Below are 72,089 nucleotides of genomic sequence, written 5' to 3'. Positions count from 1 at the left end.
ATTATCACAAAACTGTTCTCAGCACCCTCGAGAACCTGGGTTACGATACCCATAATGTAGTTATCATACTTTTGAGCAGCGGCCATCTTGGATTTGAAAACTGTCCAGAAAATCTTTCTCTGCACCCTCAAGAACCTCGAGTACGATATTTATATTGCTGAAATCATAATTTTGTGCGACGGCCATCTTGGATTTGAAAAATTATCACAAAATTGTTCTCAGCACCCTCGAGCACCTCGGACACGATATCCACATTGGTGAAAATATAATTTTGTGCGGCGGCCATCTTGGATTAGAAAAATGATCACAAAATCGTTCTCTGCACCCTGGAGAACCTCGGGTACGATATCCATATTGCTGAGATCATAATTTTGTGCGGCGGCCATCTTGGATTTGAAAAATTATCACAAAATTGTTCTCAGCACCCTCGAGAACCTGGGTTACGATACCCATAATGTAGTTATCATACTTTTGCGTGGCGGCCATCTTGGATTGGAAAAATGATCACTAAATCGTTCTCAGCACCCTCGAGAACCTGGGATACGATACCCATAATGTAGTTATCATACTTTTGAGCGGCGGCCATCTTGGATTTGAAAACTGTCCAAAAAATCTTTCTCTACACCCTCGAGAACCTCGGGTACGATATCCATAATCTAGTGATCATACGTTTGAGCGGCGGCCATATCGGATTTAAAAATGATCCCAAAATTGATTTCTTCACCCTCCAGAACCTGGGATACGATACCCATAATGTAGTTATCATACTTTTGAGCGGCGGCCATCTTGGATTGGAAAAATGATCACAAAATCGTTCTCAGCACCCTCGAGAACCTGGGATACGATACCCATAATGTAGTTATCATACTTTTGAGCGGCGGCCATCTTGGATTTGAAAATGATCCCAAAATTGTTCTCAGCACCCTCGAGAACCTGGGATACGATACCCATAATGTAGTTATCATACTTTTGAGCGGCGGCCATCTTGGATTTGAAAATGATCCCAAAATTGTTTTCTGCACTCTCGAGAACCTAGGATACGATATCCATATTGCTGAAATCATAATTTTGTGCGGCGGCCATCTTGGATTAGAAAAATGATCACAAAATCGTTCTCAGCACCCTCGAGAACCTAGGATACGATACCCATAATCTAGTTATCATACTTTTGAGCGGCGGCCATCTCGGATTTAAAAATGATCCCAAAATTGTTTTCTGCACTCTCGAGAACCTCGGATACTATACCCATAATGTAGTTATCATACTTTTGAGCGGCCATCTTGGATTTGAAAAATGATCACAAAATCGTTCTCTGCACCCTCGAGAACCTCGGGTACGATATCCATATTGCTGAAATCATAGTTTTGTGCGGCGGCCATCTTGGATTTGAAAAATGATCACAAAATTGTTCTCAGCTTCCTCGAGAACCTGGGATACGATATCCATATTGCTGAAATTATTGTTTTGTGCGGCGGCCACCTTGGATTTGAAAAATGATCACCAAATCGTTCTCTGCACCCTGGAGAACCTCGGGTACGATATCCATATTGCTGAAATCATAATTTTGTGTGGCGGCCACCTTGGATTTGTAAACTGATCACAGAATCGTTCTCAGCACCCTCGAGAACCTCTGATACGATATCCATAATGTAGTTATCATACTTTTGAGCGGCGGCCATCTTGGATTTGAAAATGATCCCAAAATTGTTTTCTGCACTCTCGAGAACCTCGGATGCGATACCCATAATGTAGTTATCATACTTTTGAGCGGCCATCTTGGATTTGAAAAATGATCACAAAATCGTTCTCTGCACCCTCGAGAACCTCGGGTACGATATCCATATTGCTGAAATCATAATTTTGTGCGGCGGCCATCTTGGATTAGAAAAATGATCACAAAATCGTTATCAGCACCCTCGAGAACCTGGGATAAGATACCCATAATGTAGTTATCATACTTTTGAGCGGCGGCCATCTTGGATTTGAAAACTGTCCACAAAATCTTTCTCTGCACCCTCGAGATCCTCGGGTACGATATCCATATTGCTGAAATCATAATTTTGTGCGGCGGCAATCTAGGATTTGAATAATGATCACAAAATCGTTCTCAGCACCCTCGAGAACCTCTGATACGATACTCATAATCTAGTCATCATACTTTTGAGCGGCGGCCATCTCGGATTTAAAAATGATCCCAAAATTGTTTTCTTCACTCTCGAGAACCTCGGACACGATAAACATATTGCTGAATACATATTTTTGTGCGGCGGCCATCTTGGATTTGAAAAATTATCACAAAACTGTTCTCAGCACCCTCGAGAACCTGGGTTACGATACCCATAATGTAGTTATGATACTTTTGAGCGGCGGCCATCTTGGATTTGAAAACTGTCCAGAAAATCTTTCTCTGCACCCTCGAGAACCTCGGGTACGATATCCATATTGCAGAAATCATAATTTTGTGCGGCGGCCATCTTGGATTTGAAAAATGATCACAAAATGGTTCTCAGCACCCTCGAGAACCTCTGATACGATACCCATAATGAAGTTATCATACTTTTGAGCGGCGGCCATCTTGGATTTGAAAAATGATCAAAAAATCGTTCTCTGCACCCTCGAGAACCTCGGGTACGATATCCATTTTGCTGAAATCATAATTTTGTGCGGCGGCCATCTTGGATTTGAAATATGATCACAAAATTGTTCTCAGCACCCTTGATAACCTGGGTTACGATACCCATAATGTATTTATCATACTTTTGAGCGGCGGCCATCTTGGATTTGAAAATGATACCAAAATTGTTTTCTGCACTCTCGAGAACCTAGGATACGATATCCATATTGCTGAAATCATAATTTTGAGCGGCGGCTATCTCGGATTTAAAAATGATCCCAAAATTGTTTTCTGCACCCTCGAGATCCTCGGACACGATATCCACATTGGTGAAAATAAAATTTTGTGCGGCGGCCATCTTGGATTAGAAAAATGATCACAAAATCGTTCTCAGGACTCACGAGAACCTCGGATACTATACCCATAATGTAGTTATCATACATTTGAGCGGTGGCCATCTTGGATTTGAAAAATTATAACAAAATTGTTCTCAGCACCCTCGAGAACCTGGGCTACGATACCCATAATGTAGTTATCATACTTTTGAGCGGCGGCCATCTTGGATTGGAAAAATGATCACTAAATCGTTCTCAGCACCCTCGAGAACCTGGGATACGATACCCATAATGTAGTTATCATACTTTTGAGCGGCGGCCATCTTGGATTTGAAAACTGTCCAAAAAATCTTTCTCTACACCCTCGAGAACCTCGGGTACGATATCCATAATCTAGTGATCATACGTTTGAGCGGCGGCCATATCGGATTTAAAAATGATCCCAAAATTGATTTCTTCACCCTCCAGAACCTGGGATACGATACCCATAATGTAGTTATCATACTTTTGAGCGGCGGCCATCTTGGATTGGAAAAATGATCACAAAATCGTTCTCAGCACCCTCGAGAACCTGGGATACGATACCCATAATGTAGTTATCATACTTTTGAGCGGCGGCCATCTTGGATTTGAAAATGATCCCAAAATTGTTCTCAGCACCCTCGAGAACCTGGGATACGATACCCATAATGTAGTTATCATACTTTTGAGCGGCGGCCATCTTGGATTTGAAAATGATCCCAAAATTGTTTTCTGCACTCTCGAGAACCTAGGATACGATATCCATATTGCTGAAATCATAGTTTTGTGCGGCGGCCATCTTGGATTAGAAAAATGATCACAAAATCGTTCTCAGCACCCTCGAGAACCTAGGATACGATACCCATAATCTAGTTATCATACTTTTGAGCGGCGGCCATCTCGGATTTAAAAATGATCCCAAAATTGTTTTCTGCACTCTCGATAACCTCGGATACTATACCCATAATGTAGTTATCATACTTTTGAGCGGCCATCTTGGATTTGAAAAATGATCACAAAATCGTTCTCTGCACCCTCAAGAACCTCGGGTACGATATCCATATTGCTGAAATCATAGTTTTGTGCGGCGGCCATCTTGGATTTGAAAAATGATCACAAAATTGTTCTCAGCTTCCTCGAGAACCTGGGATACGATATCCATATTGCTGAAATTATTGTTTTGTGCGGCGGCCACCTTGGATTTGAAAAATGATCACCAAATCGTTCTCTGCACCCTGGAGAACCTCGGGTACGATATCCATATTGCTGAAATCATAATTTTGTGTGGCGGCCACCTTGGATTTGTAAACTGATCACAGAATCGTTCTCAGCACCCTCGAGAACCTCTGATACGATATCCATAATGTAGTTATCATACTTTTGAGCGGCGGCCATCTTGGATTTGAAAATGATCCCAAAATTGTTTTCTGCACTCTCGAGAACCTCGGATGCGATACCCATAATGTAGTTATCATACTTTTGAGCGGCCATCTTGGATTTGAAAAATGATCACAAAATCGTTCTCTGCACCCTCGAGAACCTCGGGTACGATATCCATATTGCTGAAATCATAATTTTGTGCGGCGGCCATCTTGGATTAGAAAAATGATCACAAAATCGTTATCAGCACCCTCGAGAACCTGGGATAAGATACCCATAATGTAGTTATCATACTTTTGAGCGGCGGCCATCTTGGATTTGAAAACTGTCCACAAAATCTTTCTCTGCACCCTCGAGAACCTCGGGTACGATATCCATATTGCTGAAATCATAATTTTGTGCGGCGGCAATCTAGGATTTGAATAATGATCACAAAATCGTTCTCAGCACCCTCGAGAACCTCTGATACGATACCCATAATCTAGTCATCATACTTTTGAGCGGCGGCCATCTCGGATTTAAAAATGATCCCAAAATTGTTTTCTTCACTCTCGAGAACCTCGGACACGATAAACATATTGCTGAATACATATTTTTGTGCGGCGGCCATCTTGGATTTGAAAAATTATCACAAAACTGTTCTCAGCACCCTCGAGAACCTGGGTTACGATACCCATAATGTAGTTATCATACTTTTGAGCGGCGGCCATCTTGGATTTGAAAACTGTCCAGAAAATCTTTCTCTGCACCCTCGAGAACCTCGGGTACGATATCCATATTGCAGAAATCATAATTTTGTGCGGCGGCCATCTTGGATTTGAAAAATGATCACAAAATCGTTCTCAGCACCCTCGAGAACCTCTGATACGATACCCATAATGAAGTTATCATACTTTTGAGCGGCGGCCATCTTGGATTTGAAAAATGATCACAAAATCGTTCTCTGCACCCTCGAGAACCTCGGGTACGATATCCATTTTGCTGAAATCATAATTTTGTGCGGCGGCCATCTTGGATTTGAAATATGATCACAAAATTGTTCTCAGCACCCTTGATAACCTGGGTTACGATACCCATAATGTAGTTATCATACTTTTGAGCGGCGGCCATCTTGGATTTGAAAATGATACCAAAATTGTTTTCTGCACTCTCGAGAACCTAGGATACGATATCCATATTGCTGAAATCATAATTTTGAGCGGCGGCTATCTCGGATTTAAAAATGATCCCAAAATTGTTTTCTGCACCCTCGAGATCCTCGGACACGATATCCACATTGGTGAAAATAAAATTTTGTGCGGCGGCCATCTTGGATTAGAAAAATGATCACAAAATCGTTCTCAGGACTCACGAGAACCTCGGATACTATACCCATAATGTAGTTATCATACATTTGAGCGGTGGCCATCTTGGATTTGAAAAATTATAACAAAATTGTTCTCAGCACCCTCGAGAACCTGGGCTACGATACCTATAATGTAGTTATCATACTTTTGAGCGGCGGCCATCTTGGATTGGAAAAATGATCACAAAATCGTTCTCAGCACCCTCGAGAACCTGGGATACGATACCCATAATGTAGTTATCATTCTTTTGAGCGGCGGCCATCTCCGATTTAAAAATGATCCCAAAATTGATTTCTGCACCTTCGAGAACCTCGGACACGATATCCACATTGGTGAAAATATAATTTTGTGCGGCGGCCATCTTGGATTAGAAAAATGATCACAAAATCGTTATCAGCACCCTCGAGAACCTGGGATAAGATACCCATAATGTAGTTATCATACTTTTGAGCGGCGGCCATCTTGGATTTGAAAACTGTCCACAAAATCTTTCTCTGCACCCTCAAGATCCTCGGGTACGATATCCATATTGCTGAAATCATAATTTTGTGCGGCGGCAATCTAGGATTTGAATAATGATCACAAAATCGTTCTCAGCACCCTCGAGAACCTCTGATACGATACTCATAATCTAGTCATCATACTTTTGAGCGGCGGCCATCTTGGATTTGAAAATGATCCCAAAATTGTTTTCTGCACTCTCGAGAACCTAGGATACGATATCCATATTGCTGAAATCATAATTTTGTGCGGCAGCCATCTTGGATTTGAAAAATGATCACCAAATCTTTCTCTGCACCCTCGAGAACCTAGGATACGATTCCCATAATCTAGTTATCATTCTTTTGAGCGGCGACCATCTCCGATTTAAAAATGATCCCAAAATTGTTTTCTGCACCTTCGAGAACCTCGGACACGATATCCACATTGGTGAAAATATAATTTTGTGCGGCGGCCATCTTGGATTAGAAAAATGATCACAAAATCGTTCTCAGCACCCTCGAGAACCTGGGATAAGATACCCATTATGTAGTTATCATACTTTTGAGCGGCGGCCATCTTGGATTTGAAAACTGTCCACAAAATCTTTCTCTGCACCCTCAAGATCCTCGGGTACGATATCCATATTGCTGAAATCATAATTTTGTGCGGCGGCAATCTAGGATTTGAATAATGATCACAAAATCGTTCTCAGCACCCTCGAGAACCTCTGATACGATACTCATAATCTAGTCATCATACTTTTGAGCGGCGGCCATCTCGGATTTAAAAATGATCCCAAAATTGTTTTCTTCACTCTCGAGAACCTCGGACACGATATACATATTGCTGAATACATATTTTTGTGCGGCGGCCATCTTGGATTTGAAAAATTATCACAAAATTGTTCTCAGCACCCTCGAGAACCTGGGTTACGATACCCACATTGGTGAAAATATAATTTTGTGCGGCGGCCATCTTGGATTGGAAAACTGTCCACAAAATATTTCTCTGCACCCTCGAGAACCTCGGGTACGATATCCATATTGCTGAAATCATAATTTTGTGCGGCGGCAATCTAGGATTTGAATAATGATCACAAAATCGTTCTCAGCACCCTCGAGAACCTCTGATACGATACTCATAATCTAGTCATCATACTTTTGAGCGGCGGCCATCTCGGATTTAAAAATGATCCCAAAATTGTTTTCTTCACTCTCGAGAACCTCGGACACGATATACATATTGCTGAAATCATAATTTTGTGTTGCGGCCATCTTGGATTTGAAAAATTATCACAAAACTGTTCTCAGCACCTTCGAGTACCTGGGTTACGATACCCATAATGTAGTTATCATACTTTTGAGCGGCGGCCATCTTGGATTTGAAAACTGTCCACAAAATATTTCTCTGCACCCTCGAGAACCTCGGGTACGATATCCATATTGCAGAAATCATAATTTTGTGCGGCGGCCATCTTGGATTTGAAAAATGATCACAAAATCGTTCTCAGCACCCTCGAGAACCTCTGATACGATACCCATAATGAAGTTATCATACTTTTGAGCGGCGGCCATCTTGGATTTGAAAAATGATCACAAAATCGTTCTCTGCACCCTCGAGAACCTCGGGTACGATATCCATTTTGCTGAAATCATAATTTTGTGCGGCGGCCATCTTGGATTTGAAATATGATCACAAAATTGTTCTCAGCACCCTTGATAACCTGGGTTACGATACCCATAATGTAGTTATCATACTTTTGAGCGGCGGCCATCTTGGATTGGAAAAATGATCACAAAATCGTTCTCAGCACCCTCGAGAACGTGGGATACGATACCCATAATGTAGTTATCATACTTTTGAGCGGCGGCCATTTTGGATTTGAAAATGATCCCAAAATTGTTTTCTGCACTCTCGAGAACCTAGGATACGATATCCATATTGCTGAAATCATAATTTTGTGCGGCAGCCATCTTGGATTTGAAAAATGATCACCAAATCTTTCTCTGCACCCTCGAGAACCTAGGATACGATTCCCATAATCTAGTTATCATTCTTTTGAGCGGCGGCCATCTCCGATTTAAAAATGATCCCAAAATTGTTTTCTGCACCTTCGAGAACCTCGGACACGATATCCACATTGGTGAAAATATAATTTTGTGCGGCGGCCATCTTGGATTTGAAAAATGATTACAAAATCGTTCTCAGCACCCTCGGGAACCTCGGATACGATACCCATGATGTAGTTATCATACTTTTGAGCGGCGGCCATCTTGTATTAGCAAACTGATCACAAAATCTTTCTCTGCACCCTCGCGAACCTAGGATACGATACCCATAATCTAGTTATCATACTTTTGAGCGGCGGCCATCTCGGATTTAAAAATGATCCCAAAATTGTTTTCTGCACTCTCGAGAACCTCGGATACTATACCCATAATGTAGTTATCATACTTTTGAGCGGCCATCTTGGATTTGAAAAATGATCACAAAATCGTTCTCTGCACCCTCGAGAACCTCGAGTACGATATCCATATTGCTGCAATCATAGTTTTGTGCGGCGGCCATCTTGGATTAGAAAAATGATCACAAAATCGTTCTCAGCACCCTCGAGAACCTAGGATACGATACCCATAATCTAGTTATCATACTTTTGAGCGGCGGCCATCTCGGATTTAAAAATGATCCCAAAATTGTTTTCTGCACTCTCGATAACCTCGGATACTATACCCATAATGTAGTTATCATACTTTTGAGCGGCCATCTTGGATTTGAAAAATGATCACAAAATCGTTCTCTGCACCCTCGAGAACCTCGGGTACGATATCCATATTGCTGAAATCATAGTTTTGTGCGGCGGCCATCTTGGATTTGAAAAATGATCACAAAATTGTTCTCAGCTTCCTCGAGAACCTGGGATACGATATCCATATTGCTGAAATTATAGTTTTGTGCGGCGGCCACCTTGGATTTGAAAAATGATCACCAAATCGTTCTCTGCACCCTGGAGAACCTCGGGTACGATATCCATATTGCTGAAATCATAATTTTGTGCGGCGGCCACCTTGGATTTGTAAAATGATCACAGAATCGTTCTCAGCACCCTCGAGAACCTCTGATACGATATCCATAATGTAGTTATCATACTTTTGAGCGGCGGCCATCTTGGATTTGAAAATGATCCCAAAATTGTTTTCTGCACTCTCGAGAACCTCGGATGCGATACCCATAATGTAGTTATCATACTTTTGAGCGGCCATCTTGGATTTGAAAAATGATCACAAAATCGTTCTCTGCACCCTCGAGAACCTCGGGTACGATATCCATATTGCTGAAATCATAATTTTGTGCGGCGGCCATCTTGGATTAGAAAAATGATCACAAAATCGTTATCAGCACCCTCGAGAACCTGGGATAAGATACCCATAATGTAGTTATCATACTTTTGAGCGGCGGCCATCTTGGATTTGAAAACTGTCCACAAAATCTTTCTCTGCACCCTCGAGATCCTCGGGTACGATATCCATATTGCTGAAATCATAATTTTGTGCGGCGGCAATCTAGGATTTGAATAATGATCACAAAATCGTTCTCAGCACCCTCGAGAACCTCTGATACGATACCCATAATCTAGTCATCATACTTTTGAGCGGCGGCCATCTCGGATTTAAAAATGATCCCAAAATTGTTTTCTTCACTCTCGAGAACCTCGGACACGATAAACATATTGCTGAATACATATTTTTGTGCGGCGGCCATCTTGGATTTGAAAAATTATCACAAAATTGTTCTCAGCACCCTCGAGAACCTGGGTTACGATACCCATAATGTAGTTATCATACTTTTGAGCGGCGGCCATCTTGGATTTGAAAACTGTCCAGAAAATCTTTCTCTGCACCCTCGAGAACCTCGGGTACGATATCCATATTGCAGAAATCATAATTTTGTGCGGCGGCCATCTTGGATTTGAAAAATGATCACAAAATCGTTCTCAGCACCCTCGAGAACCTCTGATACGATACCCATAATGAAGTTATCATACTTTTGAGCGGCGGCCATCTTGGATTTGAAAAATGATCACAAAATCGTTCTCTGCACCCTCGAGAACCTCGGGTACGATATCCATTTTGCTGAAATCATAATTTTGTGCGGCGGCCATCTTGGATTTGAAATATGATCACAAAATTGTTCTCAGCACCCTTGATAACCTGGGTTACGATACCCATAATGTAGTTATCATACTTTTGAGCGGCGGCCATCTTGGATTTGAAAATGATACCAAAATTGTTTTCTGCACTCTCGAGAACCTAGGATACGATATCCATATTGCTGAAATCATAATTTTGAGCGGCGGCTATCTCGGATTTAAAAATGATCCCAAAATTGTTTTCTGCACCCTCGAGATCCTCGGACACGATATCCACATTGGTGAAAATAAAATTTTGTGCGGCGGCCATCTTGGATTAGAAAAATGATCACAAAATCGTTCTCAGGACTCACGAGAACCTCGGATACTATACCCATAATGTAGTTATCATACATTTGAGCGGTGGCCATCTTGGATTTGAAAAATTATAACAAAATTGTTCTCAGCACCCTCGAGAACCTGGGCTACGATACCTATAATGTAGTTATCATACTTTTGAGCGGCGGCCATCTTGGATTGGAAAAATGATCACAAAATCGTTCTCAGCACCCTCGAGAACCTGGGATACGATACCCATAATGTAGTTATCATTCTTTTGAGCGGCGGCCATCTCCGATTTAAAAATGATCCCAAAATTGTTTTCTGCACCTTCGAGAACCTCGGACACGATATCCACATTGGTGAAAATATAATTTTGTGCGGCGGCCATCTTGGATTAGAAAAATGATCACAAAATCGTTCTCAGCACCCTCGAGAACCTGGGATACGATACCCATAATGTAGTTATCATACTTTTGAGCGGCGGCCATCTTGGATTTGAAAACTGTCCACAAAATCTTTCTCTGCACCCTCAAGATCCTCGGGTACGATATCCATATTGCTGAAATCATAATTTTGTGCGGCGGCAATCTAGGATTTGAATAATGATCACAAAATCGTTCTCAGCACCCTCGAGAACCTCTGATACGATACCCATAATCTAGTCATCATACTTTTGAGCGGCGGCCATCTTGGATTTGAAAATGATCCCAAAATTGTTTTCTGCACTCTCGAGAACCTAGGATACGATATCCATATTGCTGAAATCATAATTTTGTGCGGCAGCCATCTTGGATTTGAAAAATGATCACCAAATCTTTCTCTGCACCCTCGAGAACCTAGGAAACGATTCCCATAATCTAGTTATCATTCTTTTGAGCGGCGGCCATCTCCGATTTAAAAATGATCCCAAAATTGTTTTCTGCACCTTCGAGAACCTCGGACACGATATCCACATTGGTGAAAATATAATTTTGTGCGGCGGCCATCTTGGATTAGAAAAATGATCACAAAATCGTTATCAGCACCCTCGAGAACCTGGGATAAGATACCCATTATGTAGTTATCATACTTTTGAGCGGCGGCCATCTTGGATTTGAAAACTGTCCACAAAATCTTTCTCTGCACCCTCAAGATCCTCGGGTACGATATCCATATTGCTGAAATCATAATTTTGTGCGGCGGCAATCTAGGATTTGAATAATGATCACAAAATCGTTCTCAGCACCCTCGAGAACCTCTGATACGATACTCATAATCTAGTCATCATACTTTTGAGCGGCGGCCATCTCGGATTTAAAAATGATCCCAAAATTGTTTTCTTCACTCTCGAGAACCTCGGACACGATATACATATTGCTGAATACATATTTTTGTGCGGCGGCCATCTTGGATTTGAAAAATTATCACAAAATTGTTCTCAGCACCCTCGAGAACCTGGGTTACGATACCCACATTGGTGAAAATATAATTTTGTGCGGCGGCCATCTTGGATTGGAAAACTGTCCACAAAATATTTCTCTGCACCCTCGAGAACCTCGGGTACGATATCCATATTGCTGAAATCATAATTTTGTGCGGCGGCAATCTAGGATTTGAATAATGATCACAAAATCGTTCTCAGCACCCTCGAGAACCTCTGATACGATACCCATAATCTAGTCATCATACTTTTGAGCGGCGGCCATCTCGGATTTAAAAATGATCCCAAAATTGTTTTCTTCACTCTCGAGAACCTCGGACACGATATACATATTGCTGAAATCATAATTTTGTGTTGCGGCCATCTTGGATTTGAAAAATTATCACAAAACTGTTCTCAGCACCTTCGAGTACCTGGGTTACGATACCCATAATGTAGTTATCATACTTTTGAGCGGCGGCCATCTTGGATTTGAAAACTGTCCACAAAATATTTCTCTGCACCCTCGAGAACCTCGGGTACGATATCCATATTGCAGAAATCATAATTTTGTGCGGCGGCCATCTTGGATTTGAAAAATGATCACAAAATCGTTCTCAGCACCCTCGAGAACCTCTGATACGATACCCATAATGAAGTTATCATACTTTTGAGCGGCGGCCATCTTGGATTTGAAAAATGATCACAAAATCGTTCTCTGCACCCTCGAGAACCTCGGGTACGATATCCATATTGCTGAAATCATAATTTTGTGCGGCGGCCATCTTGGATTTGAAATATGATCACAAAATTGTTCTCAGCACCCTTGATAACCTGGGTTACGATACCCATAATGTAGTTATCATACTTTTGAGCGGCGGCCATCTTGGATTGGAAAAATGATCACAAAATCGTTCTCAGCACCCTCGAGAACGTGGGATACGATACCCATAATGTAGTTATCATACTTTTGAGCGGCGGCCATTTTGGATTTGAAAATGATCCCAAAATTGTTTTCTGCACTCTCGAGAACCTAGGATACGATATCCATATTGCTGAAATCATAATTTTGTGCGGCAGCCATCTTGGATTTGAAAAATGATCACCAAATCTTTCTCTGCACCCTCGAGAACCTAGGATACGATTCCCATAATCTAGTTATCATTCTTTTGAGCGGCGGCCATCTCCGATTTAAAAATGATCCCAAAATTGTTTTCTGCACCTTCGAGAACCTCGGACACGATATCCACATTGGTGAAAATATAATTTTGTGCGGCGGCCATCTTGGATTTGAAAAATGATTACAAAATCGTTCTCAGCACCCTCGGGAACCTCGGATACGATACCCATGATGTAGTTATCATACTTTTGAGCGGCGGCCATCTTGTATTAGCAAACTGATCACAAAATCTTTCTCTGCACCCTCGCGAACCTAGGATACGATACCCATAATCTAGTTATCATACTTTTGAGCGGCGGCCATCTCGGATTTAAAAATGATCCCAAAATTGTTTTCTGCACTCTCGAGAACCTCGGATACTATACCCATAATGTAGTTATCATACTTTTGAGCGGCCATCTTGGATTTGAAAAATGATCACAAAATCGTTCTCTGCACCCTCGAGAACCTCGAGTACGATATCCATATTGCTGCAATCATAGTTTTGTGCGGCGGCCATCTTGGATTTGAAAAATGATCACAAAATCGTTATCAGCACCCTCGAGAACCTGGGATAAGATACCCATAATGTAGTTATCATACTTTTGAGCGGCGGCCATCTTGGATTTGAAAACTGTCCACAAAATCTTTCTCTGCACCCTCGAGATCCTCGGGTACGATATCCATATTGCTGAAATCATAATTTTGTGCGGCAGCCATCTTGGATTTGAAAAATGATCACCAAATCTTTCTCTGCACCCTCGAGAACCTAGGAAACGATTCCCATAATCTAGTTATCATTCTTTTGAGCGGCGGCCATCTCCGATTTAAAAATGATCCCAAAATTGTTTTCTGCACCTTCGAGAACCTCGGACACGATATCCACATTGGTGAAAATATAATTTTGTGCGGCGGCCATCTTGGATTTGAAAAATGATTACAAAATCGTTCTCAGCACCCTCGGGAACCTTGGATACGATACCCATAATGTAGTTATCATACTTTTGAGCGGCGGCCATCTTGGATTTGAAAACTGTCCAGAAAATCTTTCTCTGCACCCTCAAGAACCTCGGGTACGATATTTATATTGCTGAAATCATAATTTTGTGCGGCGGCCATCTTGGATTTGAAAAATTATCACAAAATTGTTCTCAGCACCCTCGAGAACCTCGGACACGATATCCACATTGGTGAAAATATAATTTTGTGCGGCGGCCATCTTGGATTAGAAAAATGATCACAAAATCGTTCTCTGCACCCTGGAGAACCTCGGGTACGATATCCATATTGCTGAAATCATAATTTTGTGTTGCGGCCATCTTGGATTTGAAAAATTATCACAAAATTGTTCTCAGCACCCTCGAGAACCTGGGTTACGATACCCATAATGTAGTTATCATACTTTTGAGTGGCGGCCATCTTGGATTGGAAAAATGATCACAAAATCGTTCTCAGCACCCTCGAGAACCTGGGATACGATACCCATAATCTAGTGATCATACTTTTGAGCGGCGGCCATCTCGGATTTAAAAATGATCCCAAAATTGATTTCTTCACCCTCCAGAACCTGGGATACGATACCCATAATGTAGTTATCATACTTTTGAGCGGCGGCCATCTTGGATTGGAAAAATGATCACAAAATCGTTCTCAGCACCCTCGAGAACCTGGGATACGATACCCATAATGTAGTTATCATACTTTTGAGCGGCGGCCATCTTGGATTTGAAAAATTATCACAAAATCGTTCTCTGCACCCTGGAGAACCTCGGGTACGATAGTCATTTTGCTGAAATCATAATTTTGTGCAACGGCCATCTTGGATTTGAAAAATGGTCACAAAATCGTTCTCAGCACCCTCGAGAACCTGGGTTACGATACCCATAATGTAGTTATCATACTTTTGAGCGGCGGCATTCTTGGATTTGAAAACTGTCCAGAAAATCTTTCTCTGCACCCTCAAGAACCTCGGGTACGATATTTATATTGCTGAAATCATAATTTTGTGCGGCGGCCATCTTGGATTTGAAAAATTTTCACAAAATTGTTCTCAGCACCCTCGAGAACCTCGGACATGATATCCACATTGGTGAAAATATAATTTTGTGCGGCGGCCATCTTGGATTAGAAAAATGATCACAAAATCGTTCTCTGCACCCTGGAGAACCTCGGGTACGATATCCATATTGCTGAAATCATAATTTTGTGCGGCGGCCATCTTGGATTTGAAAAATTATCACAAAATTGTTCTCAGCACCCTCGAGAACCTGGGTTACGATACCCATAATGTAGTTATCATACTTTTGAGTGGCGGCCATCTTGGATTGGAAAAATGATCACAAAATCGTTCTCAGCACCCTCGAGAACCTGGGATACGATACCCATAATGTAGTTATCATACTTTTGAGCGGCGGCCATCTTGGATTTGAAAACTGTCCAAAAAATCTTTCTCTGCACCCTCGAGAACCTCGGGTACGATATCCATAATCTAGTGATCATACTTTTGAGCGGCGGCCATCTTGGATTTGAAAATGATCCCAAAATTGTTCTCAGCACCCTCGAGAACCTGGGATACGATACCCATAATGTAGTTATCATACTTTTGAGCGGCGGCCATCTTGGATTTGAAAATGATCCCAAAATTGTTTTCTGCACTCTCGAGAACCTAGGATACGATATCCATATTGCTGAAATCATAATTTTGTGCGGCGGCCATCTTGGATTTGAAAAATTATCACAAAATTGTTCTCAGCACCCTCGAGAACCTGGGTTACGATACCCATAATGTAGTTATCATACTTTTGAGTGGCGGCCATCTTGGATTGGAAAAATGATCACAAAATCGTTCTCAGCACCCTCGAGAACCTGGGATACGATACCCATAATGTAGTTATCATACTTTTGAGCGGCGGCCATCTTGGATTTGAAAACTGTCCAAAAAATCTTTCTCTGCACCCTCGAGAACCTCGGGTACGATATCCATAATCTAGTGATCATACTTTTGAGCGGCGGCCATCTTGGATTTGAAAATGATCCCAAAATTGTTCTCAGCACCCTCGAGAACCTGGGATACGATACCCATAATGTAGTTATCATACTTTTGAGCGGCGGCCATCTTGGATTTGAAAATGATCCCAAAATTGTTTTCTGCACTCTCGAGAACCTAGGATACGATATCCATATTGCTTAAATCATAATTTTGTGCGGCAGCCATATTGGATTTGAAAAATGATCACAAAATTGTTCTCAGCTTCCTGGATAACCTGGGATACGATATCCATATTGCTGAAATTATTGTTTTGTGCTGCGGCCACCTTGGATTTGAAAAATGATCACCAAATCGTTCTCTGCACCCTGGAGAACCTCGGGTACGATATCCATATTGCTGAAATCATAATTTTGTGCGGCGGCCATCTTGGATTTGTAAACTGATCACAGAAACGTTCTCAGCACCCTCGAGAACCTCTGATACGATATCCATAATGTAGTTTTCATACTTTTGAGCGGCGGCCATCTTGGATTTAAAAATGATCCCAAAATTGTTTACTGCACTCTCGAGAACCTCGGATGCGATACCCATAATGTAGTTATCATAATTTTGTGCGGCGGCCATCTTGGATTAGAAAAATGATCACAAAATCGTTATCAGCACCCTCGAGAACCTGGGATAAGGTACCCATAATGTAGTTATCATACATTTTGAGCGGCGGCCATCTTGGATTTGAAAATGATCCCAAAATTGTTTTCTGCACTCTCGAGAACCTAGGATACGATATCCATATTGCTGAAATCATAATTTTGTGCAGCAGCCATCTTGGATTTGAAAAATGATCACAAAATTGTTCTCAGCTTCCTCGAGAACCTGGGATACGATATCCATATTTCTGAAATTATTGTTTTGTGCGGCGGCCACCTTGGATTTGAAAAATGATCACCAAATCGTTCTCTGCACCCTGGAGAACCTCGGGTACGATATCCATATTGCTGAAATCATAATTTTGTGCGGCGGTTATCTTGGATTTGTAAACTGATCACAGAATCGTTCTCAGCACCCTCGAGAACCTCTGATACGATATCCATAATGTTGTTATCATACTTTTGAGCGGCGGCCATCTTGGATTTGAAAATGATCCCAAAATTGTTTTCTGCACTCTCGAGAACCTAGGATACGATATCCATATTGCTGAAATCATAATTTTGTGCGGCGGCCATCTTGGATTTGAAAAATTATCACAAAATTGTTCTCAGCACCCTCGAGCACCTGGGATACGATACCCATAATGTAGTTATCATACTTTTGAGCGGCGGCCATCTTGGATTGGAAAAATGATCACAAAATCGTTCTCAGCACCCTCGAGAACGTGGGATACGATACCCATAATGTAGTTATCATACTTTTGAGCGGCGGCCATCTCGGATTTAAAAATGATCCCAAAATTGTTTTCTTCACTCTCGAGAACCTCGGACACGATATACATATTGCTGAATACATATTTTAGTGCGGCGGCCATCTTGGATTTGAAAAATTATCACAAAACTGTTCTCAGCACCCTCGAGAACCTGGGTTACGATACCCATAATGTAGTTATCATACTTTTGAGCGGCGGCCATCTTGGATTTGAAAACTGTCCAGAAAATCTTTCTCTGCACCCTCGAGAACCTCGGGTACGATATCCATATTGCAGAAATCATAATTTTGTGCGGCGGCCATCTTGGATTTGAAAAATGATCACAAAATCGTTCTCAGCACCCTCGAGAACCTCTGATACGATACCCATAATGTAGTTATCATACTTTTGAGCGGCGGCCATCTTGGATTTGAAAAATGATCACAAAATCGTTCTCTGCACCCTCGAGAACCTCGGGTACGATATCCATTTTGCTGAAATCATAATTTTGTGCGGCGGCCATCTTGGATTTGAAAAATGATCACAAAATTGTTCTCAGCACCCTCGATAACCTGGGTTACGATACCCATAATGTAGTTATCATACTTTTGAGCGGCGGCCATCTTGGATTTGAAAACTGACCACAAAATCTTTCTCTGCACCCTCAAGAACCTCGGGTACGATATCCATATTGCAGAAATCATAATTTTGTGCGGCGGCCATCTTGGATTTGAAAAATGATCACAAAATCGTTCTCAGCACCCTCGAGAACCTCTGATACGATACCCATAATGTAGTTATCATACTTTTGAGCGGCGGCCATCTTGGATTTGAAAAATGATCACAAAATCGTTCTCTGCACCCTCGAGAACCTCGGGTACGATATCCATTTTGCTGAAATCATAATTTTGTGCGGCGGCCATCTTGGATTTGAAAAATGATCACAAAATTGTTCTCAGCACCCTCGATAACCTGGGTTACGATACCCATAATGTAGTTATCATACTTTTGAGCGGCGGCCATCTTGGATTTGAAAACTGTCCAGAAAATCTTTCTCTGCACCCTCAAGAACCTCGGGTACGATATCCATATTGCAGAAATCATAATTTTGTGCGGCGGCCATCTTGGATTTGAAAAATGATCACAAAATCGTTCTCAGCACCCTCGAGAACCTCTGATACGATACCCATAATGTAGTTATCATACTTTTGAGCGGCGGCCATCTTGGATTTGAAAAATGATCACAAAATCGTTCTCTGCACCCTCGAGAACCTCGGGTACGATATCCATATTGCTGAAATCATAATTTTGTGCGGCGGCCATCTTGGATTTGAAAAATGATCACAAAATTGTTCTCAGCACCCTCGATAACCTGGGTTACGATACCCATAATGTAGTTATCATACTTTTGAGCGGCGGCCATCTTGGATTTGAAAACTGTCCAGAAAATCTTTCTCTGCACCCTCAAGAACCTCGGGTACGATATCCATATTGCAGAAATCATAATTTTGTGCGGCGGCCATCTTGGATTTGAAAAATGATCACAAAATCGTTCTCAGCACCCTCGAGAACCTCTGATACGATACCCATAATGTAGTTATCATACTTTTGAGCGGCGGCCATCTTGGATTTGAAAAATGATCACAAAATCGTTCTCTGCACCCTCGAGAACCTCGGGTACGATATCCATTTTGCTGAAATCATAATTTTGTGCGGCGGCCATCTTGGATTTGAAAAATTATCACAAAATTGTTCTCAGCACCCTCGAGAACCTCGGACACGATATCCACATTGGTGAAAATATAATTTTGTGCGGCGGCCATCTTGGATTAGAAAAATGATCACAAAATCGTTCTCTGCACCCTGGAGAACCTCGGGTACGATATCCATATTGCTGAAATCATAATTTTGTGTTGCGGCCATCTTGGATTTGAAAAATTATCACAAAATTGTTCTCAGCACCCTCGAGAACCTGGGTTACGATACCCATAATGTAGTTATCATACTTTTGAGTGGCGGCCATCTTGGATTGGAAAAATGATCACAAAATCGTTCTCAGCACCCTCGAGAACCTGGGATACGATACCCATAATCTAGTGATCATACTTTTGAGCGGCGGCCATCTCGGATTTAAAAATGATCTCAAAATTGATTTCTTCACCCTCCAGAACCTGGGATACGATACCCATAATGTAGTTATCATACTTTTGAGCGGCGGCCATCTTGGATTGGAAAAATGATCACAAAATCGTTCTCAGCACCCTCGAGAACCTGGGATACGATACCCATAATGTAGTTATCATACTTTTGAGCGGCGGCCATCTTGGATTTGAAAAATTATCACAAAATCGTTCTCTGCACCCTGGAGAACCTCGGGTACGATATTCATTTTGCTGAAATCATAATTTTGTGCAACGGTCATCTTGGATTTGAAAAATGGTCACAAAATCGTTCTCAGCACCCTCGAGAACCTGGGTTACGATACCCATAATGTAGTTATCATACTTTTGAGCGGCGGCATTCTTGGATTTGAAAACTGTCCAGAAAATCTTTCTCTGCACCCTCAAGAACCTCGGGTACGATATTTATATTGCTGAAATCATAATTTTGTGCGGCGGCCATCTTGGATTTGAAAAATTTTCACAAAATTGTTCTCAGCACCCTCGAGAACCTCGGACATGATATCCACATTGGTGAAAATATAATTTTGTGCGGCGGCCATCTTGGATTAGAAAAATGATCACAAAATCGTTCTCTGCACCCTGGAGAACCTCGGGTACGATATCCATATTGCTGAAATCATAATTTTGTGCGGCGGCCATCTTGGATTTGAAAAATTATCACAAAATTGTTCTCAGCACCCTCGAGAACCTGGGTTACGATACCCATAATGTAGTTATCATACTTTTGAGCGGCGGCCATCTTGGATTGGAAAAATGATCACAAAATCGTTCTCAGCACCCTCGAGAACCTGGGATACGATACCCATAATGTAGTTATCATACTTTTGAGCGGCGGCCATCTTGGATTTGAAAACTGTCCAAAAAATCTTTCTCTGCACCCTCGAGAACCTCGGGTACGATATCCATAATCTAGTGATCATACTTTTGAGCGGCGGCCATCTTGGATTTGAAAATGATCCCAAAATTGTTCTCAGCACCCTCGAGAACCTGGGATACGATACCCATAATGTAGTTATCATACTTTTGAGCGGCGGCCATCTTGGATTTGAAAATGATCCCAAAATTGTTTTCTGCACTCTCGAGAACCTAGGATACGATATCCATATTGCTGAAATCATAATTTTGTGCGGCAGCCATCTTGGATTTGAAAAATGATCACAAAATTGTTCTCAGCTTCCTGGATAACCTGGGATACGATATCCATATTGCTGAAATTATTGTTTTGTGCTGCGGCCACCTTGGATTTGAAAAATGATCACCAAATCGTTCTCTGCACCCTGGAGAACCTCGGGTACGATATCCATATTGCTGAAATCATAATTTTGTGCGGCGGCCATCTTGGATTTGTAAACTGATCACAGAAACGTTCTCAGCACCCTCGAGAACCTCTGATACGATATCCATAATGTAGTTATCATACTTTTGAGCGGCGGCCATCTTGGATTTAAAAATGATCCCAAAATTGTTTACTGCACTCTCGAGAACCTCGGATGCGATACCCATAATGTAGTTATCATAATTTTGTGCGGCGGCCATCTTGGATTAGAAAAATGATCACAAAATCGTTATCAGCACCCTCGAGAACCTGGGATAAGATACCCATAATGTAGTTATCATACTTTTGAGCGGCGGCCATCTTGGATTTGAAAATGATCCCAAAATTGTTTTCTGCACTCTCGAGAACCTAGGATACGATATCCATATTGCTGAAATCATAATTTTGTGAAGCAGCCATCTTGGATTTGAAAAATGATCACAAAATTGTTCTCAGCTTCCTCGAGAACCTGGGATACGATATCCATATTGCTGAAATTATTGTTTTGTGCGGCGGCCACCTTGGATTTGAAAAATGATCACCAAATCGTTCTCTGCACCCTGGAGAACCTCGGGTACGATATCCATATTGCTGAAATCATAATTTTGTGCGGCGGTCATCTTGGATTTGTAAACTGATCACAGAATCGTTCTCAGCACCCTCGAGAACCTCTGATACGATATCCATAATGTTGTTATCATACTTTTGAGCGGCGGCCATCTTGGATTTGAAAATGATCCCAAAATTGTTTTCTGCACTCTCGAGAACCTAGGATACGATAACCATATTGCTGAAATCATAATTTTGTGCGGCAGCCATCTTGGATTTGAAAAATGATCACAAAATTGATCTCAGCTTCCTCAAGAACCTGGGATACGATATCTATATTGCTGAAATTATTGTTTTGTGCGGCGGCCACCTTGGATTTGAAAAATGATCACCAAATCGTTCTCTGCACCCTCGAGAACCTGGGATAAGATACCCATAATGTAGTTATCATACTTTTAAGCGGCGGCAATCTCCGATTTAAAAATGATCCCAACATTGTTTTCTGCACCTTCGAGAAACTCGGACACGATATCCACATTGGTGAAAATATAATTTTGTGCGGCGGCCATCTTGGATTAGAAAAATGATCACAAAATCGTTCTCAGCACCCTCGAGAACCTAGGATACGATACCCATAATCTAGTTATCATACTTTTGAGCGGCGGCCATCTCGGATTTAAAAATGATACCAAAATGTTTTTCTGCACTCTCGAGAACCTCGGATACTATACCCATAATGTAGTTATCATACTTTTGAGCGGCCATCTTGGATTTGAAAAATGATCACAAAATCGTTCTCTGCACCCTCGAGAACCTCGGGTACGATATCCATATTGCAAAAATCATAGTTTTGTGCGGCGGCCATCTTGGATTTGAAAAATGATCACAAAATTGTTCTCAGCTTCCTCGAGAACCTGGGATACGATATCCATATTGCTGAAATTATTGTTTTGAGCGGCGGCCATCTTGGATTTGAAAACTGTCCACAAAATCTTTCTCTGCACCCTCGAGATCCTCGGGTACGATATCCATATTGCTGAAATCATAATTTTGTGCGGCGGCAATCTAGGATTTGAATAATGATCACAAAATCGTTCTCAGCACCCTCGAGAACCTCTGATACGATACTCATAATCTAGTCATCATACTTTTGAGCGGCGGCCATCTCGGATTTAAAAATGATCCCAAAATTGTTTTCTTCACTCTCGAGAACCTCGGACACGATATACATATTGCTGAATACATATTTTAGTGCGGCGGCCATCTTGGATTTGAAAAATTATCACAAAACTGTTCTCAGCACTCTCGAGAACCTGGGTTACGATACCCATAATGTAGTTATCATACTTTTGAGCGGCGGCCATCTTGGATTTGAAAACTGTCCAGAAAATCTTTCTCTGCACCCTCGAGAATCTCGGACACGATATACATATTGCAGAAATCATAATTTTGTGCGGCGGCCATCTTGGATTTGAAAAATGATCACAAAATCGTTCTCAGCACCCTCGAGAACCTCTGATACGATACCCATAATGTAGTTATCATACTTTTGAGCGGCGGCCATCTTGGATTTGAAAAATGATCACAAAATCGTTCTCTGCACCCTCGAGAACCTCGGACACGATATACATATTGCTGAATACATATTTTAGTGCGGCGGCCATCTTGGATTTGAAAAATTATCACAAAACTGTTCTCAGCACTCTCGAGAACCTGGGTTACGATACCCATAATGTAGTTATCATACTTTTGAGCGGCGGCCATCTTGGATTTGAAAACTGTCCAGAAAATCTTTCTCTGCACCCTCGAGAACCTCGGGTACGATATCCATATTGCAGAAATCATAATTTTGTGCGGCGGCCATCTTGGATTTGAAAAATGATCACAAAATCGTTCTCAGCACCCTCGAGAACCTCTGATACGATACCCATAATGTAGTTATCATACTTTTGAGCGGCGGCCATCTTGGATTTGAAAAATGATCACAAAATCGTTCTCTGCACCCTCGAGAACCTCGGGTACGATATCCATTTTGCTGAAATCATAATTTTGTGCGGCGGCCATCTTGGATTTGAAAAATGATCACAAAATTGTTCTCAGCACACTCGATAACCTGGGTTACGATACCCATAATGTAGTTATCATACTTTTGAGCGGCGGCCATCTTGGATTTGAAAATGATCCCAAAATTGTTTTCTGCACTCTCGAGAACCTAGGATACGATATCCATATTGCTGAAATCATAATTTTGAGCGGCGGCTATCTCGGATTTAAAAATGATCCCAAAATTGTTTTCTGCACCCTCGAGATCCTCGGACACGTTATCCACATTGGTGAAAATAAAATTTTGTGCGGCGGCCATCTTGGATTAGAAAAATGATCACAAAATCGTTCTCAGCACTCACGAGAACCTCGGATACTATACCCATAATGTAGTTATCATACTTTTGAGCGTTGGCCATGTTGGATTTGAAAAATTATAACAAAATTGTTCTCAGCACCCTCGAGAACCTGGGCTACGATACCCATAATGTAGTTATCATACTTTTGAGCGGCGGCCATCTTGGATTGGAAAAATGATCACAAAATCGTTCTCAGCACCCTCGAGAACCTGGGATACGATACCCATAATGTAGTTATCATACTTTTGAGCGGCGGCCATCTTGGATTTGAAAATGATCCCAAAATTGTTTTCTGCACTCTCGAGAATCTACGATACGATATCCATATTGCTGAAATCATAATTTTGTGCGGCAGCCATCTTGGATTTGAAAAATGATCACCAAATCTTTCTCTGCACCCTCGAGAACCTAGGAAACGATTCCCATAATCTAGTTATCATTCTTTTGAGCGGCGGCCATCTCGGATTTAAAAATGATCCCAAAATTGTTTTCTGCACCTTCGAGAACCTCGGACACGATATCCACATTGGTGAAAATATAATTTTGTGCAGCGGCCATCTTGGATTAGAAAAATGATCACAAAATCGTTATCAGCACCCTCGAGAACCTGGGATAAGATACCCATAATGTAGTTATCATACTTTTGAGCGGCGGCCATCTTGGATTTGAAAACTGTCCACAAAATCTTTCTCTGCACCCTCAAGATCCTCGGGTACGATATCCATATTGCTGAAATCATAATTTTGTGCGGCAGCCATCTTGGATTTGAAAAATGATCACAAAATCGTTCTCAGCACCCTCGAGAACCTCTGATACGATACTCATAATCTAGTCATCATACTTTTGAGCGGCGGCCATCTCGGATTTAAAAATGATCCCAAAATTGTTTTCTTCACTCTCGAGAACCTCGGACACGATATACATATTGCTGAAATCATAATTTTGTGCGGCGGCCATCTTGGATTTGAAAAATTATCACAAAATTGTTCTCAGCTTCCTCGAGAACCTGGGATACGATATCCATATTGCTGAAATCATAATTTTGTGCGGCAGCCATCTTGGATTTGAAAAATGATCACAAAATTGTTCTCAGCTTCCTCGAGAACCTGGGATACGATGTCCATAATGCTGAAATTATTGTTTTGTGCGGCGGCCACCTTGGATTTGAAAAATGATCACCAAATCGTTCTCTGCACCCTGGAGAACCTCGGGTACGATATCCATATTGCTGAAATCATAATTTTGTGCGGCGGTCATCTTGGATTTGTAAACTGATCACAGAATCGTTCTCAGCACCCTCGAGAACCTCTGATACGATATCCATAATGTAGTTATCATACTTTTGTGCGGCGGCCATCTTGGATTTGAAAAATTATCACAAAACTGTTCTCAGCACCCTCGAGAACCTGGGTTACGATACCCATAATGTAGTTATCATACTTTTGAGCGGCGGCCATCTTGGATTTGAAAACTGTCCAGAAAATCTTTCTCTGCACCCTCGAGAACCTCGGGTACGATATCCATATTGCAGAAATCATAATTTTGTGCGGCGGCCATCTTGGATTTGAAAAATGATCACAAAATCGTTCTCAGCACCCTCGAGAACCTCTGATACGATACCCATAATGTAGTTATCATACTTTTGAGCGGCGGCCATCTTGGATTTGAAAAATGATCACAAAATCGTTCTCTGCACCCTCGAGAACCTCGGGTACGATATCCATTTTGCTGAAATCATAATTTTGTGCGGCGGCCATCTTGGATTTGAAAAATGATCACAAAATTGTACTCAGCACACTCGATAACCTGGGTTACGATACCCATAATGTAGTTATCATACTTTTGAGCGGCGGCCATCTTGGATTTGAAAATGATCCCAAAATTGTTTTCTGCACTCTCGAGAACCTAGGATACGATATCCATATTGCTGAAATCATAATTTTGAGCGGCGGCTATCTCGGATTTAAAAATGATCCCAAAATTGTTTTCTGCACCCTTGAGATCCTCGGACACGTTATCCACATTGGTGAAAATAAAATTTTGTGCGGCGGCCATCTTGGATTAGAAAAATGATCACAAAATCGTTCTCAGCACTCACGAGAACCTCGGATACTATACCCATAATGTAGTTATCATACTTTTGAGCGGTGGCCATCTTGGATTTGAAAAATTATAACAAAATTGTTCTCAGCACCCTCGAGAACCTGGGGTACGATACCCATAATGTAGTTATCATACTTTTGAGCGGCGGCCATCTTGGATTGGAAAAATGATCACAAAATCGTTCTCAGCACCCTCGAGAACCTGGGATACGATACCCATAATGTAGTTATCATACATTTGAGCGGCGGCCATCTTGGATTTGAAAATGATCCCAAAATTGTTTTATGCACTCTCGAGAACCTAGGATACGATATCCATATTGCTGAAATCATAATTTTGTGCGGCAGCCATCTTGGATTTGAAAAATGATCACCAAATCTTTCTCTGCACCCTCGAGAACCTAGGAAACGATTCCCATAATCTAGTTATCATTCTTTTGAGCGGCGGCCATCTCCGATTTAAAAATGATCCCAAAATTGTTTTCTGCACCTTCGAGAACCTCGGACACGATATCCACATTGGTGAAAATATAATTTTGTGCAGCGGCCATCTTGGATTAGAAAAATGATCACAAAATCGTTATCAGCACCCTCGAGAACCTGGGATAAGATACCCATAATGTAGTTATCATACTTTTGAGCGGCGGCCATCTTGGATTTGAAAACTGTCCACAAAATCTTTCTCTGCACCCTCAAGATCCTCGGGTACGATATCCATATTGCTGAAATCATAATTTTGTGCGGCGGCAATCTAGGATTTGAATAATGATCACAAAATCGTTCTCAGCACCCTCGAGAACCTCTGATACGATACTCATAATCTAGTCATCATACTTTTGAGCGGCGGCCATCTTGGATTTAAAAATGATCCCAAAATTGTTTTCTTCACTCTCGAGAACCTCGGACACGATATACATATTGCTGAAATCATAATTTTGTGCGGCGGCCATCTTGGATTTGAAAAATTATCACAAAATTGTTCTCAGCTTCCTCGAGAACCTGGGATACGATATCCATATTGCTGAAATCATAATTTTGTGCGGCAGCCATCTTGGATTTGAAAAATGATCACAAAATTGTTCTCAGCTTCCTCGAGAACCTCGGATACTATACCCATAATGTAGTTATCATACTTTTGAGCGGCCATCTTGGATTTGAAAAATGATCACAAAATCGTTCTCTGCACCCTCGAGAACCTCGGGTACGATATCCATATTGCTGAAATTATTGTTTTGTGCGGCGGCCACCTTGGATTTGAAAAATGATCACCAAATCGTTCTCTGCACCCTGGAGAACCTCAGGTACGATATCCATATTGCTGAAATCATAATTTTGTGCGGCGGCCATCTTGGATTTGTAAACTGATCACAGAATCATTCTCAGCACCCTCGAGAACCTCTGATACGATATCCATAATGTAGTTATCATACTTCTGAGCGGCGGCCATCTTGGATTTAAAAATGATCCCAAAATTGTTTTCTGCACTCTCGAGAACCTCGGATGCGATACCCATAATGTAGTTATCATAATTTTGTGCGGCGGCCATCTTGGATTAGAAAAATGATCACAAAATCGTTATCAGCACCCTCGAGAACCTGGGATAAGATACCCATAATGTAGTTATCATACTTTTGAGCGGCGGCCATCTTGGATTTGAAAACTGTCCATAAAATCTTTCTCTGCACCCTCGAGATCCTCGGGTACGATATCCATATTGCTGAAATCATAATTTTGTGCGGCGGCCATCTTGGATTTGTAAACTGATCACAGAATCATTCTCAGCACCCTCGAGAACCTCTGATACGATATCCATAATGTAGTTATCATACTTTTGAGCGGCGGCCATCTTGGATTTAAAAATGATCCCAAAATTGTTTTCTGCACTCTCGAGAACCTCGGATGCGATACCCATAATGTAGTTATCATAATTTTGTGCGGCGGCCATCTTGGATTAGAAAAATGATCACAAAATCGTTATCAGCACCCTCGAGAACCTGGGATAAGATACCCATAATGTAGTTATCATACTTTTGAGCGGCGGCCATCTTGGATTTGAAAACTGTCCATAAAATCTTTCTCTGCACCCTCGAGATCCTCGGGTACGATATCCATATTGCTGAAATCATAATTTTGTGCGGCGGCAATCTAGGATTTGAATAATGATCACAAAATCGTTCTCAGCACCCTCGAGAACCTCTGATACGATACTCATAATCTAGTCATCATACTTTTGAGCGGCGGCCATCTCGGATTTAAAAATGATCCCAAAATTGTTTTCTTCACTCTCGAGAACCTCGGACACGATATACATATTGCTGAATACATATTTTTGTGCGGCGGCCATCTTGGATTTGATAAATTATCACAAAACTGTTCTCAGCACCCTCGAGAACCTGGGTTACGATACCCATAATGTAGTTATCATACTTTTGAGCGGCGGCCATCTTGGATTTGAAAACTGTCCAGAAAATCTTTCTCTGCACCCTCGAGAACCTCGGGTACGATATCCATTTTGCTGAAATCATAATTTTGTGCGGCGGCCATCTTGGATTTGAAAAATGATCACAAAATTGTTCTCAGCACCCTCGATAACCTGGGTTACGATACCCATAATGTAGTTATCATACTTTTGAGCGGCGGCCATCTTGGATTTGAAAATGATCCCAAAATTGTTTTCTGCACTCTCGAGAACCTAGGATACGATATCCATATTGCTGAAATCATAATTTTGAGCGGCGGCTATCTCGGATTTAAAAATGATCCCAAAATTGTTTTCTGCACCCTCGAGATCCTCGGACACGTTATCCACATTGGTGAAAATAAAATTTTGTGCGGCGGCCATCTTGGATTAGAAAAATGATCACAAAATCGTTCTCAGCACTCACGAGAACCTCGGATACTATACCCATAATGTAGTTATCATACTTTTGAGTGGTGGCCATCTTGGATTTGAAAAATTATAACAAAATTGTTCTCAGCACCCTCGAGAACCTGGGCTACGATACCCATAATGTAGTTATCATACTTTTGAGCGGCGGCCATCTTGGATTGGAAAAATGATCACAAAATCGTTCTCAGCACCCTCGAGAAACTGGGATACGATACCCATAATGTAGTTATCATACTTTTGAGCGGCGGCCATCTTGGATTTGAAAATGATCCCAAAATTGTTTTCTGCACTCTCGAGAACCTAGGATACGATATCCATATTGCTGAAATCATAATTTTGTGCGGCAGCCATCTTGGATTTGAAAAATGATCACCAAATCTTTCTCTGCACCCTCGAGAACCTAGGAAACGATTCCCATAATCTAGTTATCATTCTTTTGAGCGGCGGCCATCTCCGATTTAAAAATGATCCCAAAATTGTTTTCTGCACCTTCGAGAACCTCGGACACGATATCCACATTGGTGAAAATATAATTTTGTGCGGCGGCCATCTTGGATTAGAAAAATGATCACAAAATCGTTATCAGCACCCTCGAGAACCTGGGATAAGATACCCATAATGTAGTTATCATACTTTTGAGCGGCGGCCATCTTGGATTTGAAAACTGTCCACAAAATCTTTCTCTGCACCCTCAAGATCCTCGGGTACGATATCCATATTGCTGAAATCATAATTTTGTGCGGCGGCAATCTAGAATTTGAATAATGATCACAAAATCGTTCTCAGCACCCTCGAGAACCTCTGATACGATACTCATAATCTAGTCATCATACTTTTGAGCGGCGGCCATCTTGGATTTGAAAAATGATCACAAAATCGTTCTCTGCACCCTCGAGAACCTCGGGTACGATATCCATATTGCTGAAATCATAATTTTGTGCGGCGGCCATCTTGGATTTGAAAAATTATCACAAAATTGTTCTCAGCACCCTCGAGCACCTGGGATACGATACCCATAATGTAGTTATCATACTTTTGAGCGGCGGCCATCTTGGATTGGAAAAATGATCACAAAATCGTTCTCAGCACCCTCGAGAACGTGGGATACGATACCCATAATGTAGTTATCATACTTTTGAGCGGCGGCCATCTTGGATTGGAAAAATGATCACAAAATTGTTTTCTGCACCCTCGAGAACCTCGGGTACGATATCCATATTGCAAAAATCATAGTTTTGTGCAGCGGCCATCTTGGATTTGAAAAATGATCACAAAATCTTTGTCTGCACCCTCGAGAACCTAGGAAACGATTCCCATAATCTAATTATCATTCTTTTGAGCGGCGGCCATCTCCGATTTAAAAATGATCCCAAAATTGTTTTCTGCACCTTCGAGAACCTCGGATACTATACCCATAATGTAGTTATCATACTTTTGAGCGGCCATCTTGGATTTGAAAAATGAACACAAAATCGTTCTCTGCACCCTCGAGAACCTCGAGTACGATATCCATATTGCTGCAATCATAGTTTTGTGCGGCGGCCATCTTGGATTTGATAAATGATTACAAAATCTTTCTCAGCACCCTCGGGAACCTTGGATACGATACCCATGATGTAGTTATCATACTTTTGAGCGGCGGCCATCTTGTATTAGCAAACTGATCACAAAATCTTTCTCTGCACCCTCGCGAACCTAGGATACGATACCCATAATCTAGTTATCATACTTTTGAGCGGCGGCCATCTCGGATTTAAAAATGATCCCAAAATTGTTTTCTGCACTCTCGAGAACCTCGGATACTATACCCATAATGTAGTTATCATACTTTTGAGCGGCCATCTTGGATTTGAAAAATGATCACAAAATCGTTCTCTGCACCCTCGAGAACCTCGAGTACGATATCCATATTGCTGCAATCATAGTTTTGTGCGGCGGCCATCTTGGATTTGAAAAATGATCACAAAATCGTTATCAGCACCCTCGAGAACCTGGGATAAGATACCCATAATGTAGTTATCATACTTTTGAGCGGCGGCCATCTTGGATTTGAAAACTGTCTACAAAATCTTTCTTTGCACCCTCGAGATCCTCGGGTACGATACCCATATTGCTGAAATCATAATTTTCTGCGGCGGCAATCTAGGATTTGAATAATGATCACAAAATTGTTCTCAGCACCCTCGAGAACCTCTGATACGATACTCATAATCTAGTCATCATACTTTTGAGCGGCGGCCATCTCGGATTTAAAAATGATCCCAAAATTGTTTTCTTCACCCTCGAGAACCTCGGACACGATATCCATATTGCTGAATACATATTTTTGTGCGGCGGCCATCTTGGATTTGAAAAATTATCACAAAACTGTTCTCAGCACCCTCGAGAACCTGGGTTACGATACCCATAATGTAGTTATCATACTTTTGAGCGGCGGCCATCTTGGATTAGAAAAATGATCACAAAATCGTTCTCTGCACCCTGGAGAACCTCGGGTACGATATCCATATTGCTGAAATCATAATTTTGAGCGGCGGCCATCTTGGATTTGAAAAATTATCACAAAATTGTTCTCAGCACCCTCGAGAACCTGGGATACGATACCCATAATGTAGTTATCATACTTTTGAGTGGCGGCCATCTTGGATTGGAAAAATGATCACAAAATCGTTCTCAGCACCCTCGAGAACCTGGGATACGATACCCATAATGTAGTTATCATACTTTTGAGCGGCGGCCATCTTGGATTTGAAAACTGTCCAAAAAATCTTTCTCTGCACCCTCGAGAACCTCGGGTACGATATCCATAATCTAGTGATCATACTTTTGAGCGGCGGCCATCTCGGATTTAAAAATGATCCCAAAATTGATTTCGTCACCCTCCAGAACCTGGGATACGATACCCATAATGTAGTTATCATACTTTTGAGCGGCGGCCATCTTGGATTGGAAAAATGATCACAAAATCGTTCTCAGCACCCTCGAGAACCTGGGATACGATACCCATAATGTAGTTATCATACTTTTGAGCGGCGGCCATCTTGGATTTGAAAATGATCCCAAAATTGTTCTCAGCACCCTCGAGAACCTGGGATACGATACCCATAATGTAGTTATCATACTTTTGAGCGGCGGCCATCTTGGATTTGAAAATGATCCCAAAATTGTTTTCTGCACTCTCGAGAACCTAGGATACGATATCCATATTGCTGAAATCATAATTTTGTGCGGCAGCCATCTTGGATTTGAAAAATGATCACAAAATTGTTCTCAGCTTCCTCGAGAACCTGGGATACGATATCCATATTGCTGAAATTATTGTTTTGTGCGGCGGCCACCTTGTATTTGAAAAATGATCACCAAATCGTTCTCTGCACCCTGGAGAACCTCGGGTACGATATCCATATTGCTGAAATCATAATTTTGTGCGGCGGCCATCTTGGATTTGTAAACTGATCACAGAATCGTTCTCAGCACCCTCGAGAACCTCTGATACGATATCCATAATGTAGTTATCATACTTTTGAGCGGCGGCCATCTTGGATTTAAAAATGATCCCAAAATTGTTTTCTGCACTCTCGAGAAACTCGGATGCGATACCCATAATGTAGTAATCATAATTTTGTGCGGCGGCCATCTTGGATTAGAAAAATGATCACAAAATCGGTATCAGCACCCTCGAGAACCTGGGATAAGATACCCATAATGTAGTTATCATACTTTTAAGCGGCGGCCATCTCCGATTTAAAACTGATCCCAACATTGTTTTCTGCACCTTCGAGAAACTCGGACACGATATCAACATTGGTGAAAATATAATTTTGTGCGGCGGCCATCTTGGATTAGAAAAATTATCACAAAATCGTTCTCAGCACCCTCGAGAACCTAGGATACGATACCCATAATCTAGTTATCATACTTTTGAGCGGCGGCCATCTCGGATTTAAAAATGATCCCAAAATTGTTTTCTGCACTCTCGAGAACCTCGGATACTATACCCATAATGTAGTTATCATACTTTTGAGCGGCCATCTTGGATTTGAAAAATGATCACAAAATCGTTCTCTGCACCCTCGAGAACCTCGAGTACGATATCCATATTGCTGAAATCATAGTTTTGAGCGGCGGCCATCTTGGATTTGAAAAATGATCACAAAATCGTTATCAGCACCCTCGAGAACCTGGGATAAGATACCCATAATGTAGTTATCATACTTTTGAGCGGCGGCCATCTTGGATTTGAAAACTGTCCACAAAATCTTTCTCTGCACCCTCGAGATCCTCGGGTACGATATCCATATTGCTGAAATCATAATTTTGTGCGGCGGCAATCTAGGATTTGAATAATGATCACAAAATCGTTCTCAGCACCCTCGAGAACCTCTGATACGATACTCATAATCTAGTCATCATACTTTTGAGCGGCGGCCATCTCGGATTTAAAAATGATCCCAAAATTGTTTTCTTCACCCTCGAGAACCTCGGACACGATATCCATATTGCTGAATACATATTTTTGTGCGGCGCCCATCTTGGATTTGAAAAATTATCACAAAACTGTTCTCAGCACCCTCGAGAACCTGGGTTACGATACCCATAATGTAGTTATCATACTTTTGAGCGGCGGCCATCTTGGATTTGAAAACTGTCCAGAAAATCTTTCTCTGCACCCTCAAGAACCTCGGGTACGATATTTATATTGCTGAAATCATAATTTTGTGCGGCGGCCATCTTGGATTTGAAAAATTTTCACAAAATTGTTCTCAGCACCCTCGAGAACCTCGGATACGATATCCATATTGCTGAATTTATAGTTTTGTGCGGCGGCCACCTTGGATTTGAAAAATGATCACCAAATCGTTCTCTGCACCCTGAAGAACCTCGGGTACGATATCCATATTGCTGAAATCATAATTTTGTGCGGCGGCCATCTTGGATTTGTAAACTGATCACAGAATCGTTCTCAGCACCCTCGAGAACCTCTGATACGATATCCATAATGTAGTTATCATACTTTTGAGCGGCGGCCATCTTGGATTTAAAAATGATCCCAAAATTGTTTTCTGCACTCTCAAGAACCTCGGATGCGATACCCATAAATGATAACAAAATTGTGCTCAGCTTCCTCGAGAACCTGGGATACGATATCCATATTGCTGAATTTATAGTTTTGTGCGGCGGCCACCTTGGATTTGAAAAATGATCACCAAATCGTTCTTTGCACCCTGAAGAACCTCGGGTACGATATCCATATTGCTGAAATCATAATTTTGTGCGGCGGCCATCTTGGATTTGTAAACTGATCACAGAATCGTTCTCAGCACCCTCGAGAACCTCTGATACGATATCCATAATGTAGTTATCATAATTTTGTGCGGCGGCCATCTTGGTTTAGAAAAATGATCACAAAATCGTTATCTGCACCCTCGAGAACCTCGAGTACGATATCCATATTGCTGACATCATTGTTTTGTGCGGCGGCCATCTTGGATTTGAAAAAAAATCACAAAATCGTTATCAGCACCCTCGAGAACCTGGGATAAGATACCCATAATGTAGTTATCATACTTTTGAGCGGCGGCCATCTTGGATTTGAAAACTGTCCACAAAATCTTTCTCTGCACCCTCGAGATCCTCGGGTACGATATCCATATTGCTGAAATCATAATTTTGTGCGGCGGCAATCTAGGATTTGAATAATGATCACAAAATCGTTCTCAGCACCCTCGAGAACCTAGGATACGATATCCATAATGTAGTTATCATACTTTTGAGCGGCGGCCATCTTGGATTTAAAAATGATCCCAAAATTGTTTTCTGCACTCTCAAGAACCTCGGATGCGATACCCATAAATGATAACAAAATTGTGCTCAGCTTCCTCGAGAACCTGGGATACGATATCCATATTGCTGAATTTATAGTTTTGTGCGGCGGCCACCTTGGATTTGAAAAATGATCACCAAATCGATCTTTGCACCCTGAAGAACCTCGGGTACGATATCCATATTGCTGAAATCATAATTTTGTGCGGCGGCCATCTTGGATTTGTAAACTGATCACAGAATCGTTCTCAGCACCCTCGAGAACCTCTGATACGATATCCATAATGTAGTTATCATAATTTTGTGCGGCGGCCATCTTGGATTAGAAAAATGATCACAAAATCGTTATCTGCACCCTCGAGAACCTCGAGTACGATATCCATATTGCTGACATCATTGTTTTGTGCGGCGGCCATCTTGGATTTGAAAAAAAATCACAAAATCGTTATCAGCACCCTCGAGAACCTGGGATAAGATACCCATAATGTAGTTATCATACTTTTGAGCGGCGGCCATCTTGGATTTGAAAACTGTCCACAAAATCTTTCTCTGCACCCTCGAGATCCTCGGGTACGATATCCATATTGCTGAAATCATAATTTTGTGCGGCGGCAATCTAGGATTTGAATAATGATCACAAAATCGTTCTCAGCACCCTCAAGAACCTCTGATATGATACCCATAATCTAGTCATCATACTTTTGAGCGGCGGCCATCTCGGATTTAAAAATGATCCCAAAATTGTTTTCTTCACCCTCGAGAACCTCGGACACGATATCCATATTGCTGAATACATATTTTTGTGCGGCGGCCATCTTGGATTTGAAAAATTATCACAAAATTGTTCTCAGCACCCTCGAGAACCTGGGTTACGATACCCATAATGTAGTTATCATACTTTTGAGCGAAGGCCATCTTGGATTTAAAAATGATCCCAAAATTGTTTTCTTCACCCTCGAGAACCTCGAACACGATATCTATATAGCTGAATACATATTTTTGTGCGGCGGCCATCTTGGATTTGTAAAATTATCACAAAATTGTTCTCAGCACCCTCGAGAACCTGGGTTACGATACCCATAATGTAGTTATCATACTTTTGAGCGGCGGCCATCTTGGATTTGAAAACTGTCCACAAAATATTTCTCTGCACCCTCGAGAACCTCGGGTACGATATCCATATTGCTGAAATCATAATTTTGTGCGGCGGCCATCTTGGATATGAAAAATTATCACAAAATAGTTCTCAGCACCCTCGAGAACCTGGGATACGATACCCATAATGTAGTTATCATACTTTTGAGCGGCGGCTATCTTGGATTGGAAAAATGGTCACAAAATCGTTCTCAGCACCCTCGAGAACCTGGGATACGATACCCATAATGTAATTATCATACTTTTGAGCGGCGGCCATCTTGGATTTGAAAATGATCCCAAAATTGTTTTCTGCACTCTCGAGAACCTAGGATACGATATCCATATTGCTGAAATCATAATTTTGTGCGGCAGCCATCTTGGATTTGAAAAATGATCACCAAATCTTTCTCTGCACCCTCGAGAACCTAGGATACGATTCCCATAATCTAGTTATCATTCTTTTGAGCGGCGGCCATCTCCGATTTAAAAATGATCCCAAAATTGTTTTCTGCACCTTCGAGAACCTCGGACACGATATCCACATTGGTGAAAATATAATTTTGTGCGGCGGCCATCTTGGATTTGAAAAATGATTACAAAATCGTTCTCAACACCCTCGGGAACCTCGGATACGATACCCATGATGTAGTTATCATACTTTTGAGCGGCGGCCATCTTGTATTAGCAAACTTATCACAAAATCTTTCTCTGCACCCTCGCGAACCTAGGATACGATTCCCATAATCTCGTTATCATACTTTTGAGCGGCGGCCATCTCGGATTTAAAAATGATCCCAAAATTGTTTTCTGCACTCTCGAGAACCTCGGATACTATACCCATAATGTAGTTATCATACTTTTGAGCGGCCATCTTGGATTTGAAAAATGATCACAAAATCGTTCTCTGCACCCTCGAGAACCTCGAGTACGATATCCATATTGCTGAAATCATAGTTTTGTGCGGCGGCCATCTTGGATTTGAAAAATGATCACAAAATTGTTCTCAGCTTCCTCGAGAACCTAGGATACGATATTCATATTGCTGAAATTATAGTTTTGTGCGGCGGCCACCTTGGATTTGAAAAATGATCACCAAATCGTTCTCTGCACCCTGGAGAACCTCGGGTACGATATCAATATTGCTGAAATCATAATTTTGTGCGGCGGCCATCTTGGATTTGAAAAATTATCACAAAATTGTTCTCAGCACCCTCGAGAACCTGGGTTACGATACCCATAATGTAGTTATCATACTTTTGAGCGGCGGCCATCTTGGATTGGAAAAATGATCACAAAATCGTTCTCAGCACCCTCGAGAACCTGGGATACGATACCCATAATGTAGTTATCATACTTTTGAATGGCGGCCATCTTGGATTTGAAAACTGTCCAAAAAATCTTTCTCTGCACCCTCGAGAACCTCGGGTACGATATCCATATTGCTGAAATCATAGTTTTGTGCGGCGGCCATCTTGGATTTGAAAAATGATCACAAAATTGTTCTCAGCTTCCTTGAGAACCTGGGATACGATATCCATATTGCTGAAATCATAATTTTGTGCGGCGGCCATCTTGGATTTGAAAAATTATCACAAAATTGTTCTCAGCACCCTCGAGAACCTGGGATACGATACCCATAATGTAGTTATCATACTTTTGAGCGGCGGCCATCTTGGATTGGAAAAATGATCACAAAATCGTTCTCAGCACCCTCGAGAACCTGGGATACGATACCCATAATGAAGTTATCATACTTTTGAGCGGCGGCCATCTTGGATTTGAAAATGATCCCAAAATTGTTCTCAGCACCCTCGAGAACCTGGGATACGATACCCATAATGTAGTTATCATACTTTTGAGCGGCGGCCATCTTGGATTTGAAAATGATCCCAAAATTGTTTTCTGCACTCTCGAGAACCTAGGATACGATATCCATATTGCTGAAATCATAATTTTGTGCGGCAGCCATCTTGGATTTGAAAAATGATCACCAAATCTTTCTCTGCACCCTCTAGGACCTAGGATACGATTCCCATTATCTAGTTATCATACTTTTAAGCGGCGGCCATCTCCGATTTAAAAATGATCCCAAAATTGTTTTCTGCACCTTCGAGTACCTCGGACACGATATCCACATTGGTGAAAATATAATTTTGTGCGGCGGCCATCTTGGATTAGAAAAATGATCACAAAATCGTTCTCAGCACCCTCGGGAACCTCGGATACGATAACCATGATGTAGTTATCATACTTTTGAGCGGCGGCCATCTTGTATTAGCAAACTGATCACAAAATCTTTCTCTGCACCCTCGAGAACCTAGAATACGATACCCATAATCTAGTTATCATACTTTTGAGCGGCGGCCATCTCGGATTTAAAAATGATCCCTAAATTGTTTTCTGCACTCTCGAGAACCTCGGATACTATACCCATAATGTAGTTATCATACTTTTGAGCGGCCATCTTGGATTTGAAAAATGATCACAAAATCGTTCTCTGCACCCTCGAGAACCTCGGGTACGATATCCATATTGCTGAAATCATAGTTTTGTGCGGCGGCCATCTTGGATTTGAAAAATGATCACAAAATTGTTCTCAGCTTCCTTGAGAACCTGGGATACGATATCCATATTGCTGAAATCATAATTTTGTGCGGCGGCCATCTTGGATTTGAAAAATTATCACAAAATTGTTCTCAGCATCCTCGAGAACCTGGGTTACGATACCCATAATGTAGTTATCATACTTTTGAGCGGCGGCCATCTTGGATTGGAAAAATGATCACATAATCGTTCTCAGCACCCTCGAGAACCTGGGATACGATACCCATAATGTAGTTATCATACTTTTGAGTGGCGGCCATCTTGGATTGGAAAAATGATCACAAAATCGTTCTCAGCACCCTCGGGAACCTCGGATACGATAACCATGATGTAGTTATCATACTTTTGAGCGGCGGCCATCTTGTATTAGCAAACTGATCACAAAATCTTTCTCTGCACCCTCGAGAACCTAGGATACGATACCCATAATCTAGTTATCATACTTTTGAGCGGCGGCCATCTTGGATTTGAAAATGATCCCAAAATTGTTTTCTGCACTCTCGAGAACCTCGGATACTATACCCATAATGTAGTTATTATACTTTTGAGCGGCCATCTTGGATTTGAAAAATGATCCAAAATTGTTTTCTGCACCTTCGAGAACCTCGGACACGATATCCACATTGGTGAAAATATAATTTTGTGCGGCGGCCATCTTGGATTTGAAAAATGACCACAAAATCTTTCTCTGCACCCTCGAGAACCTCGGGTACGATATCCATGTTGCTGAAATCATAATTTTGTGCGGCGGCCATCTTGGATTTGAAAAATGATCACAAAATTGTTCTCAGCTTCCTTGAGAACCTGGGATACGATATCCATATTGCTGAAATCATAATTTTGTGCGGCGGCCATCTTGGATTTGAAAAATTATCACAAAATTGTTCTCAGCATCCTCGAGAACCTGGGATACGATACCCATAATGTAGTTATCATACTTTTGAGCGGCGGCCATCTTGGATTGGAAAAATGATCACAAAATCGTTCTCAGCACCCTCGGGAACCTCGGATACGATAACCATGATGTAGTTATCATACTTTTGAGCGGCGGCCATCTTGTTTTAGCAAACTGATCACAAAATCTTTCTCTGCACCCTCGAGAACCTAGGATACGATACCCATAATCTAGTTATCATACTTTTGAGCGGCGGCCATCTCGGATTTAAAAATGATCCCAAAATTGTTTTCTGCACTCTCGAGAACCTCGGATACTATACCCATAATGTAGTTATTATACTTTTGAGCGGCCATCTTGGATTTGAAAAATGATCCAAAATTGTTTTCTGCACCTTCGAGAACCTCGGACACGATATCCACATTGGTGAAAATATAATTTTGTGCGGCGGCCATCTTGGATTTGAAAAATGACCACAAAATCTTTCTCTGCACCCTCGAGAACCTCGGGTACGATATCCATGTTGCTGAAATCATAATTTTGTGCGGCGGCCATCTTGGATTTGAAAAATGATCACAAAATTGTTCTCAGCACCCTCGAGAACCTGGGTTACGATACCCATAATGTAGTTATCATACTTTTGAGCGGTGGCCATCTTGGATTGGTAAAATGATCACAAAATCGTTCTCAGCACCCTCGAGAACCTGGGATACGATACCCATAATGTAGTTATCATACTTTTGAGTGGCGGCCATCTTGGATTTGAAAACTGTCCACAAAATCTTTCTCTGCACCCTCGAGAACCTAGGGTACGATATCCATATTGCTGAAATCATAATTTTGTGCGGCGGCCATCTTGGATTTGAAAAATGATCACAAAATCGTTCTCATTACCCTCGAGAACCTCTGATACGATACCCATAATGTAGTTATCATACTTTTGAGCGGCGGCCATCTTGGATTTGAAAAATGATCACAAAATCGTTCTCTGCACCCTCGAGAACCTCGGGTACGATATCCATACTGCTGAAATCATAATTTTGTGCGGCGGCCATCTTGGATTTGAAAAATGATCACAAAATTGTTCTCAGCACCCTCGAGAACCTGGGTTACGATACCCATAATATAGTTATCATACTTTTGAGCGGTAGCCATCTTGGATTTGAAAAATGATCACCAAATCTTTCTCTGCACCCTCGAGAACCTAGGAAACGATTCCCATAATCTAGTTATCATTCTTTTGAGCGGCGGCCATCTCCGATTTAAAAATGATCCCAAAATTGTTTTCTGCACCTTCGAGAACCTCGGACACGATATCCACATTGGTGAAAATATAATTTTGTGCGGCGGCCATCTTGGATTTGAAAAATGATTACAAAATCGTTCTCAGCACCCTCGGGAACCTTGGATACGATACCCATGATGTAGTTATCATACTTTTGAGCGGCGGCCATCTTGTATTAGCAAACTGATCACAAAATCTTTCTCTGCACCCTCGCGAACCTAGGATACGATACCCATAATCTAGTTATCATACTTTTGAGCGGCGGCCATCTCGGATTTAAAAATGATCCCAAAATTGTTTTCTGCACTCTCGAGAACCTCGGATACTATACCCATAATGTAGTTATCATACTTTTGAGCGGCCATCTTGGATTTGAAAAATGATCACAAAATCGTTCTCTGCACCCTCGAGAACCTCGAGTACGATATCCATATTGCTGAAATCAAAGTTTTGTGCGGCGGCCATCTTGGATTTGAAAAATGATCACAAAATCGTTCTCTGCACCCTCGAGAACCTCGAGTACGATATCCATATTGCTGAAATCATTGTTTTGTGCGGCGGCCATCTTGGATTTGAAAAAAAATCACAAAATCGTTATCAGCACCCTCGAGAACCTGGGATAAGATACCCATAATGTAGTTATCATACTTTTGAGCGGCGGCCATCTTGGATTTGAAAACTGTCCACAAAATCTTTCTCTGCACCCTCGAGATCCTCGGGTACGATATCCATATTGCTGAAATCATAATTTTGTGCGGCGGCAATCTAGGATTTGAATAATGATCACAAAATCGTTCTCAGCACCCTCAAGAACCTCTGATACGATACCCATAATCTAGTCATCATACTTTTGAGCGGCGGCCATCTCGGATTTAAAAATGATCCCAAAATTGTTTTCTTCACCTTCGAGAACCTCGGACACGATATCCATATTGCTGAATACATATTTTTGTGCGGCGGCCATCTTGGATTTGAAAAATTATCACAAAATTGTTCTCAGCACCCTCGAGAACCTGGGTTACGATACCCATAATGTAGTTATCATACTTTTCAGCGAAGGCCATCTTGGATTTAAAAATGATCCCAAAATTGTTTTCTTCACCCTCGAGAACCTCGGACACGATATCTATATTGCTGAATACATATTTTTGTGCGGCGGCCATCTTGGATTTGAAAAATTATCACAAAATCGTTATCAGCACCCTCGAGAACCTGGGATACGATACCCATAATGTAATTATCATACTTTTGAGCGGCGGCCATCTAGGATTTGAAAATGATCCCAAAATTGTTTTCTGCACTCTCGAGAACCTAGGATACGATATCCATATTGCTGAAATCATAATTTTGTGCGGCAGCCATCTTGGATTTGAAGAATGATCACCAAATCTTTCTCTGCACCCTCGAGAACCTAGGATACGATTCCCATAATCTAGTTATCATTCTTTTGAGCGGCGGCCATCTCCGATTTAAAAATGATCCCAAAATTGTTTTCTGCACTCTCGAGAACCTCGGATACTATACCCATAATGTAGTTATTATACTTTTGAGCGGCCATCTTGGATTTGAAAAATGATCCAAAATTGTTTTCTGCACCTTCGAGAACCTCGGACACGATATCCACATTGGTGAAAATATAATTTTGTGCGGCGGCCATCTTGGATTTGAAAAATGACCACAAAATCTTTCTCTGCACCCTCGAGAACCTCGGGTACGATATCCATGTTGCTGAAATCATAATTTTGTGCGGCGGCCATCTTGGATTTGAAAAATGATCACAAAATTGTTCTCAGCACCCTCGAGAACCTGGGTTACGATACCCATAATGTAGTTATCATACTTTTGAGCGGTGGCCATCTTGGATTGGTAAAATGATCACAAAATCGTTCTCAGCACCCTCGAGAACCTGGGATACGATACCCATAATGTAGTTATCATACTTTTGAGTGGCGGCCATCTTGGATTTGAAAACTGTCCACAAAATCTTTCTCTGCACCCTCGAGAACCTAGGGTACGATATCCATATTGCTGAAATCATAATTTTGTGCGGCGGCCATCTTGGATTTGAAAAATGATCACAAAATCGTTCTCATTACCCTCGAGAACCTCTGATACGATACCCATAATGTAGTTATCATACTTTTGAGCGGCGGCCAACTTGGATTTGAAAAATGATCACAAAATCGTTCTCTGCACCCTCGAGAACCTCGGGTACGATATCCATACTGCTGAAATCATAATTTTGTGCGGCGGCCATCTTGGATCTGAAAAATGATCACAAAATTGTTCTCAGCACCCTCGAGAACCTGGGTTACGATACCGATAATATAGTTATCATACTTTTGAGCGGTAGCCATCTTGGATTTGAAAACTTACCACAAAATCGTTCTCAGCACCCTCGAGAACCTGGGATACGATACCCATAATGTAGCTATCATACTTTTGAGCGGCGGCCATCTTGGATTTGAAAATGATCACAAAATCGTTCTCAGCACCCTCGAGAACCTGGGATACGATACCCATAATGTAGTTATCATACTTTTGAGTGGCGGCCATCTTGGATTTGAAAACTTTCCACAAAATCTTTCTCTGCACCCTCGAGAACCTAGGGTACGATATCCATATTGCTGAAATCATAATTTTGTGCGGCGGCCATCTTGGATTTGAAAAATGATCACAAAATCGTTCTCAGCACCCTCGAGAACCTCTGATACGATACCCATATTGTAGTTATCATACTTTTGAGCGGCGGCCATCTTGGATTTGAAAAATGATCACAAAATCGTTCTCTGCACCCTCGAGAACCTCGGGTACGATATCCATACTGCTGAAATCATAATTTTGTGCGGCGGCCATCTTCGATTTGAAAAATGATCACAAAATTGTTCTCAGCACCCTCGAGAACCTGGGTTACGATACCCATAATGTAGTTATCATACTTTTGAGCGGCGGCCGTCTTGGATTTGAAAACTTACCACAAAATCGTTCTCAGCACCCTCGAGAACCTGGGATACGATACCCATAATGTAGCTATCATACTTTTGAGCGGTGGCCATCTTGGATTGGTAAAATGATCACAAAATCGTTCTCAGCACCCTCGAGAACCTGGGATACGATACCCATAATGTAGTTATCATACTTTTGAGTGGCGGCCATCTTGGATTTGAAAACTGTCCACAAAATCTTTCTCTGCACCCTCGAGAACCTAGGGTACGATATCCATATTGCTGAAATCATAATTTTGTGCGGCGGCCATCTTGGATTTAAAAAATGATCACAAAATCGTTCTCAGCACCCTCGAGAACCTCTTATTCGATACCCATAATGTAGTTATCATACTTTTGAGCGGCGGCCATCTTGGATTTGAAAAATGATCACATAATCGTCCTCTGCACCCTCGGGAACCTCGGGTACGATATCCATACTGCTGAAATCATAATTTTGTGCGGCGGCCATCTTGGATTTGAAAAATGATCACAAAATTGTTCTCAGCACCCTCGAGAACCTGGGTTACGATACCCATAATGTAGTTATCATACTTTTGAGCGGCGGCCTTCTTGGATTGGAAAAATGATCACAAAATCGTTCTCAGCACCCTCGAGAACCTGGGATACGATACCCATAATGTAGCTATCATACTTTTGAGCGGCGGCCATCTTGGATTTGAAAATGATCCCAAAATTGTTTTCTGCACTCTCGAGAACCTCGGGTACGATATCCATACTGCTGAAATCATAATTTTGTGCGGCGGCCATCTTGGATTTGAAAAATGATCACAAAATTGTTCTCAGCACCCTCGAGCACCTCGGGTACGATATCCATATTGCTGAATTTATAGTTTTGTGCGGCGGCCACCTTGGATTTGAAAAATGATCACCAAATCGTTCTCTGCACCCTGGAGAACCTCGGGTACGATATCCATATTGCTGAAATCATAATTTTGTGCGGCGGCCATCTTGGATTTGTAAACTGATCACAGAATCGTTCTCAGCACCCTCGAGAACCTCTGATACGATATCCATAATGTAGTTATCATACTTTTGAGCGGCGGCCATCTTGGATTTAAAAATGATCCCAAAATTGTTCTCTGCACCCTCGAGAACCTCGAGTACGATATCCATATTGCTGAAATCATTGTTTTGTGCGGCGGCCATCTTGGATTTGAAAAAAAATCACAAAATCGTTATCAGCATCCTCGAGAACCTGGGATAAGATACCCATAATGTAGTTATCATACTTTTGAGCGGCGGCCATCTTGGATTTGAAAACTGTCCACAAAATCTTTCTCTGCACCCTCGAGAACCTAGGGTACGATATCCATATTGCTGAAATCATAATTTTGTGCGGCGGCCATCTTGGATTTAAAAAATGATCACAAAATCGTTCTCAGCACCCTCGAGAACCTCTTATACGATACCCATAATGTAGTTATCATACTTTTGAGTGGCGGCCATCTTGGATTTGAAAAATGATCACAAAATCGTCCTCTGCACCCTCGGGAACCTCGGGTACGATATCCATACTGCTGAAATCATAATTTTGTGCGGCGGCCATCTTGGATTTGAAAAATGATCACAAAATTGTTCTCAGCACCCTCGAGAACCTGGGTTACGATACCCATAATGTAGTTATCATACTTTTGAGCGGCGGCCTTCTTGGATTGGAAAAATGATCACAAAATCGTTCTCAGCACCCTCGAGAACCTGGGATACGATACCCATAATGTAGCTATCATACTTTTGAGCGGCGGCCATCTTGGATTTGAAAATGATCCCAAAATTGTTTTCTGCACTCTCGAGAACCTCGGGTACGATATCCATACTGCTGAAATCATAATTTTGTGCGGCGGCCATCTTGGATTTGAAAAATGATCACAAAATTGTTCTCAGCACCCTCGAGCACCTCGGGTACGATATCCATATTGCTGAATTTATAGTTTTGTGCGGCGGCCACCTTGGATTTGAAAAATGATCACCAAATCGTTCTCTGCACCCTGGAGAACCTCGGGTACGATATCCATATTGCTGAAATCATAATTTTGTGCGGCGGCCATCTTGGATTTGTAAACTGATCACAGAATCGTTCTCAGCACCCTCGAGAACCTCTGATACGATATCCATAATGTAGTTATCATACTTTTGAGCGGCGGCCATCTTGGATTTAAAAATGATCCCAAAATTGTTCTCTGCACCCTCGAGAACCTCGAGTACGATATCCATATTGCTGAAATCATTGTTTTGTGCGGCGGCCATCTTGGATTTGAAAAAAAATCACAAAATCGTTATCAGCATCCTCGAGAACCTGGGATAAGATACCCATAATGTAGTTATCATACTTTTGAGCGGCGGCCATCTTGGATTTGAAAACTGTCCACAAAATCTTTCTCTGCACCCTCGAGATCCTCGGGTACGATATCCATATTGCTGAAATCATAATTTTGTGCGGCGGCAATCTAGGATTTGAATAATGATCACAAAATCGTTCTCAGCACCCTCAAGAACCTCTGATACGATACCCATAATCTAGTCATCATACTTTTGAGCGGCGGCCATCTCGGATTTAAAAATGATCCCAAAATTGTTTTCTTCACCCTCGAGAACCTCGGACACGATATCCATATTGCTGAATACATATTTTTGTGCGGCGGCCATCTTGGATTTGAAAAATTATCACAAAATTGTTCTCAGCACCCTCGAGAACCTGGGTTACGATACCCATAATGTAGTTATCATACTTTTGAGCGAAGGCCATCTTGGATTTAAAAATGATCCCAAAATTGTTTTCTTCACCCTCGAGAACCTCGGACACGATATCTATATTGCTGAATACATATTTTTGTGCGGCGGCCATCTTGGATTTGAAAAATTATCACAAAATTGTTCTCAGCACCCTCGAGAACCTGGGTTACGATACCCATAATGTAGTTATCATACTTTTGAGCGGCGGCCATCTTGGATTTGAAAACTGTCCACAAAATATTTCTCTGCACCCTCGAGAACCTCGGGTACGATATCCATATTGCTGAAATCATAATTTTGTGCGGCGGCCATCTTGGATATGAAAAATTATCACAAAATAGTTCTCAGCACCCTCGAGAACCTGGGATACGATACCCATAATGTAGTTATCATACTTTTGAGCGGCGGCTATCTTGGATTGGAAAAATGATCACAAAATCGTTCTCAGCACCCTCGAGAACCTGGGATACGATACCCATAATGTAGTTATCATACTTTTGAGCGGCGGCCATCTTGGATTTGAAAATGATCCCAAAATTGTTTTCTGCACTCTCGAGAACCTAGGATACGATATCCATATTGCTGAAATCATAATTTTGTGCGGCAGCCATCTTGGATTTGAAGAATGATCACCAAATCTTTCTCTGCACCCTCGAGAACCTAGGATACGATTCCCATAATCTAGTTATCATTCTTTTGAGCGGCGGCCATCTCCGATTTAAAAATGATCCCAAAATTGTTTTCTGCACCTTCGAGAACCTCGGACACGATATCCACATTGGTGAAAATATAATTTTGTGCGGCAGCCATCTTGGATTTGAAAAATGATTACAAAATCGTTCTCAACACCCTCGGGAACCTCGGATACGATACCCATGATGTAGTTATCATACTTTTGAGCGGCGGCCATCTTGTATTAGCAAACTTATCACAAAATCTTTCTCTGCACCCTCGCGAACCTAGGATACGATACCCATAATCTCGTTATCATACTTTTGAGCGGCGGCCATCTCGGATTTAAAAATGATCCCAAAATTGTTTTCTGCACTCTCGAGAACCTCGGATACTATACCCATAATGTAGTTATCATACTTTTGAGCGGCGGCCATCTTGGATTTGAAAATGATCCCAAAATTGTTCTCAGCACCCTCGAGAACCTGGGATACGATACCCATAATGTAGTTATCATACTTTTGAGCGGCGGCCATCTTGGATTTGAAAATGATCCCAAAATTGTTTTCTGCACTCTCGAGAACATAGGATACGATATCCATATTGCTGAAATCATAATTTTGTGCGGCAGCCATCTTGGATTTGAAAAATGTTCACCAAATCTTTCTCTGCACCCTCTAGGACCTAGGATACGATTCCCATTATCTAGTTATCATACTTTTAAGCGGCGGCCATCTCCGATTTAAAAATGATCCCAAAAATGTTTTCTGCACCTTCGAGTACCTCGGACACGATATCCACATAGGTGAAAATATAATTTTGTGCGGCGGCCATCTTGGATTAGAAAAATGATCACAAAATCGTTCTCAGCACCCTCGGGAACCTCGGATACGATAACCATGATGTAGTTATCATACTTTTGAGCGGCGGCCATCTTGTATTAGCAAACTGATCACAAAATCTTTCTCTGCACCCTCGAGAACCTAGAATACGATACCCATAATCTAGTTATCATACTTTTGAGCGGCGGCCATCTCGGATTTAAAAATGATCCCAAAATTGTTTTCTGCACTCTCGAGAACCTCGGATACTATACCCATAATGTAGTTATCATACTTTTGAGCGGCCATCTTGGATTTGAAAAATGATCACAAAATCGTTCTCTGCACCCTCGAGAACCTCGGGTATGATATCCATATTGCTGAAATCATAGTTTTGTGCGGCGGCCATCTTGGATTTGAAAAATGATCACAAAATTGTTCTCAGCTTCCTCGAGAACCTGGGATACGATATCCATATTGCTGAAATTATAGTTTTGTGTCGGCGGCCACCTTGGATTTGAAAAATGATCACCAAATCGTTCTCTGCACCCTGGAGAACCTCGGGTACGATATCCATATTGCTGAAATCATAATTTTGTGCGGCGGCCATCTTGGATTTGAAAAATTATCACAAAATTGTTCTCAGCATCCTCGAGAACCTGGGTTACGATACCCATAATGTAGTTATCATACTTTTGAGCGGCGGCCATCTTGGATTGGAAAAATGATCACATAATCGTTCTCAGCACACTCGAGAACCTGGGATACGATACCCATAATGTAGTTATCATACTTTTGAGCGGCGGCCATCTTGGATTGGAAAAATGATCACAAAATCGTTCTCAGCACCCTCGGGAACCTCGGATACGATAACCATGATGTAGTTATCATACTTTTGAGCGGCGGCCATCTTGTATTAGCAAACTGATCACAAAATCTTTCTCTGCACCCTCGAGAACCTAGGATACGATACCCATAATCTAGTTATCATACTTTTGAGCGGCGGCCATCTCGGATTTAAAAATGATCCCAAAATTGTTTTCTGCACTCTCGAGAACCTCGGATACTATACCCATAATGTAATTATTATACTTTTGAGCGGCCATCTTGGATTTGAAAAATGATCCAAAATTGTTTTCTGCACCTTCGAGAACCTCGGACACGATATCCACATTGGTGAAAATATAATTTTGTGCGGCGGCCATCTTGGATTTGAAAAATGACCACAAAATCTTTCTCTGCACCCTCGAGAACCTCGGGTACGATATCCATGTTGCTGAAATCATAATTTTGTGCGGCGGCCATCTTGGATTTGAAAAATGATCACAAAATTGTTCTCAGCACCCTCGAGAACCTGGGTTACGATACCCATAATGTAGTTATCATACTTTTGAGCGGTGGTCATCTTGGATTGGTAAAATGATCACAAAATCGTTCTCAGCACCCTCGAGAACCTGGGATACGATACCCATAATGTAGTTATCATACTTTTGAGTGGCGGCCATCTTGGATTTGAAAACTGTTCACAAAATCTTTCTCTGCACCCTCGAGAACCTAGGGTACGATATTCATATTGCTGAAATCATAATTTTGTGCGGCGGCAATCTTGGATTTGAAAAATGATCACAAAATCGTTCTCATTACCCTCGAGAAACTCTGATACGATACCCATAATGTAGTTATCATACTTTTGAGCGGCGGCCATCTTGGATTTGAAAAATGATCACAAAATCGTTCTCTGCACCCTCGAGAACCTCGGGTACGATATCCATACTGCTGAAATCATAATTTTGTGCGGCGGCCATCTTGGATTTGAAAAATGATCACAAAATTGTTCTCAGCACCCTCGAGAACCTGGGTTACGATACCCATATTATAGTTATCATACTTTTGAGCGGTAGCCATCTTGGATTTGAAAAATGATCACCAAATCTTTCTCTGCACCCTCGAGAACCTAGGAAACGATTCCCATAATCTAGTTATCATTCTTTTGAGCGGCGGCCATCTCCGATTTAAAAATGATCCCAAAATTGTTTTCTGCACCTTCGAGAACCTCGGACACGATATCCACATTGGTGAAAATATAATTTTGTGCGGCGGCCATCTTGGATTTGAAAAATGATTACAAAATCGTTCTCAGCACCCTCGGGAACCTCGGATACGATACCCATGATGTAGTTATCATACTTTTGAGCGGCGGCCATCTTGTATTAGCAAACTGATCACAAAATCTTTCTCTGCACCCTCGCGAACCTAGGATACGATACCCATAATCTAGTTATCATACTTTTGAGCGGCGGCCATCTCGGATTTAAAAATGATCCCAAAATTGTTTTCTGCACTCTCGAGAACCTCGGATACTATACCCATAATGTAGTTATCATACTTTTGAGCGGCCATCTTGGATTTGAAAAATGATCACAAAATCGTTCTCTGCACCCTCGAGAACCTCGAGTACGATATCCATATTGCTGAAATCATAGTTTTGTGCGGCGGCCATCTTGGATTTGAAAAATGATCACAAAATCGTTATCAGCACCCTCGAGAACCTGGGATAAGATACCCATAATGTAGTTATCATACTTTTGAGCGGCGGCCATCTTGGATTTGAAAACTGTCCACAAAATCTTTCTCTGCACCCTCGAGATCCTCGGGTACGATATCCATATTGCTGAAATCATAATTTTGTGCGGCGGCAATCTAGGATTTGAAAAATTATCACAAAACTGTTCTCAGCACCCTCGAGAACCTGGGTTACGATACCCATAATGTAGTTATCATACTTTTGAGCGGCGGCCATCTTGGATTTGAAAACTGTCCAGAAAATCTTTCTCTGCACCCTCAAGAACCTCGAGTACGATATTTATATTGCTGAAATCATAATTTTGTGCGGCGGCCATCTTGGATTTGAAAAATTTTCACAAAATTGTTCTCAGCACCCTCGAGAACCTCGGACACGATATCCACATTGGTGAAAATATAATTTTGTGCGGCGGCCATCTCGGATTAGAAAAATGATCACAAAATCGTTCTCAGCACCCTCGAGAACCTAGGATACGATACCCATAATCTAGTTATCATACTTTTGAGCGGCGGCCATCTCGGATTTAAAAATGATCCCAAAATTGTTTTCTGCACTCTCGAGAACCTCGGATACTATACCCATACTGTAGTTATCATACTTTTGTGCGGCGGCCATCTTGGATTTGAAAAATGATCTCAAAATCGTTCTCTGCACCCTCGAGAACCTCGGGTACGATATCCATATTGCTTAAATCATAGTTTTGTGTGGCGGCCATCTTGGATTTGAAAAATGATAACAAAATTGTTCTCAGCTTCCTCGAGAACCTGGGATACGATATCCATATTGCTGAATTTATAGTTTTGTGCGGCGGCCACCTTGGATTTGAAAAATGATCACCAAATCGTTCTCTGCACCCTGAAGAACCTCGGGTACGATATCCATATTGCTGAAATCATAATTTTGTGCGGCGGCCATCTTGGATTTGTAAACTGATCACAGAATCGTTCTCAGCACCCTCGAGAACCTCTGATACGATATCCATAATGTAGTTATCATACTTTTGAGCGGCGGCCATCTTGGATATAAAAATGATCCCAAAATTGTTTTCTGCACTCTCGAGAACCTCGGATGCGATACCCATAATGTAGTTATCATAATTTTGTGCGGCGGCCATCTTGGATTAGAAAAATGATCACAAAATCGTTCTCTGCACCCTCGAGAACCTCGAGTACGATATCCATATTGCTGAAATCATTGTTTTGTGCGGCGGCCATCTTGGATTTGAAAAAAAATCACAAAATCGTTATCAGCACCCTCGAGAACCTGGGATAAGATACCCATAATGTAGTTATCATACTTTTGAGCGGCGGCCATCTTGGATTTGAAAACTGTCCACAAAATCTTTCTCTGCACCCTCGAGATCCTCGGGTACGATATCCATATTGCTGAAATCATAATTTTGTGCGGCGGCAATTTAGGATTTGAATAATGATCACAAAATCGTTCTCAGCACCCTCAAGAACCTCTGATACGATACCCATAATCTAGTCATCATACTTTTGAGCGGCGGCCATCTCGGATTTAAAAATGATCCCAAAATTGTTTTCTTCACCCTCGAGAACCTCGGACACGATATCCATATTGCTGAATACATATTTTTGTGCGGCGGCCATCTTGGATTTGAAAAATTATCACAAAATTGTTCTCAGCACCCTCGAGAACCTGGGTTACGATACCCATAATGTAGTTATCATACTTTTGAGCGAAGGCCATCTTGGATTTAAAAATGATCCCAAAATTGTTTTCTTCACCCTCGAGAACCTCGGACACGATATCCATATTGCTGAATACATATTTTTGTGCGGCGGCCATCTTGGATTTGAAAAATTATCACAAAATTGTTCTCAGCACCCTCGAGAACCTGGGTTACGAAACCCATAATGTAGTTATCATACTTTTGAGCGGCGGCCATCTTGGATTTGAAAACTGTCCACACAATATTTCTCTGCACCCTCGAGAACCTCGGGTACGATATCCATATTGCTGAAATCATAATTTTGTGCGGCGGCCATCTTGGATATGAAAAATTATCACAAAATAGTTCTCAGCACCCTCGAGAACCTGGGATACGATACCCATAATGTAGTTATCATACTTTTGAGCGGCGGCTATCTTGGATTGGAAAAATGGTCACAAAATCGTTCTCAGCACCCTCGAAAACCTGGGATACGATACCCATAATGTAATTATCATACTTTTGAGCGGCGGCCATCTAGGATTTGAAAATGATCCCAAAATTGTTTTCTGCACTCTCGAGAACCTAGGATACGATATCCATATTGCTGAAATCATAATTTTGTGCGGCAGCCATCTCGGATTAGAAAAATGATCACAAAATCGTTCTCAGCACCCTCGAGAACCTAGGATACGATACCCATAATCTAGTTATCATACTTTTGAGCGGCGGCCATCTCGGATTTAAAAATGATCCCAAAATTGTTTTCTGCACTCTCGAGAACCTCGGATACTATACCCATAATGTAGTTATCATACTTTTGTGCGGCGGCCATCTTGGATTTGAAAAATGATCTCAAAATCGTTCTCTGCACCCTCGAGAACCTCGGGTACGATATCCATATTGCTTAAATCATAGTTTTGTGTGGCGGCCATCTTGGATTTGAAAAATGATAACAAAATTGTTCTCAGCTTCCTCGAGAACCTGGGATACGATATCCATATTGCTGAATTTATAGTTTTGTGCGGCGGCCACCTTGGATTTGAAAAATGATCACCAAATCGTTCTCTGCACCCTGAAGAACCTCGGGTACGATATCCATATTGCTGAAATCATAATTTTGTGCGGCGGCCATCTTGGATTTGTAAACTGATCACAGAATCGTTCTCAGCACCCTCGAGAACCTCTGATACGATATCCATAATGTAGTTATCATACTTTTGAGCGGCGGCCATCTTGGATATAAAAATGATCCCAAAATTGTTTTCTGCACTCTCGAGAACCTCGGATGCGATACCCATAATGTAGTTATCATAATTTTGTGCGGCGGCCATCTTGGATTAGAAAAATGATCACAAAATCGTTCTCTGCACCCTCGAGAACCTCGAGTACGATATCCATATTGCTGAAATCATTGTTTTGTGCGGCGGCCATCTTGGATTTGAAAAAAAATCACAAAATCGTTATCAGCACCCTCGAGAACCTGGGATAAGATACCCATAATGTAGTTATCATACTTTTGAGCGGCGGCCATCTTGGATTTGAAAACTGTCCACAAAATCTTTCTCTGCACCCTCAAGAACCTCGGGTACGATATCCATATTGCTGAAATCATAATTTTGTGCGGCGGCAATCTAGGATTTGAATAATGATCACAAAATCGTTCTCAGCACCCTCGAGAACCTCTGATACGATACCCATAATCTAGTCATCATACTTTTGAGCGGCGGCCATCTCGGATTTAAAAATGATCCCAAAATTGTTTTCTTCACCCTCGAGAACCTCGGACACGATATCCATATTGCTGAATACATATTTTTGTGCGGCGGCCATCTTGGATTTGAAAAATTATCACAAAATTGTTCTCAGCACCCTCGAGAACCTGGGTTACGATACCCATAATGTAGTTATCATACTTATGAGCGAAGGCCATCTTGGATTTAAAAATGATCCCAAAATTGTTTTCTTCACCCTCGAGAACCTCGGACACGATATCCATATTGCTGAATACATATTTTTGTGCGGCGGCCATCTTGGATTTGAAAAATTATCACAAAATTGTTCTCAGCACCCTCGAGAACCTGGGTTACGAAACCCATAATGTAGTTATCATACTTTTGAGCGGCGGCCATCTTGGATTTGAAAACTGTCCACACAATATTTCTCTGCACCCTCGAGAACCTCGGGTACGATATCCATATTGCTGAAATCATAATTTTGTGCGGCGGCCATCTTGGATATGAAAAATTATCACAAAATAGTTCTCAGCACCCTCGAGAACCTGGGATACGATACCCATAATGTAGTTATCATACTTTTGAGCGGCGGCTATCTTGGATTGGAAAAATGGTCACAAAATCGTTCTCAGCACCCTCGAAAACCTGGGATACGATACCCATAATGTAATTATCATACTTTTGAGCGGCGGCCATCTAGGATTTGAAAATGATCCCAAAATTGTTTTCTGCACTCTCGAGAACCTAGGATACGATATCCATATTGCTGAAATCATAATTTTGTGCGGCAGCCATCTTGGATTTGAAGAATGATCACCAAATCTTTCTCTGCACCCTCGAGAACCTAGGATACGATTCCCATAATCTAGTTATCATTCTTTTGAGCGGCGGCCATCTCCGATTTAAAAATGATCCCAAAATTGTTTTCTGCACCTTCGAGAACCTCGGACACGATATCCACATTGGTGAAAATATAATTTTGTGCGGCGGCCATCTTGGATTTGAAAAATGATTACAAAATCGTTCTCAACACCTTCGGGAACCTCGGATACGATACCCATGATGTAGTTATCATACTTTTGAGCGGCGGCCATCTTGTATTAGCAAACTTATCACAAAATCTTTCTCTGCACCCTCGCGAACCTAGGATTCGATTCCCATAATCTCGTTATCATACTTGTGAGCGGCGGCCATCTCGGATTTAAAAATGATCCCAAAATTGTTTTCTGCACTCTCGAGAACCTCGGATACTATACCCATAATGTAGTTATCATACTTTTGAACGGCCATCTTGGATTTGAAAAATGATCACAAAATCGTTCTCTGCACCCTCGAGAACCTCGAGTACGATATCCATATTGCTGAAATCATAGTTTTGTGCGGCGGCCATCTTGGATTTGAAAAATGATCACAAAATTGTTCTCAGCTTCCTCGAGAACCTAGGATACGATATTCATATTGCTGAAATTATAGTTTTGTGCGGTGGCCACCTTGGATTTGAAAAATGATCACCAAATCGTTCTCTGCACCCTGGAGAACCTCGGGTACGATATCAATATTGCTGAAATCATAATTTTGTGCGGCGGCCATCTTGGATTTGAAAAATTATCACAAAATTGTTCTCAGCACCCTCGAGAACCTGGGTTACGATACCCATAATGTAGTTATCATACTTTTGAGCGGCGGCCATCTTGGATTGGAAAAATGATCACAAAATCGTTCTCAGCACCCTCGAGAACCTGGGATACGATACCCATAATGTAGTTATCATACTTTTGAATGGCGGCCATCTTGGATTTGAAAACTGTCCAAAAAATCTTTCTCTGCACCCTCGAGAACCTCGGGTACGATATCCATTATCTAGTGAACATACTTTTGAGCGGCGGCCATCTCGGATTTAAAAATGATCCCAAAATTGATTTCTTCACCCTCGAGAACCTCGGACACGATATCCATATTTCTGAATACATATTTTTGGGCGGCGGCCATCTTGGATTTGAAAAATTATCACAAAATTGTTCTCAGCACCCTCGAGAACCTGGGATACGATACCCATAATGTAGTTATCATACTTTTGAGCGGCGGCCATCTTGGATTGGAAAAATGATCACAAAATCGTTCTCAGCACCCTCAAGAACCTGGGATACGATACCCATAATGAAGTTATCATACTTTTGAGCGGCGGCCATCTTGGATTTGAAAATGATCCCAAAATCGTTCTCAGCACCCTCGGGAACCTCGGATACGATAACCATGATGTAGTTATCATACTTTTGAGCGGCGGCCATCTTGTATTAGCAAACTGATCACAAAATCTTTCTCTGCACCCTCGAGAACCTAGGATACGATAACCATAATCTAGTTATCATACTTTTGAGCGGCGGCCATCTCGGATTTAAAAATGATCCCAAAATTGTTTTCTGCACTCTCGAGAACCTCGGATACTATACCCATAATGTAGTTATTATACTTTTGAGCGGCCATCTTGGATTTGAAAAATGATCCAAAATTGTTTTCTGCACCTTCGAGAACCTCGGACACGATATCCACATTGGTGAAAATATAATTTTGTGCGGCGGCCATCTTGGATTTGTAAAAATGACCACAAAATCTTTCTCTGCACCCTCGAGAACCTCGGGTACGATATCCATGTGGCTGAAATCATAATTTTGTGCGGCGGCCATCTTGGATTTGAAAAATGATCACAAAATTGTTCTCAGCACCCTCGAGAACCTGGGTTACGATACCAATAATGTAGTTATCATACTTTTGAGCGGTGGCCATCTTGGATTGGTAAAATGATCACAAAATCGTTCTCAGCACCCTCGAGAACCTGGGATACGATACCCATAATGTAGTTATCATACTTTTGAGTGGCGGCCATCTTGGATTTGAAAACTGTCCACAAAATCTTTCTCTGCACCCTCGAGAACCTAGGGTACGATATCCATATTGCTGAAATCATAATTTTGTGCGGCGGCCATCTTGGATTTGAAAAATGATCACAAAATCGTTCTCATTACCCTCGAGAACCTCTGATACGATACCCATAATGTAGTTATCATACTTTTGAGCGGCGGCCATCTTGGATTTGAAAAATGATCACAAAATCGTTCTCTGCACCCTCGAGAACCTCGGGTACGATATCGATACTGCTGAAATCATAATTTTGTGCGGCGGCCATCTTGGATTTGAAAAATGATCACAAAATTGTTCTCAGCACCCTCGAGAACCTGGGTTACGATACCGATAATATAGTTATCATACTTTTGAGCGGTAGCCATCTTGGATTTGAAAACTTACCACAAAATCGTTCTCAGCACCCTCGAGAACCTGGGATACGATACCCATAATGTAGCTATCATACTTTTGAGCGGCGGCCATCTTGGATTTGAAAATGATCACAAAATCGTTCTCAGCACCCTCGAGAACCTGGGATACGATACCCATAATGTAGTTATCATACTTTTGAGTGGCGGCCATCTTGGATTTGAAAACTGTCCACAAAATCTTTCTCTGCACCCTCGAGAACCTAGGGTACGATATCCATATTGCTGAAATCATAATTTTGTGCGGCGGCCATCTTGGATTTGAAAAATGATCACAAAATCGTTCTCAGCACCCTCGAGAACCTCTGATACGATACCCATAATGTAGTTATCATACTTTTGAGCGGCGGCCATCTTGGATTGGAAAAATGATCACAAAATCGTTCTCAGCACCCTCGAGAACCTGGGATACGATACCCATAATGAAGTTATCATACTTTTGAGCGGCGGCCATCTTGGATTTGAAAATGATCCCAAAATCGTTCTCAGCACCCTCGGGAACCTCGGATACGATAACCATGATGTAGTTATCATACTTTTGAGCGGCGGCCATCTTGTATTAGCAAACTGATCACAAAATCTTTCTCTGCACCCTCGAGAACCTAGGATACGATAACCATAATCTAGTTATCATACTTTTGAGCGGCGGCCATCTCGGATTTAAAAATGATCCCAAAATTGTTTTCTGCACTCTCGAGAACCTCGGATACTATACCCATAATGTAGTTATTATACTTTTGAGCGGCCATCTTGGATTTGAAAAATGATCCAAAATTGTTTTCTGCACCTTCGAGAACCTCGGACACGATATCCACATTGGTGAAAATATAATTTTGTGCGGCGGCCATCTTGGATTTGTAAAAATGACCACAAAATCTTTCTCTGCACCCTCGAGAACCTCGGGTACGATATCCATGTGGCTGAAATCATAATTTTGTGCGGCGGCCATCTTGGATTTGAAAAATGATCACAAAATTGTTCTCAGCACCCTCGAGAACCTGGGTTACGATACCAATAATGTAGTTATCATACTTTTGAGCGGCGGCCATCTTGGATTGGTAAAATGATCACAAAATCGTTCTCAGCACCCTCGAGAACCTGGGATACGATACCCATAATGTAGTTATCATACTTTTGAGTGGCGGCCATCTTGGATTTGAAAACTGTCCACAAAATCTTTCTCTGCACCCTCGAGAACCTAGGGTACGATATCCATATTGCTGAAATCATAATTTTGTGCGGCGGCCATCTTGGATTTGAAAAATGATCACAAAATCGTTCTCATTACCCTCGAGAACCTCTGATACGATACCCATAATGTAGTTATCATACTTTTGAGCGGCGGCCATCTTGGATTTGAAAAATGATCACAAAATCGTTCTCTGCACCCTCGAGAACCTCGGGTACGATATCGATACTGCTGAAATCATAATTTTGTGCGGCGGCCATCTTGGATTTGAAAAATGATCACAAAATTGTTCTCAGCACCCTCGAGAACCTGGGTTACGATACCGATAATATAGTTATCATACTTTTGAGCGGTAGCCATCTTGGATTTGAAAACTTACCACAAAATCGTTCTCAGCACCCTCGAGAACCTGGGATACGATACCCATAATGTAGCTATCATACTTTTGAGCGGCGGCCATCTTGGATTTGAAAATGATCACAAAATCGTTCTCAGCACCCTCGAGAACCTGGGATACGATACCCATAATGTAGTTATCATACTTTTGAGTGGCGGCCATCTTGGATTTGAAAACTGTCCACAAAATCTTTCTCTGCACCCTCGAGAACCTAGGGTACGATATCCATATTGCTGAAATCATAATTTTGTGCGGCGGCCATCTTGGATTTGAAAAATGATCACAAAATCGTTCTCAGCACCCTCGAGAACCTCTGATACGATACCCATAATGTAGTTATCATACTTTTGAGCGGCGGCCATATTGGATTTGAAAAATGATCACAAAATCATTCTCTGCACCCTCGAGAACCTCGGGTACGATATCCATACTGCTGAAATCATAATTTTGTGCGGCGGCCATCTTGGATTTGAAAAATGATCACAAAATTGTTCTCAGCACCCTCGAGAACCTGGGTTACGATACCCATAATGTAGTTATCATACTTTTGAGCGGCGGCCGTCTTGGATTTGAAAACTTACCACAAAATCGTTCTCAGCACCCTCGAGAACCTGGGATACGATACCCATAATGTAGCTATCATACTTTTGAGCGGTGGCCATCTTGGATTGGTAAAATGATCACAAAATCGTTCTCAGCACCCTCGAGAACCTGGGATACGATACCCATAATGTAGTTATCATACTTTTGAGTGGCGGCCATCTTGGATTTGAAAATGATCCCAAAATTGTTTTCTGCACTCTCGAGAACCTCGGGTACGATATCCATACTGCTGAAATCATAATTTTGTGCGGCGGCCATCTTGGATTTGAAAAATGATCACAAAATTGTTCTCAGCACCCTCGAGAACCTGGGTTACGATACCCATAATGTAGTTATCATACTTTTGAGCGGCGGCCGTCTTGGATTGGAAAAATGATCACAAAATCGTTCTCAGCACCCTCGAGAACCTGGGATACGATATCCATAATGTAGCTATCATACTTTTGAGCGGCGGCCATCTTGGATTTGAAAATGATCCCAAAATTGTTTTCTGCACTCTCGAGAACCTCGGGTACGATATCCATACTGCTGAAATCATAATTTTGTGCGGCGGCCATCTTGGATTTGAAAATTGATCACAAAATTGTTCTCAGCACCCTCGAGAACCTGGGTTACGATACCCATAATATAGTTATCATACTTTTGAGCGGTAGCCATCTTGGATTTGAAAACTTACCACAAAATCTTTCTCTGCACCTTCGAGAATCTCGGGTACGATATCCATATTGCTGAAATCATAATTTTGTGCGGCGGCCATCTTGGATTTGAAAAATAATCACCAAATCGTTCTCAGCACCCTCGAGCACCTCGGGTACGATATCCATATTGCTGAATTTATAGTTTTGTGCGGCGGCCACCTTGGATTTGAAAAATGATCACCAAATCGTTCTCTGCACCCTGGAGAACCTCGGGTACGATATCCATATTGCTGAAATCATAATTTTGTGCGGCGGCCATCTTGGATTTGTAAACTGATCACAGAATCGTTCTCAGCACCCTCGAGAACCTCTGATACGATATCCATAATGTAGTTATCATACTTTTGAGCGGCGGCCATCTTGGATTTAAAAATGATCCCAAAATTGTTCTCTGCACCCTCGAGAACCTCGAGTACGATATCCATATTGCTGAAATCATTGTTTTGTGCGGCGGCCATCTTGGATTTGAAAAAAAATCACAAAATCGTTATCAGCACCCTCGAGAACCTGGGATAAGATACCCATAATGTAGTTATCATACTTTTGAGCGGCGGCCATCTTGGATTTGAAAACTGTCCACAAAATCTTTCTCTGCACCCTCGAGATCCTCGGGTACGATATGCATATTGCTGAAATCATAATTTTGTGCGGTGGCAATCTAGGATTTGAATAATGATCACAAAATCGTTCTCAGCACCCTCAAGAACCTCTGATACGATACCCATAATCTAGTCATCATACTTTTGAGCGGCGGCCATCTCGGATTTAAAAATGATCCCAAAATTGTTTTCTTCACCCTCGAGAACCTCGGACACGATATCCATATTGCTGAATACATATTTTTGTGCGGCGGCCATCTTGGATTTGAAAAATTATCACAAAATTGTTCTCAGCACCCTCGAGAACCTGGGTTACGATACCCATAATGTAGTTATCATACCTTTGAGCGAAGGCCATCTTGGATTTAAAAATGATCCCAAAATTGTTTTCTTCACCCTCGAGAACCTCGGACACGATATCTATATTGCTGAATACATATTTTTGTGCGGCGGCCATCTTGGATTTGAAAAATTATCACAAAATTGTTCTCAGCACCCTCGAGAACCTGAATTACGATACCCATAATGTAGTTATCATACTTTTGAGCGGCGGCCATCTTGGATTTGAAAACTGTCCACAAAATATTTCTCTGCACCTTCGAGAACCTCGGGTACGATATCCATATTGCTGAAATCATAATTTTGTGCGGCGGCCATCTTGGATATGAAAAATTATCACAAAATAGTTCTCAGCACCCTCGAGAACCTGGGATAAGATACCCATAATGTAGTTATCATACTTTTGAGCGGCGGCTATCTTGGATTGGAAAAATGGTCACAAAATCGTTCTCAGCACCCTCGAGAACCTGGGATACGATACCCATAATGTAATTATCATACTTTTGAGCGGCGGCCATCTTTGATTTGAAAATGATCCCAAAATTGTTTTCTGCACTCTCGAGAACCTCGGGTACGATATCAATATTGCTGAAATCATAATTTTGTGCGGCGGCCATCTTGGATTTGAAAAATTATCACAAAATTGTTCTCAGCACCCTCGAGAACCTGGGTTACGATACCCATAATGTAGTTATCGTACTTTTGAGCGGCGGCCATCTTGGATTGGAAAAATGATCACAAAATCGTTCTCAGCACCCTCGAGAACCTGGGATACGATACCCATAATGTAGTTATCATACTTTTGAATGGCGGCCATCTTGGATTTGAAAACTGTCCTAAAAATCTTTCTCTGCACCCTCGAGAACCTCGGGTACGATATCCATAATCTAGTGAACATACTTTTGAGCGGCGGCCATCTCGGATTTAAAAATGATCCCAAAATTGATTTCTTCACCCTCGAGAACCTCGGACACGATATCCATATTTCTGAATACATATTTTTGGGCGGCGGCCATCTTGGATTTGAAAAATTATCACAAAATTGTTCTCAGCACCCTCGAGAACCTGGGATACGATAGCCATAATGTAGTTATCATACTTTTGAGCGGCGGCCATCTTGGATTGGAAAAATGATCACAAAATCGTTCTCAGCACCCTCGAGAACCTGGGATACGATACCCATAATGAAGTTATCATACTTTTGAGCGGCGGCCATCTTGGATTTGAAAATGATCCCAAAATTGTTCTCAGCACCCTCGAGAACCTGGGATACGATACCCATAATGTAGTTATCATACTTTTGAGCGGCGGCCATCTTGGATTTGAAAATGATCCCAAAATTGTTTTCTGCACTCTCGAGAACCTAGTATACGATATCCATATTGCTGAAATCATAATTTTGTGCGGCAGCCATCTTGGATTTGAAAAATGATCACAAATCGTTCTCTGCACCCTCGAGAACCTCGGGTACGATATCTATACTGCTGAAATCATAATTTTGTGCGGCGGCCATCTTGGATTTGAAAAATGATCACAAAATTGTTCTCAGCACCCTCGAGAACCTGGGTTACGATACCCATAATAAAGTTATCATACTTTTGAGCGGTAGCCATCTTGGATTTGAAAACTTACCACAAAATCGTTCTCAGCACCCTCGAGAACCTGGGATACGATACCCATAATGTAGCTATCATACTTTTGAGCGGCGGCCGTCTTGGATTTGAAAACTTACCACAAAATCGTTCTCAGCACCCTCGAGAACCTGGGATACGATACCCATAATGTAGCTATCATACTTTTGAGCGGTGGCCATCTTGGATTGGTAAAATGATCACAAAATCGTTCTCAGCACCCTCGAGAACCTGGGATACGATACCCATAATGTAGTTATCATACTTTTGAGTGGCGGCCATCTTGGATTTGAAAACTGTCCACAAAATCTTTCTCTGCACCCTCGAGAACCTAGGGTACGATATCCATATTGCTGAAATCATAATTTTGTGCGGCGGCCATCTTGGATTTGAAAAATGATCACAAAATCGTTCTCAGCACCCTCGAGAACCTGGGTTACGATACCCATAATGTAGTTATCATACTTTTGAGCGGCGGCCGTCTTGGATTTGAAAACTTACCACAAAATCGTTCTCAGCACCCTCGAGAACCTGGGATACGATACCCATAATGTAGCTATCATACTTTTGAGCGGTGGCCATCTTGGATTGGTAAAATGATCACAAAATCGTTCTCAGCACCCTCGAGAACCTGGGATACGATACCCATAATGTAGTTATCATACTTTTGAGTGGCGGCCATCTTGGATTTGAAAACTGTCCACAAAATCTTTCTCTGCACCCTCGAAAACCTAGGGTACGATATCCATACTGCTGAAATCATAATTTTGTGCGGCGGCCATCTTGGATTTGAAAAATGATCACAAAATTGTTCTCAGCACCCTCGAGAACCTGGGTTACGATACCCATAATGTAGTTATCATACTTTTGAGCGGCGGCCGTCTTGGATTTGAAAACTTACCACAAAATCGTTCTCAGCACCCTCGAGAACCTGGGATACGATACCCATAATGTAGCTATCATACTTTTGAGCGGTGGCCATCTTGGATTGGTAAAATGATCACAAAATCGTTCTCAGCACCCTCGAGAACCTGGGATACGATACCCATAATGTAGTTATCATACTTTTGAGTGGCGGCCATCTTGGATTTGAAAACTGTCCACAAAATCTTTCTCTGCACCCTCGAGAACCTAGGGTACGATATCCATATTGCTGAAATCATAATTTTGTGCGGCGGCCATCTTGGATTTGAAAAATGATCACAAAATCGTTCTCAGCACCCTCGAGAACCTCTGATACGATACCCATAATGTAGTTATCATACTTTTGAGCGGCGGCCATCTTGGATTTGAAAAATGATCACAAAATCGTTCTCTGCACCCTCGAGAACTTCGGGTACGATATCCATACTGCTGAAATCATAATTTTGTGCGGCGGCCATCTTGGATTTGAAAAATGATCACAAAATTGTTCTCAGCACCCTCGAGAACCTGGGTTACGATACCCATAATGTAGTTATCATACTTTTGAGCGGCGGCCGTCTTGGATTGGAAAAATGATCACAAAATCGTTCTCAGCACCCTCGAGAACCTAGGATACGATACCCATAATGTAGCTATCATACTTTTGAGCGGCGGCCATCTTGGATTTGAAAATGATCCCAAAATTGTTTTCTGCACTCTCGAGAACCTCGGGTACGATATCCATACTGCTGAAATCATAATTTTGTGCGGCGGCCATCTTGGATTTGAAAAATGATCACAAAATTGTTCTCAGCACCCTCGAGAACCTGGGTTACGATACCCATAATATAGTTATCATACTTTTGAGCGGTAGCCATCTTGGATTTGAAAACTTACCACAAAATCTTTCTCTGCACCTTCGAGAACCTCGGGTATGATATCCATATTGCTGAAATCATAGTTTTGTGCGGCGGCCATCTTGGATTTGAAAAATGATCACAAAATTGTTCTCAGCTTCCTCGAGAACCTGGGATACGATATCCATATTGCTGAAATTATAGTTTTGTGTCGGCGGCCACCTTGGATTTGAAAAATGATCACCAAATCGTTCTCTGCACCCTGGAGAACCTCGGGTACGATATCCATATTGCTGAAATCATAATTTTGTGCGGCGGCCATCTTGGATTTGAAAAATTATCACAAAATTGTTCTCAGCATCCTCGAGAACCTGGGTTACGATACCCATAATGTAGTTATCATACTTTTGAGTGGCGGCCATCTTGGATTGGAAAAATGATCACATAATCGTTCTCAGCACACTCGAGAACCTTGGATACGATACCCATAATGTAGTTATCATACTTTTGAGCGGCGGCCATCTTGGATTGGAAAAATGATCACAAAATCGTTCTCAGCACCCTCGGGAACCTCGGATACGATAACCATGATGTAGTTATCATACTTTTGAGCGGCGGCCATCTTGTATTAGCAAACTGATCACAAAATCTTTCTCTGCACCCTCGAGAACCTAGGATACGATACCCATAATCTAGTTATCATACTTTTGAGCGGCGGCCATCTCGGATTTAAAAATGATCCCAAAATTGTTTTCTGCACTCTCGAGAACCTCGGATACTATACCCATAATGTAGTTATTATACTTTTGAGCGGCCATCTTGGATTTGAAAAATGATCCAAAATTGTTTTCTGCACCTTCGAGAACCTCGGACACGATATCCACATTGGTGAAAATATAATTTTGTGCGGCGGCCATCTTGGATTTGAAAAATGACCACAAAATCTTTCTCTGCACCCTCGAGAACCTCGGGTACGATATCCATGTTGCTGAAATCATAATTTTGTGCGGCGGCCATCTTGGATTTGAAAAATGATCACAAAATTGTTCTCAGCACCCTCGAGAACCTGGGTTACGATACCCATAATGTAGTTATCATACTTTTGAGCGGTGGCCATCTTGGATTGGTAAAATGATCACAAAATCGTTCTCAGCACCCTCGAGAACCTGGGATACGATACCCATAATGTAGTTATCATACTTTTGAGTGGCGGCCATCTTGGATTTGAAAACTGTCCACAAAATCTTTCTCTGCACCCTCGAGAACCTAGGGTACGATATCCATATTGCTGAAATCATAATTTTGTGCGGCGGCCATCTTGGATTTGAAAAATGATCACAAAATCGTTCTCATTACCCTCGAGAACCTCTGATACGATACCCATAATGTAGTTATCATACTTTTGAGCGGTGGCCATCTTGGATTGGTAAAATGATCACAAAATCGTTCTCAGCACCCTCGAGAACCTGGGTTACGATACCCATAATATAGTTATCATACTTTTGAGCGGTAGCCATCTAGGATTTGAAAACTTACCACAAAATCGTTCTCAGCACCCTCGAGAACCTGGGATACGATACCCATAATGTAGCTATCATACTTTTGAGCGGCGGCCATCTTGGATTTGAAAATGATCACAAAATCGTTCTCAGCACCCTCGAGAACCTGGGATACGATACCCATAATGTAGTTATCTTACTTTTGAGTGGCGGCCATCTTGGATTTGAAAACTGTCCACAAAATCTTTCTCTGCACCCTCGAGAACCTAGGGTACGATATCCATATTGCTGAAATCATAATTTTGTGCGGCGGCCATCTTGGATTTGAAAAATGATCACAAAATCGTTCTCAGCACCCTCGAGAACCTCTGATACGATACCCATAATGTAGTTATCATACTTTTGAGCGGCGGCCATCTTGGATTGGAAAAATGATCACAAAATCGTTCTCTGCACCCTCGAGAACCTCGGGTACGATATCCATACTGCTGAAATCATAATTTTGTGCGGCGGCCATCTTGGATTTGAAAAATGATCACAAAATCGTTCTCAGCACCCTCGAGAACCTCTGATACGATACCCATAATGTAGTTATCATACTTTTGAGCGGCGGCCATCTTGGATTTGAAAAATGATCACAAAATCGTTCTCTGCACCCTCGAGAACCTCGGGTACGATATCCATACTGCTGAAATCATAATTTTGTGCGGCGGCCATCTTGGATTTGAAAAATGATCACAAAATTGTTCTCAGCACCCTCGAGAACCTGGGTTACGATACCCATAATATAGTTATCATACTTTTGAGCGGTAGCCATATTGGATTTGAAAACTTACCACAAAATCGTTCGCAGCACCCTCGAGAACCTGGGATACGATACCCATAATGTAGCTATCATACTTTTGAGCGGCGGCCATCTTGGATTTGAAAATGATCACAAAATCGTTCTCAGCACCCTCGAGAACCTGGGATACGATACCCATAATGTAGTTATCATACTTTTGAGTGGCGGCCATCTTGGATTTGAAAACTGTCCACAAATTATTTCTCTGCACCCTCGAGAACCTAGGGTACGATTTCCATATTGCTGAAATCATAATTTTGTGCGGTGGCCATCTTGGATTGGTAAAATGATCACAAAATCGTTCTCAGCACCCTCGAGAACCTGGGATACGATACCCATAATGTAGCTATCATACTTTTGAGCGGTGGCCATCTTGGATTGGTAAAATGATCACAAAATCGTTCTCAGCACCCTCGAGAACCTGGGATACGATACCCATAATGTAGTTATCATACTTTTGAGTGGCGGCCATCTTGGATTTGAAAACTGTCCACAAAATCTTTCTCTGCACCCTCGATAACCTAGGGTACGATATCCATATTGCTGAAATCATAATTTTGTGCGGCGGCCATCTTGGATTTGAAAAATGATCACAAAATCGTTCTCAGCACCCTCGAGAACCTGGGTTACGATACCCATAATGTAGTTATCATACTTTTGAGCGGCGGCCGTCTTGGATTTGAAAACTTACCACAAAATCGTTCTCAGCACCCTCGAGAACCTGGGATACGATACCCATAATGTAGCTATCATACTTTTGAGCGGTGGCCATCTTGGATTGGTAAAATGATCACAAAATCGTTCTCAGCACCCTCGAGAACCTGGGATACGATACCCATAATGTAGTTATCATACTTTTGAGTGGCGGCCATCTTGGATTTGAAAACTGTCCACAAAATCTTTCTCTGCACCCTCGAGAACCTAGGGTACGATATCCATACTGCTGAAATCATAATTTTGTGCGGCGGCCATCTTGGATTTGAAAAATGATCACAAAATTGTTCTCAGCACCCTCGAGAACCTGGGTTACGATACCCATAATGTAGTTATCATACTTTTGAGCGGCGGCCGTCTTGGATTTGAAAACTTACCACAAAATCGTTCTCAGCACCCTCGAGAACCTGGGATACGATACCCATAATGTAGCTATCATACTTTTGAGCGGTGGCCATCTTGGATTGGTAAAATGATCACAAAATCGTTCTCAGCACCCTCGAGAACCTGGGATACGATACCCATAATGTAGTTATCATACTTTTGAGTGGCGGCCATCTTGGATTTGAAAACTGTCCACAAAATCTTTCTCTGCACCCTCGAGAACCTAGGGTACGATATCCATATTGCTGAAATCATAATTTTGTGCGGCGGCCATCTTGGATTTGAAAAATGATCACAAAATCGTTCTCAGCACCCTCGAGAACCTCTGATACGATACCCATAATGTAGTTATCATACTTTTGAGCGGCGGCCATCTTGGATTTGAAAAATGATCACAAAATCGTTCTCTGCACCCTCGAGAACTTCGGGTACGATATCCATACTGCTGAAATCATAATTTTGTGTGGCGGCCATCTTGGATTTGAAAAATGATCACAAAATTGTTCTCAGCACCCTCGAGAACCTGGGTTACGATACCCATAATGTAGTTATCATACTTTTGAGCGGCGGCCGTCTTGGATTGGAAAAATGATCACAAAATCGTTCTCAGCACCCTCGAGAACCTGGGATACGATACCCATAATGTAGCTATCATACTTTTGAGCGGCGGCCATCTTGGATTTGAAAATGATCCCAAAATTGTTTTCTGCACTCTCGAGAACCTCGGGTACGATATCCATACTGCTGAAATCATAATTTTGTGCGGCGGCCATCTTGGATTTGAAAAATGATCACAAAATTGTTCTCAGCACCCTCGAGAACCTGGGTTACGATACCCATAATATAGTTATCATACTTTTGAGCGGTAGCCATCTTGGATTTGAAAACTTACCACAAAATCTTTCTCTGCACCTTCGAGAACCTCGGGTATGATATCCATATTGCTGAAATCATAGTTTTGTGCGGCGGCCATCTTGGATTTGAAAAATGATCACAAAATTGTTCTCAGCACCCTCGAGAACCTGGGTTACGATACCCATAATGTAGTTATCATACTTTTGAGCGGTGGCCATCTTGGATTGGTAAAATGATCACAAAATCGTTCTCAGCACCCTCGAGAACCTGGGATACGATACCCATAATGTAGTTATCATACTTTTGAGTGGCGGCCATCTTGGATTTGAAAACTGTCCACAAAATCTTTCTCTGCACCCTCGAGAACCTAGGGTACGATATCCATATTGCTGAAATCATAATTTTGTGCGGCGGCCATCTTGGATTTGAAAAATGATCACAAAATCGTTCTCATTACCCTCGAGAACCTGTGATACGATACCCATAATGTAGTTATCATACTTTTGAGCGGTGGCCATCTTGGATTGGTAAAATGATCACAAAATCGTTCTCAGCACCCTCGAGAACCTGGGTTACGATACCCATAATATAGTTATCATACTTTTGAGCGGTAGCCATCTTGGATTTGAAAACTTACCACAAAATCGTTCTCAGCACCCTCGAGAACCTGGGATACGATACCCATAATGTAGCTATCATACTTTTGAGCGGCGGCCATCTTGGATTTGAAAATGATCACAAAATCGTTCTCAGCACCCTCGAGAACCTGGGATACGATACCCATAATGTAGTTATCATACTTTTGAGTGGCGGCCATCTTGGATTTGAAAACTGTCCACAAAATCTTTCTCTGCACCCTCGAGAACCTAGGGTACGATATCCATATTGCTGAAATCATAATTTTGTGCGGCGGCCATCTTGGATTTGAAAAATGATCACAAAATCGTTCTCAGCACTCTCGAGAACCTCTGATACGATACCCATAATGTAGTTATCATACTTTTGAGCGGCGGCCATCTTGGATTTGAAAAATGATCACAAAATCGTTCTCTGCACCCTCGAGAACCTCGGGTACGATATCCATACTGCTGAAATCATAATTTTGTGCGGCGGCCATCTTGGATTTGAAAAATGATCACAAAATCGTTCTCAGCACCCTCGAGAACCTCTGATACGATACCCATAATGTAGTTATCATACTTTTGAGCGGCGGCCATCTTGGATTTGAAAAATGATCACAAAATCGTTCTCTGCACCCTCGAGAACCTCGGGTACGATATCCATACTGCTGAAATCATAATTTTGTGCGGCGGCCATCTTGGATTTGAAAAATGATCACAAAATTGTTCTCAGCACCCTCGAGAACCTGGGTTACGATACCCATAATATAGTTATCATACTTTTGAGCGGTAGCCATCTTGGATTTGAAAACTTACCACAAAATCGTTCGCAGCACCCTCGAGAACCTGGGATACGATACCCATAATGAAGCTATCATACTTTTGAGCGGCGGCCATCTTGGATTTGAAAATGATCACAAAATCGTTCTCAGCACCCTCGAGAACCTGGGATACGATACCCATAATGTAGTTATCATACTTTTGAGTGGCGGCCATCTTGGATTTGAAAACTGTCCACAAAATATTTCTCTGCACCCTCGAGAACCTAGGGTACGATATCCATATTGCTGAAATCATAATTTTGTGCGGCGGCCATCTTGGATTTGAAAAATGATCACAAAATCGTTCTCAGCACCCTCGAGAACCTCTGATACGATACCCATAATGTAGTTATCATACTTTTGAGCGGCGGCCATCTTGGATTTGAAAAATGATCACAAAATCGTTCTCTGCACCCTCGAGAACCTCGGGTACGATATCCATACTGCTGAAATCATAATTTTGTGCGGCGGCCATCTTGGATTTGAAAAATGATCACAAAATTGTTCTCAGCACCCTCGAGAACCTGGGTTACGATACCCATAATGTAGTTATCATACTTTTGAGCGGCGGCCGTCTTTGATTTGAAAACTTACCACAAAATCGTTCTCAGCACCCTCGAGAACCTGGGATACGATACCCATAATGTAGCTATCATACTTTTGAGCGGTGGCCATCTTGGATTGGTAAAATGATCACAAAATCGTTCTCAGCACCCTCGAGAACCTGGGATACGATACCCATAATGTAGTTATCATACTTTTGAGTGGCGGCCATCTTGGATTTGAAAACTGTCCACAAAATCTTTCTCTGCACCCTCGAGAACCTAGGGTACGATATCCATATTGCTGAAATCATAATTTTGTTCGGCGGCCATCTTGGATTTGAAAAATGATCACAAAATCGTTCTCAGCACCCTCGAGAACCTCTGATACGATACCCATAATGTAGTTATCATACTTTTGAGCGGCGGCCATCTTGGATTTGAAAAATGATCACAAAATCGTTCTCTGCACCCTCGAGAACTTCGGGTACGATATCCATACTGCTGAAATCATAATTTTGTGCGGCGGCCATCTTGGATTTGAAAAATGATCACAAAATTGTTCTCAGCACCCTCGAGAACCTGGGTTACGATACCCATAATGTAGTTATCATACTTTTGAGCGGCGGCCGTCTTGGATTGGAAAAATGATCACAAAATCGTTCTCAGCACCCTCGAGAACCTGGGATACGATACCCATAATGTAGCTATCATACTTTTGAGCGGCGGCCATCTTGGATTTGAAAATGATCCCAAAATTGTTTTCTGCACTCTCGAGAACCTCGGGTACGATATCCATACTGCTGAAATCATAATTTTGTGCAGCGGCCATCTTGGATTTGAAAAATGATCACAAAATTGTTCTCAGCACCCTCGAGAACCTGGGTTACGATACCCATAATAAAGTTATCATACTTTTGAGCGGTAGCCATCTTGGATTTGAAAACTTACCACAAAATCTTTCTCTGCACCTTCGAGAATCTCGGGTACGATATCCATATTGCTGAAATCATAATTTTGTGCGGCGGCCATCTTGGATTTGAAAAATAATCACCAAATCGTTCTCAGCACCCTCGAGAACCTCGGGTACGATATCCATATTGCTGAAATCATTATTTTGTGCGGCGGCCATCTTGGATTAGAAAAATGATCACAAAATCGTTCTCAGCACGCTCGAGAACCTCTGATACGATACCCATAATGTAGTTATCATACTTTTGAGCGGCGGCCATCTTGGATTTGAAAAATGATCACAAAATCG

This window comes from Leptidea sinapis, chromosome 19 (genome assembly GCF_905404315.1).
Source record: "Leptidea sinapis chromosome 19, ilLepSina1.1, whole genome shotgun sequence".
Lineage (NCBI taxonomy): Eukaryota > Metazoa > Arthropoda > Insecta > Lepidoptera > Pieridae > Leptidea > Leptidea sinapis.
The sequence above is the reverse complement of the archived record's forward strand: the minus strand, read 5'-3'. Positions refer to the sequence as shown.